Source organism: Somniosus microcephalus, chromosome 4 (genome assembly GCF_052327205.1).
Source record: "Somniosus microcephalus isolate GS21.2 chromosome 4, FLI_Smic_1.0, whole genome shotgun sequence".
In the NCBI taxonomy this organism is placed as follows: domain Eukaryota; kingdom Metazoa; phylum Chordata; class Chondrichthyes; order Squaliformes; family Somniosidae; genus Somniosus; species Somniosus microcephalus.
Window position 1 is genome coordinate 136967688 of NC_140990.1, and position 72089 is coordinate 137039776.

Sequence of the window (72089 nt, forward strand, 5' to 3'; positions counted from 1 at the left end):
TCTTCCCCCCAGTCGCTCTCTCTCTTCCCCCCCAGTCGCTCTCTCTCTTCCCCCCAGTCGCTCTCTCTCTTCCCCCCAGTCGCTCTCTCTCTTCCCCCCCAGTCGCTCTCTCTCTTCCCCCCAGTCGCTCTCTCTCTTCCCCCCCAGTCGCTCTCTCTCTTCCCCCCCAGTCGCTCTCTCTCTTCCCCCCCAGTCGCTCTCTCTCTTCCCCCCAGTCGCTCTCTCTCTTCCCCCCCAGTCGCTCTCTCTCTTCCCCCCCAGTCGCTCTCTCTCTTCCCCCCCAGTCGCTCTCTCTCTTCCCCCCAGTCGCTCTCTCTCTTCCCCCCAGTCGCTCTCTCTCTTCCCCCCAGTCGCTCTCTCTCTTCCCCCCCAGTCGCTCTCTCTCTTCCCCCCCAGTCGCTCTCTCTCTTCCCCCCAGTCGCTCTCTCTCTTCCCCCCCAGTCGCTCTCTCTCTTCCCCCCCAGTCGCTCTCTCTCTTCCCCCCAGGCTCTCTCTCTCCCCAGTCGCTCTCTCTCTTCCCCCCAGTCGCTCTCTCTCTTCCCCCCCAGTCGCTCTCTCTCTTCCCCCCCAGTCGCTCTCTCTCTTCCCCCCCAGTCGCTCTCTCTCTTCCCCCCAGTCGCTCTCTCTCTTCCCCCCCAGTCGCTCTCTCTCTTCCCCCCCAGTCGCTCTCTCTCTTCCCCCCCAGTCGCTCTCTCTCTTCCCCCCAGTCGCTCTCTCTCTTCCCCCCCAGTCGCTCTCTCTCTTCCCCCCAGTCGCTCTCTCTCTTCCCCCCCAGTCGCTCTCTCTCTTCCCCCCCAGTCGCTCTCTCTCTTCCCCCCCAGTCGCTCTCTCTCTTCCCCCCCAGTCGCTCTCTCTCTTCCCCCCAGTCGCTCTCTCTCTTCCCCCCAGTCGCTCTCTCTCTTCCCCCCAGTCGCTCTCTCTCTTCCCCCCCAGTCGCTCTCTCTCTTCCCCCCCAGTCGCTCTCTCTCTTCCCCCCAGTCGCTCTCTCTCTTCCCCCCAGTCGCTCTCTCTCTTCCCCCCCAGTCGCTCTCTCTCTTCCCCCCAGTCGCTCTCTCTCTTCCCCCCCAGTCGCTCTCTCTCTTCCCCCCAGTCGCTCTCTCTCTTCCCCCCCAGTCGCTCTCTCTCTTCCCCCCAGTCGCTCTCTCTCTTCCCCCCAGTCGCTCTCTCTCTTCCCCCCCAGTCGCTCTCTCTCTTCCCCCCAGTCGCTCTCTCTCTTCCCCCCAGTCGCTCTCTCTCTTCCCCCCAGTCGCTCTCTCTCTTCCCCCCAGTCGCTCTCTCTCTTCCCCCCCAGTCGCTCTCTCTCTTCCCCCCAGTCGCTCTCTCTCTTCCCCCCCAGTCGCTCTCTCTCTTCCCCCCAGTCGCTCTCTCTCTTCCCCCCAGTCGCTCTCTCTCTTCCCCCCAGTCGCTCTCTCTCTTCCCCCCCAGTCGCTCTCTCTCTTCCCCCCAGTCGCTCTCTCTCTTCCCCCCCAGTCGCTCTCTCTCTTCCCCCCCAGTCGCTCTCTCTCTTCCCCCCAGTCGCTCTCTCTCTTCCCCCCAGTCGCTCTCTCTCTTCCCCCCCAGTCGCTCTCTCTCTTCCCCCCCAGTCGCTCTCTCTCTTCCCCCCCAGTCGCTCTCTCTCTTCCCCCCCAGTCGCTCTCTCTCTTCCCCCCCAGTCGCTCTCTCTCTTCCCCCCCAGTCGCTCTCTCTCTTCCCCCCCAGTCGCTCTCTCTCTTCCCCCCAGTCGCTCTCTCTCTTCCCCCAGTCGCTCTCTCTCTTCCCCCCCAGTCGCTCTCTCTCTTCCCCCCAGTCGCTCTCTCTCTTCCCCCCCAGTCGCTCTCTCTCTTCCCCCCCAGTCGCTCTCTCTCTTCCCCCCCAGTCGCTCTCTCTCTTCCCCCCCAGTCGCTCTCTCTCTTCCCCCCAGTCGCTCTCTCTCTTCCCCCCCAGTCGCTCTCTCTCTTCCCCCCCAGTCGCTCTCTCTCTTCCCCCCCAGTCGCTCTCTCTCTTCCCCCCAGTCGCTCTCTCTCTTCCCCCCCAGTCGCTCTCTCTCTTCCCCCCCAGTCGCTCTCTCTCTTCCCCCCAGTCGCTCTCTCTCTTCCCCCCCAGTCGCTCTCTCTCTTCCCCCCAGTCGCTCTCTCTCTTCCCCCCCAGTCGCTCTCTCTCTTCCCCCCAGTCGCTCTCTCTCTTCCCCCCCAGTCGCTCTCTCTCTTCCCCCCCAGTCGCTCTCTCTCTTCCCCCCAGTCGCTCTCTCTCTTCCCCCCCAGTCGCTCTCTCTCTTCCCCCCCAGTCGCTCTCTCTCTTCCCCCCCAGTCGCTCTCTCTCTTCCCCCCAGTCGCTCTCTCTCTTCCCCCCAGTCGCTCGCTCTCTTCCCCCCAGTCGCTCGCTCTCTTCCCCCCCAGTCGCTCGCTCTCTTCCCCCCCAGTCGCTCGCTCTCTTCCCCCCCAGTCGCTCGCTCTCTTCCCCCCCAGTCGCTCGCTCTCTTCCCCCCCAGTCGCTCGCTCTCTTCCCCCCAGTCGCTCGCTCTCTTCCCCCCCAGTCGCTCGCTCTCTTCCCCCCCAGTCGCTCGCTCTCTTCCCCCCCAGTCGCTCGCTCTCTTCCCCCCCAGTCGCTCGCTCTCTTCCCCCCAGTCGCTCGCTCTCTTCCCCCCCAGTCGCTCGCTCTCTTCCCCCCAGTCGCTCGCTCTCTTCCCCCCAGTCGCTCGCTCTCTTCCCCCCCAGTCGCTCGCTCTCTTCCCCCCCAGTCGCTCGCTCTCTTCCCCCCCAGTCGCTCGCTCTCTTCCCCCCCAGTCGCTCGCTCTCTTCCCCCCCAGTCGCTCGCTCTCTTCCCCCCCAGTCGCTCGCTCTCTTCCCCCCCAGTCGCTCGCTCTCTTCCCCCCCAGTCGCTCGCTCTCTTCCCCCCAGTCGCTCGCTCTCTTCCCCCCCAGTCGCTCGCTCTCTTCCCCCCAGTCGCTCGCTCTCTTCCCCCCCAGTCGCTCGCTCTCTTCCCCCCAGTCGCTCGCTCTCTTCCCCCCCAGTCGCTCGCTCTCTTCCCCCCCAGTCGCTCGCTCTCTTCCCCCCAGTCGCTCGCTCTCTTCCCCCCCAGTCGCTCGCTCTCTTCCCCCCCAGTCGCTCGCTCTCTTCCCCCCCAGTCGCTCGCTCTCTTCCCCCCCAGTCGCTCGCTCTCTTCCCCCCCAGTCGCTCGCTCTCTTCCCCCCCAGTCGCTCGCTCTCTTCCCCCCAGTCGCTCGCTCTCTTCCCCCCCAGTCGCTCGCTCTCTTCCCCCCCAGTCGCTCGCTCTCTTCCCCCCCAGTCGCTCGCTCTCTTCCCCCCCAGTCGCTCGCTCTCTTCCCCCCAGTCGCTCGCTCTCTTCCCCCCCAGTCGCTCGCTCTCTTCCCCCCCAGTCGCTCGCTCTCTTCCCCCCCAGTCGCTCGCTCTCTTCCCCCCAGTCGCTCGCTCTCTTCCCCCCCAGTCGCTCGCTCTCTTCCCCCCCAGTCGCTCGCTCTCTTCCCCCCCAGTCGCTCGCTCTCTTCCCCCCAGTCGCTCGCTCTCTTCCCCCCAGTCGCTCGCTCTCTTCCCCCCCAGTCGCTCGCTCTCTTCCCCCCCAGTCGCTCGCTCTCTTCCCCCCCAGTCGCTCGCTCTCTTCCCCCCAGTCGCTCGCTCTCTTCCCCCCCAGTCGCTCGCATCTCTTCCCCCCCAGTCGCTCGCTCTCTTCCCCCCCCAGTCGCTCGCTCTCTTCCCCCCAGTCGCTCGCTCTCTTCCCCCCCAGTCGCTCGCTCTCTTCCCCCCCAGTCGCTCGCTCTCTTCCCCCCCAGTCGCTCGCTCTCTTCCCCCCCAGTCGCTCGCTCTCTTCCCCCCCAGTCGCTCGCTCTCTTCCCCCCAGTCGCTCGCTCTCTTCCCCCCCAGTCGCTCGCTCTCTTCCCCCCAGTCGCTCGCTCTCTTCCCCGCAGTCGCTCGCTCTCTCTCTTCCAACAACAACATGCCCTCGAAAAAGCCTCGGCACCGCCGGGCACTCCAGCTAGTCTATATATATAAAAGGATACTTCTGTCTGTCATTCCGTCTGTCTGTCTGTCCAGAATTAACTCGAAATTTCTAGAGCGTACCTACACGTGCGTTACGTCGAAAGAAAGCAGACGATTCCAGAACCGTCCTAAGCATATTTACGTTTCGGCCGGACAAAAATTGCGCCCGCGGTATCCAAAAAAGTTCAACATTCCGCTCATTATCCGCTCATTAGCATCGAGTGACGTCGAGGTCGACCAATCATACGGCGGGTTCCTGGCGCGTGCGGCCGGGCCCTCCTACGGTCGAGTGATGGGACAATTGACCAATCCTACGCTTCGGTGACCTGACGGTCCAACAATCGGTGCCTGTGTGGGCGGGCCTTATCGTTCTGAACCGAGGTGAGTCGCCGCCATCTTGATTCCAAACTTTTCCTTTCTTTTTCCCGCTTTCTGCGTGTTTCTTTTCAAATCTACAATTCCAGCAAATAAAAAGTTGCTTTTAAAAGACAAAGGCCTAGAAATTCAGTTGGTTGCGCCAGCCGCTAGCGCCTTAGGAGGAGTAGATGTCGGGCGCTAGGCGGCTAGCCCCAGGGCGCAGCACGATCTGCGCCTCGCCCCAACTTCACTAGAGATTTAGCGGCGGCGCAAAGTCTTTGCGCACGCTCAGCTGCGCGCGCAGATCCTGATGTCATTTCATCGTGCAACGCCCTTTGTGCGCCCCCAACCAGAACTTCAGTCACGCCGCCCCATTGTGCGCCTGGCGCCCCTAGCGACTGTTAGAGTGGAACGGTGCTCAGCCGATGCAGGGCGCGGGGGGCGCTATTTAAAGGGGACTCCCCCTGCCGTATAAGTGGCAGCCATTTTGTGCCAATCCCTCTGTGAGAGACGGATATTTGGAGAGAGACAAAGGCAGAGAGCTTTCTGCTTTGACTCAGCGCTCACACAGGTACTTGTGGCTTCAGGCCAGAGCTTTGCACTCGGATTTCACTTTCAGTGCCATAGCCTTGAGTCGCCACAAAAAATGGGGCTGCAATGGGTGGAAACATTGGCTTTCTGCATTGCATTCAAAGGGATCAGAGACGCCGTGAGAGAGTGCCAGTCATGGCCAGATGGAGATTGGCCAACAGGCGTTGGCACAGGAGGCCTTACCCACCCAGGGTATACAGCCAGCAGTTCTCATATCTGAACATGTCTGAGGAGCAGTGTGTTTGGAGGATGCGATTCAGAAGGGAGGTGGTCACTGAGATCTGCCACCTGCTTTGCAGAGATCTGCAGCCACAGCTGAGGAGCAGGACGTCTCTGTCAGTGGCAGTGAAGGTGACGGTGGCTCTCAACTTCGATGCCACTGGCTCCTTCCAATCCGCTACTGGGGACATTGCCACCATCTCCCAGTTCGCGGAACATTGCTGCATCCGCCAGGTGAACAATGCCCTTTTCAGAAGGAGACGTCAGTACATCTCCTTCCCCATGACCCTGGACAAGCAGCAAGAGCGTGCAATCGGATTTGGAAGAATAGCGGGCTTCCCCATGGTTGAGGGCGTGGAACTGATGAACCAGCAATGGTCAGGCCTTGCTTCAGGGCTGCAGTGTGCAGGGCATGGCAGCCAAACAAATCGGCCCTTCCCCTTTAAGAGCTGACCGGCGCCAGCGTGTCTGCCTTCATTGAGCAAGTCGCCGCACCTGCGCTGCGCCCGTCCTCGGTGTTAGCGCCCCGGATCGCCGGCTTAGCGCCTAATGATAGCCGTGCATCGCCTGTTTTAGCGCAGCAGCAACCTCTTGGGGCGATGCGACTGAATATCGGCGAAGGTGGCGCAACTTTGCGCCGGGCGCAAACTTTAGCGGCCGCCCGACTTTACCACCCCAAAAGTGGCTATACTGAATTTCTAGGACAAATTGTTTTTGAAAAAAGTTAATTAATTTGTAAATCTTTTGTCTAACCTCTATAATTTTCCTACCTTTCACCATTTTTCCAGGCCTCAAAGCCTGGGCGTCTGTTGACCAGCTACGCCCGAGCTAGGCGTGTCCCGTCGCGATCGACAAAAGGCCAGCGATCGCCGCCATCTTTGTGAAGGCTGGAGGGGGCGGGCCTGAGCCGAGTGTCGCCACCGCCGCCATCTTAGTAAAGGCAGGCGGGGCGGGAGTCAGCGTCCGCGTCATCTTCTGCCCGGAGCGCGACTTGAGTCTGGCCGGGCCTCACTCAGTAGGTTGCGCGGCGGTGTCTCTCTGGTCTTGAAGCCGGCTCGGCGGGGACATTGGGAGATCGCGGGGGCGGGACATCGGGAGATCGGGGGGTGGGACATCGGGAGTTCGGGGGACGGGAGATCAGGGACGGGAGATCGGGGGGCGGGACATCGGGGGATCGGGGGGCGGGAGATCGGGGGGTGGCACATCGGGAGATCGCGGGGCGGGACATCGGGAGATCGGGGGGCGGGACATCGGGAGATCGGGGGACGGGACATCGGGGGGGGCGGGAGATCGGGGGGCGGGGCTCGGGGACTCCCCCTCCTCTCCCCCCTCCCCTCACCCTCCTCCCCTTCCTCCCCCCTCCCCCTCCCCTTCCTCCCCCCTCCCCCTCCTCCCCCCTCCCCTTCCCTTCCTCCCTCCTCCCCCCTCCCCTTCCCCCCCTCCCCCCCTTTCTTCCTCCCCCCGCTCCCCCCTTTCCTTCCCCCCCTCTTCCTCCCCCTCCCCCTCCCCCTCCCCCCCTCCCCCTCCCCCCCCTCCCCCTCCCCCTCCCCCTCCCCCTCCCCCTCCCCCTCCCCCTCCCCCTCCCCCTCCCCCTCCCCCTCCCCCTCCCCTTCCTCCCCCCTCCCCCCTCCCCCTCCTCCCCCTTCCTCCCCTCCCCCTCCACTCCCCCCCACCCTCCCCCCTCACCCCCCTCCCCTCCCCCTCCCCCTCCACCCTCCCCCCCCCTCCCCCCTCCCCATCCTTCCCCCCTCCCCCCTTCCCCCCAGTCGCTGTCTCTCTTCCCCCCAGTCGCTCTCTCTCTTCCCCCAGTCGCTCTCTCTCTTCCCCCAGTCGCTCTCTCTCTTCCCCCCAGTCGCTCTCTCTCTTCCCCCAGTCGCTCTCTCTCTTCCCCCCAGTCGCTCTCTCTCTTCCCCCCAGTCGCTCTCTCTCTTCCCCCCAGTCGCGCTCTCTCTTCCCCCCAGTCGCGCTCTCTCTTCCCCCCCCAGTCGCACGCTCTCTCTCTCTCTCTTCCAACAACAACATACCCTCGAAAAAGCCTCGGCACCGCCGGGCACTCCAGCTAGTACTGAATAAATCAGCTTTGTTTCAAACACAGTGTATTTAATAACAACAGAAAATGCTGGAAATACTCAACAGGTCAGGCAGCATCCATGGAGAGAGAAACAGAGTTAACGTTTCAGGTCTGTGACCCTTCGTCAGAACTGGAAAAAGTTAGAGATGTAACAGATTTTAAGCAGGTGCAGAGGCAGGGGAAGGCGGAGGGGAGGAAAGAATAAAAGGGACGGTCTGTGAGAGGGTGGAAGGTAGGAGTGGTGAAATGTTACAAATGGGGATGGCAGAATCATCAGCACCTGCTGCCTGAAAAAATAGGGGCAGACGTTATAGTCTGAAACTGTTGAACTCAATGTTGAGTCCAGAAAGCTGTAATGTGCCTAAACAAAAGATGAGGTGCTGTTGTTCGAGCATCTTTGGAACAGTGTAAGAGGCCGAGGATGGAGAGGTCAGAGTGGGAGTGGAGCGGAGAGTTAAAGTGACAAGCGACCGGAAGCTCGGGGTCACCCTTACAGACTGAATAGAGGTGTTCCGCAAAGCGGTTACCCAATCTGCGTTTGGTCTCCCCAGTGTAGAGGAGACTGCATCGTGAGCACTGAATACAGTATACTAAATTGCAAGAAGTACATGTAAATCGCTGTTTCACCTGGAAGGGGTGTTTGGGGCCCTGGACAGTGGGAAGGGAGGAGGAGGTAAAAGGGCAGGTGTTGCATCTCCTGCGCTTGCACGGGAAGGTACCGTGGGGAGGGGAGGGGCTGTTGCGGGTGATTGAAGAGTGGACCAGGGTGCTGCGGAGGGAGCAGTCCCTTCGGAATGCTGAAAGGGGAGAGGAGGGGAAGATGCATTTGGTGGTGGGATCACGCTGGAGGTGGCAGAAATGGTGGAGGATAATCCGTTGAATGTGGAGGCTGGTGGGGTGAAACTGAGGACAACGGGAACCCTATTGTGGTTCTGGGAGGGAGGGGATGGGGTGGGAGCAGAAGTGCTGGAAATGGAATGGACACAGTTGAGGGCTATGTAGAGGGGAATCCTCAGTTGAGGAAAACGGAAGGCATATAAGCACTAGTATGGAAGGTGGCATCGTCAGAACAGATGCAGCGGACATGAAGAAACTGTGAGGATGGAATAGAGTCCTTACAGCAAGTGGGGTGGGAGGAAATGTTAACTCTGTTTCTCTCGCTCGGATGCTGCCTGACCTGCTGAGTATTTCTAGCTTTTTCTCTCATTATTTCAGGTTTCCAGCATCCACAGTATTTTGCTATTGTACAGTGTATTGAATATTTGATTTCTCCATGATAAGAGGAGACACATTGATGTTCTGTTACCGACTGTTCCAATTTTGGGCATTTCTTACTCTAGTTCATGTAAAATTCTAACAGGACTGGACAGACTAGATGCAGGAAGGATGTTCCCAATGGTGGGGGAGTCCAGAACCAGGTGTCACAGTCTAAGGATAAAGGGTAAGCCATTTAGGACAGAGATGAGGAGGAATTTCTTCACCCAGAGAGTGGTGAACCTGTGGAATTCTCTACCACAGAAGGCAGTAGAGGCCAACTTATTAAATATATTCAAGAAGGAGTTAGATATATTTCTTAAGGCTAAAGGGATCAAGAGGTATGGGGAGAAGGCAGGGATAGGGTACTCATTAAATGGCGGAGCAGGCTCGAGGGGCCGAATGGCCAACTCCTGGTCCTATCTTCTATGTTTCTATGTTTCTACCACATCTAACCCCAAGCTTGTTCCATTTGAGTACATGGCTTGTGGGTGTCGTAGACTGAACTGCAGTGTCCACTCCTTTATAGAACTATCCTGCATAAGATTTGAAATCTGATATTTTCTGTATCATTTAAGCCTTTTTGGATCCGATTTAGTAAAAGTCCTCCACACATATTGCATGTGATCGCCTTGACAACGTTCTGATCTTTGTAATTGTCATTGCTGATTTTGATGGTCTTTGTTTTAATCTCTTGTAACTAACATACCTTGCACTATTTCTTTATGCGAGATAATTGTTTCAAATACTTCCTTTATCAGGTTTTAGCTCCTCCATTGAGCCCTGTCAATAATCTTTGTTTAGGGTTTAGGGGCTGGGATTCGGGTTAGGAGGATTACAACCTTTGAGGTCCTGCTCTTTAATCTGTTACCTAGCTCCCTAAATTCTTGATGCAGGACCTCATCCCACTCCCCCACCCTTTCCTCGTAGCCCTGCCAACATTTCTCCTTCAGGGACTTATCCAATTCCCTTTTGAAAGCCACAGTTGAATCTGCCTCCACCACCCTTTCAGGCAGTGAATTCCAGATCCTACCCACTCACTGTGTAAAAAAGTTTTCCCTCATGTCACCTTTGGTTCGTCTGCCAATTACCTTAATTCTGTGTCCTCTGGTTCTCGACCCTTCCGCCAATGGGAACAACTTCTCTCTCTCTACTCTGTCTAGACCCCTCATGATGTTGAGCAACTCTATCAAATCTCCTCTCAATCTTCTCTGCTCCAAGGAGAACAACCACAGCTTCTCTAGTCTATCCACGTAACTGAAGTCCCTCATCCCTGGAACCATTTTTTCTCAACAAAACGTTTCCGCACCCTCTTGAAGTCCTTCACATCCTTCCTAAAGTGTGGTACCCAGAATTGGACACAGTACTCCAGTTGAGGTCATAAGAACATAAGAAATAAGAGCAGGAGTAGGCCATACGGCCCCTCGAGCCTGCTCCGCCATTCAATAAGATCATGGCTGATCATCGACCTCAACTCCACTTTCCTGCCCGGTCTCCATATCCCTTGATTCCCCTAGAGTCCAAAAATCTATCTATCTCAGCCTTGAATATATTCAAAGACTCAGTATTCACAGCCCTCTGGGGCAGAGAATTCCAAAGATTCACAACCCTCTGAGTGAAGAAATTCCTCCTCATCTCGGTCTTAAATGGCCGACCCCTTATCCTGAGACTATGCCCCCTAGTTCTAGACACTCCAGCCAGGGGAAACAACCTCTCAGCATCTAGTATGATAGCAAAATACTGCAGATGCTGGAAATCCGAAATAACAACAGAAAATGCTGGAAAAACTCAGCATCTACCCTGTCAACCCGTTCAGAATCTTGTATGTTTCAATGAGATCACCTCTCGTTCTTCTAAATTCCAGAGAGGTCGGACCAGTGTTTTCTAAAAGATCATCATAACTTTCTTGCGGTTTTACTCTATGCCTCTATTTATGAAGCCCAGGATCCTGTATGCTTTTTAATTGCTTTCTCAACCTGCCCTGACACCTTCAATGATTTGTACACATAAACCCCCAGGTCTCTCTGTTCAGGCACCCCCTATAGAATTGTACCTTTTAGTTTATATTGCCTCTCCTCGTTCTTCCTACCAAAATGTAGAGGTTAACTAATTGCACCCAGCCAGATTCTTTTCCTTCTGGAGAGAAGGGGAGACACAAAATCCCAGATGATGTAATGCATTTTGATTTTAGACAGTAAAGATGAAGGGAGAGTGTGTAGAATGGGGAATTTACAGCTTAGGTGGGACATGGGGGGAAAGGATGTTGTATAGAAACTAGATTTGTCTGTTCTGAATTTCTATCCTGTTGTAAACACCATATGATGGTATTAGAAGGGGAGGATCTGCAGATGAAAACAATCCAAACATTGCGTCAAGATCTGACAGATTCATCACCTGAATATCATCGGCCTTCGGATATAGAAGGAATAAGCACCAATCACAGCGGGGAGAAACAGAACACATGTTCTGTGCCTGGATCCACTTTTAACAAATCGTCTAGTCTGTGAGACTCGTGCGCCCAGCTGAATGAACAGTGTAAATGTGGGGAATGTGGGAACGGATTCAGTTGCCCGTCTGAGGTGCAAACTCATCGCAACAGTCACACCGGGGAGAGGCCGTTCACCAGCTGATTGTGGATAGGGAGTCACTCGCTTATCTCATCTATTCTCACCCTAACTTATTCATAAGGGGGCAAATCCATTCACTGCTCTGTATGTGTTAATTAAGGAGTCAATTACTGCTGTAAGGAGGGATGATATATTAACAGGTTCTTCTCATGAGGCCATATGGGTAGAACTTAAGAACAAAAATGGGGCAAGCATTTTGCTGGGAGTGTACTATAGGCCCCCAAACAGTCAGGGGGAGATAGAGGAACAGATATGTTGGCAAATCTCAGAGAAGTGTGCAAATAATAGGGTAATAATAGTGGGTGATTTCAACTTCCCCAATATTAACTGGGATAGTCAGAGTGTGAAAGGCTTAGAGGATGCAGAATTCTTAAAGTGCATCCAGGAGAGCTTTTTGAGCCAGCATGTAGAAAGTCCTACACGAGAGGGGGTGGTACTGGACCTAATTCTAGGGAATGTGGCCGGGCAAGTGGTAGAAGTGTTAGTAGGTGAGCACTTTGGTGACAGTGACCACAATTCGGTGAGATTTAAGGTAGTCATGGAAAAGGACAGAGATGGACCGGAAATAAAGGTTCTAAATTGGGGGAAGGCCGGTTTTAATATGATAAGGCAGGATCGGGCCAAAGTGGACTGGGATCAGCTACTTGTAGGAAAATGAACATCGGAGCAATGGGAGTCTTTCAGAAAGGAAATTGAGAGAGTACAATGGCAAAATGTTCCCGTAAAGGTCAAGGGTGGGACCAACAAGCCCAGGGAACCTTGGATGTCAAGGGATATACGAGAATGGGTTAGGAAAAAAAGGGGGGCTTTTGGCAGATACAAAGGACTAAAGACAGAGGAAGCCCTAGAGGAGTATAAAAAGTGCAGGCGGATACTTAAAAAAGAAATTAGGAGAGCGAGGAGGGGCCATGAAATAACACTGGCGAGCAAAATAAAGGAAAATCCTAAGGTGTTTTATAAGTATATTAAGGGCAAGAGGATAACTAGGGAAAGAGTAGGGCCCATTAGGGACCAAAGTGGCAATCTGTGTGTGGAGCCAGAAGATGTAGGTGGGGTTTTAAATGAATGTTTTGCATCTGTGTTCACTATGGAGAAGGACGATGTAGACATAGAAATTGGGCAGGGGGACGGTGATATACTTGAACATATTAGCATCGAGAGGGAGGAGGTACTAGCGGTTTTAGCAGGCTTAAAAGTGGATAAATCCCCAGGCCCGGACGAGATGTATCCCAGGCTGCTGTGTGAGGCAAAGGAGGAGATTGCAGGGGCTCTGACACAAATTTTCAGAACCTCTCTGGCCACAGGGGATGTGCCAGAGAACTGGAGAACAGCTAACGTAGTACCATTATTCAAGAAGGGTAGTAGGGATAAACCAGGGAAATACAGGCCAGTGAGCCTAACATCAGTGGTAGGGAAATTATTGGAAAAAATTCTGAGGGACAGAATTAGTCTCCACTTGGAGAGGCAAGGATTAATCAGGGATAGTCAGCATGGCTTTGTCAAGGGAAGATGATGTCTGACTAACTTGATTGAATTATTCGAGGGGGTGACTAGGTGTGTGGATGAGGGTAGTGCAGTGGATGTGGGTTACATGGATTTCAGTAAGGCTTTCGATAAATTCCTGCATAGGAGACTGGTCAAGAAGGTAAGAGCCCATGGGATCCAGGGTGCCTTGGCATATTGGATCCAAAACTGGCTGAGTGGCAGAAGGCAGAGGGTGATGGTGGAAGGTTGTTTCTGTGACTGGAAGCCTGTGTCCAGTGGGGTACCTCAGGGATCGGTGCTGGGTCACTTGCTGTTTGTGGTCTACATTAATTATTTGGATGTGAATGTAAAAGGTATGATCAGTAAGTTCGCGGATGACATGAACATTGGTGGGGTGGTAAATAGCGAGGAGGGTAGCCTCAGGCTACAGGACGATATAGATGGGTTGGTCAGATGGGCGGAACAGTGGAAAATGGAATTTAACCCTGAAAAGTGTGAGGTGATGCATTTTGGAAGGACTAACCAGGCAAGGGAATACACAATGAGTGGTAAGACCCTAGGAAAGACAGAGGGTCAGAGGGACCTTGGTGTACATGTACATAGATCCCTGAAGGCAGCAGAGCAGGTGGATAAGGTGGTTAAAAAGGCATATGGGATACTTGCCTTCATTAGCCGAGGCATAGAATATAAGAGCAGGGAGGTTATGATGGAGCTGTACAAAACGCTGGTGAGGCCACAGCTGGAGTACTGTGTGCAGTTCTGGTCGCCTCACTATAGGAAGGATGTGATTACTTTGGAGAGGGTGCAGAGAAGATTCACCAGGATGTTACCTGGAATGGAACGCCTCAGCTATGAAGAAAGACTAAACAGGCTGGGGTTGTTTTCCTTGGAGCAGAGAAGGCTGAGGGGGGACCTGATTGAGGTGTACAAAATTATGAGGGGCATAGATAGGGTAGATAGAAAGGAACTTTTCCCCTTAGTAGAGGGGTCAATAACAAGGGGGCATAGATTCAAGGTAAGGGGCAGGAGGTTTAGAGGGGATTTGAGGAGGAACTTTTTCACCCAGAGGGTGGTTGCAATCTGGAACTCACTGCCTGAAAGGGTGGTAGAGGCAGGAACCCTCACAACATTCAAGAAGCATTTGGATGAGCACTTGAAATGCCACAGCATACAAGGCTACGGACCAAATGCTGGAAAATGGGATTAGATTAGACAGGGCCTGATGGGCGGCGGAGACATGATGGGCCGAAGGGCCTCTTTCTGTGCTGTATAACTATGACTCTATGACTCTATGTGGAAAGTGATTCAATCGATCATCCCATTTACTGACACAGTAGCACAGTCACACCGGAGAGAGACTGTTTAGATACTTCACGTGTGGAAAGGGACTCACTGGAAGGTTCCAACTGTTGACACTCCAGAGGGTCCACATTGAGAACAGTTGCTGTAAATACTCTGACTGTGAGAAAAGCTTTCAACCTTCAAAGCAGCTGATGCTGGAGAGAGGCTGTTTCAATATCCTGTGTGTGGGAAGAAATTCACCCCACCTGCTGAGACTCCAGTGAGTTCACATGTGACTGCAGGGGTTTGGATTCTGTTAATCAGATCCAGGACAGAACTATTGCAGAGTGCTCGTGCACTTGAGTTTCAGTGTGAATTATTAATGAATTTTCTCTCAATGGGGTCACAGAAACGTATTCTCCATTCACTAATTGAGGCTTTCAATGGCGGGTTTGTTGCCCAGAATGCTCTGCGGGGGAGAATGTGCCCCATTCACACAGGAGGAGCACAGAGCACAGTGCGCAGGCGCAGCGCCCTCCTGTATGTAGAGCATGCGTAGTGTCATTGTGATCCGGGACGGCGAGTACGACAAGCGCACAAAGGCTGCAGATGCGATTTACGCCGATTAGGAATCAGCGGGGCGCAGGAAGGTAATGCATCCGGCGGGTGGATTTCATAAGCATCTGGTGTAGGCCGCAAGCCCTAAATGAGAACCTACAGGTTCCGCGTTTCCAGCTCGGAGGCTTTTTCCCAGGAGCAGGCCCAGTTTAACGGCAGCCATCTTTGTAAAGGACAGCTGAGGGTTTGTGCGTCGCCATCTTGTTTGATGCTGTGATAGATTGCGTGCATCTTTGTAAAGGAAGAGAACAAATTGTTGGAGATACTCAGCAGGCCAGGCAGCATCTGTGAAGAGAGAAACAGAGTTAACGTTTCAGGTCGATGACCTTTCGTCAGAACTGGAAAAAAGGAACCACCAGTGGGCGGGGCTTTAGGGTCCCAGTGAGTGTGGAACTGAACCCAGCCAGAGTCAGCACCTTCAGGCGTGGAGAGGGAGGGGAACCAGTGAGTGTAGAACTGAACCCAGCCAGAGTCAGCACCTTCAGGGGAGGAGAGGGAGGGGAACCAGTGAGTGTGGAACTGAACTCAACCAGAGTCAGCACCTTTATACAGTCATGATGGCACAGAGGAGGCCATTCGGCCCATCGAGTCCGTGCCTGCTCTCTGTACAGCAATCCATTCAATCCCATTCCCCTGCTCTATCCCCATAGCCCTGCAAGTTTATTTCCCTCAAATGCCTATCCAGTCTCCCCTTGAAAATATTAAGCGTCTCCGCTTCCACCACTTCCATTGGCAGCGAGTTCGAGGTCATCACCACTCGCTGTGTAAAAATGTTTTTCCTCACATCCCCCTGTATCTCTTGCCCAAAACCTAAATCTGTATCCCCTCGTCCTTGTACCATCAACTGGTGGGAACAGCCTTTCCCCGTCTAGCCTATCCAAACCCATCATAATCTTGTACACCTCTATCAAATCACCCCTCAACCTCCTTTGCTCTAATGAAAACAAATCCAGCTTCTCCAACATGTCCTTGTAGCTAAGATCCTCCATCCCCGGAACCATTCTGGTAAATCTCCTCTGCATCCTCTCAAGGGCCTTCACATCCTTCCGAAAGTGTGGTGACCAGAACTGGACGCAATACTCCAGTTGTGGAATAACCAGCGCTTTTTAAAGGTTGAGCATAATGTCTCTACTTTTGTACTGAATACCTCTATTTATTAAGCCCAAGATCCCATATGCTTTGTTAACCACTCTCTCAATATGTCCTGCCACCTTCAGGGACCTATGCACATTAACTCCCAGGTCCCTCTGTCCCTGCACACTCTTTAAAACTGTGCCATTAAGTGTATATTACCTCTCCCTGTTCCTTCTGCCAAAATGCATCACCTCACACTTCTCTGTATTAAATTCCATCTACCACTTGTCTGCCCATTCTGCTAGCCTTTCTATGTCCTGTTGCAGTCAATTGGTATCATCATCACTGTTTGCCACACCCCCAAGTTTGGTGTCATTGGCAAATTTAGAAATTCTACTCTGTATTCTAATATCCAGGTCATTTATATATATATCTCAAAAAAAGCAGTGGCCCCAGTACTGCCCCTTGGGGAACACCACTGTCTACCATCCTCCAGTCTGAAAAACAGCCATTTACCACAACTCGCTGTTTTCTGTCCTTGAGCCAATTCCTTATCCAAGCTGTCACTGACCCACCTATTCCATGAGCCTCAATTTTGTTAACAATTCTTCTATGTGGTACTTTGTCAAACGCCTTCCTAAAATCCATGTAGACAACATCCACTGCATTCCCTTCATCAATCCTCTCTGTTAGTTCATCAAAAAATTCAGTTAGATTAGTCAAACACGATCTGTCTTTTAGAAACCCGTGTTGCCTTTCCTTAATTAGCATAAACCTCTCCAAATGCCCGTTAATTTTTTTCCTTGATTATTGTTTCTAAAACTTTACCCACCACTGATGTAAAACTGACCGGCCTGTAGTTACTAGGATTGTCCTTACACCCTTTCTTGAACAATTGTGTCACATTTGCCACTTTGCAATCCTCAGGCACCTCCCCCAAATCTAGGGAAGATTGGAAAATTAGGGCAAGCCTTTCCGCTATCTCCTTCCCCAATTCCCTTAGCAACCAGGGATGCAAGCCATCTGGTATTTGATTCAAACTCCCCACACTTCGGATTTCTCACCATCTATCCTGAAGGCGCTGGTAAAAGCTAAGCACATGGTTAACATCCCGCACAATTGTAACAGAAGAGCCCAGAGCTGGGCCCCCCTTCTACAGTCACAGGATTGGAATCCCCATGTACAGTCCCAGTGTTAGAATCCCCATGTACAGTCCCAGGATTGGAATCCCCATGTACAGTCCCAGGGTTAGAATCCCCATGTACAGTCCCAGGGTTGGAATCTCCATTTACAGTCCCAGGGTTGGAATCCCCATGTACAGTCCCAGGGTTGGAATCCCCATGTACAGTCCCAGGGTTGGAATCCCCATGTACCGTCCCAGGGTTGGAATCCCCATGTACAGTCCCAGGGTTGGAATCCCCATGTGCAGTCCCAGGGTTGGAATCCCCATGTGCAGTCCCAGGGTTGGAATCCCCATGTGGAGTCCCAGGGTTGGAATCCCCATGTGCAGTCCCAGGGTTGGAATCCCCATGTACAGTCCCAGGGTTGGAATCCCCATGTACAGTCCCAGGGTTGGAATCCCCATGTGCAGTCCCAGGGGTGGAATCCCCATGTACAGTCCCAGGGTTGGAATCACCATGTGCAGTCCCGGGGTTGGAATCACCATGTGCAGTCCCAGGGTTGGAATCCCCATGTACAGTCCCAGGGTTGGAATCCCCATGTGCAGTCCCAGGGGTGGAATCCCCATGTACACACAGTGTAAAAGATTATCGTTTTAGGAACAAGTATTTCTGTAGAGGCTTTCAAACCATTTTTTATATACAGATTTTTTTTAATTCATTCAATGTGGGTGCCACTAGCAAGGCCAGCAGATATTGCCAGTCCCCAGTTGCCCGTTGAGAAGGTGATGCTGGGCCTTCTTCTTGAACCTCTGCAGTCCGTGTGGTGAAGGTACTCTCAGAATGCTGTTAGGTGAGGAGTTCCAGGATTTTCACCCAGCGACGATGTAGGAATGGCGATATATGCCCAAGTCAGGATAGTGTGTGACTTGGAGGGGAACTGGGAGGTGATGGTGTTCCCGTACACCTGCTGCCCTTGTCCTTCTAGGTGGTGGAGGTCGCATGTTTGGGAGGTGCTGTCAAAGTTCTAGTCGAGTTGCAGATGTATAAAGTTGTTCTCCTTCACCCCTCCCCCTCCCACCTCGCGCTCTCTCTCCTCCCATAGAGGCCAGAGTCTTGTGTAAGCCCAGACCGGGTGGCAGGATCCCTTCCCTGAAGGACATTAGTGAACCAGTTGGGTTTTTACGACATTCTGGCAGCTTTCATGGTCACTTTTTTCTAGTGCCGGCCCCACAGATTCCCAGATTCATTCAGCTCAATTTCACAACCTGCCTTTGTGTTTTTGTGGGTTCTCTCTCACCCTCCCTTTTTCCTGTTTTAAATTCATTTTGCAGGGTATTAAAAGGGGAGGATTTGCAGACGGGAAACTCAAACCAAACATCACTTCAATATCTGACTCAGTCGCTCAATTCATCCTGACCTTTGAGCATGGAAGCAGAAAGCACAGTTCAGAGCGGGGAGAAACCGTACACGTGCTCTGTGTGTGGACGAGGCTTCAGCCGATCCTCTGACCTGTCGAGTCACAAGCACAGTCACACCGAGGGGAGGCCGTTCACCTGCTTTGAGTGTGGGAAGGGATTCACTAATTCATCCCACCTGCTGAATCACCAGCGACTTCACACCGGGGAGAGGCCGTTCACCTGCTCCGTGTGTGGGAAGGGATTCACTCAGTCATCCCACCTGCTGACACACCAGCGAGTTCACACTGGGGAGAGGCCATTCACTTGCTCTGAGTGTGGAAAGGGATTCACTCGGTCATCCGACCTGCTGACACACCAGCGAGTTCACACTGACGAAAGACCTTTTAAATGCCCGGTCTGTGGAAAGTGTTATAAAAGTTCCGGGGAACTGACGTGTCATCAGCGTGTTCACACTGACAAGAGACCATTCAGGTGCTCTCACTGCGGGACTGGGTTCAGGCAATCATCTCACCTCACTCTACACCAGCGCACTCACACCAGGGAGAGGCCGTTCACTTGCTCTGAGTGTGGAAAGGGATTCATTCAGTCATCCACCCTGCTGAGACACCAGCGAGTTCACACCGGGGAGAGGCCGTTCACCTGCTCTGACTGTGGGAAGGGATTCACTCAGTCATCCACCCTGTTGAGACACCAGCGAGTTCACACCGGGGAGAGGCCGTTCACCTGCTCTGACTGTGGGAAGGGATTCACTCAGTTATCCACCCTGCTGCAGCACCAGCGAATTCACACTGGGGAGAGACCGTTCACCTGCTCTGAGTGTGGGAAGGGATTCACGAGTTCATCCGACCTTCTGAAACACCAGCGAGTTCATACTGGGGAGAGGCCGTTCACCTGCTCTGAGTGTGGGAAGGGATTCACTTGGTCATCCAACCTGCGGAAACACCAGCGAGTTCACAAGTGACTGCAGGGGTTGGATTCTGCTGTTATTGCTGCTGTTATCACATCCCGGACTGAATCATGTTCACACTGACAGTTGAGGTTTGTTTCTGCTGATGTTAATAACCCTTGTAACTCGGCTGGAGTTTAAATTTCTGGATATATGTCAAATAAATCAGCTTTGCTTTAAATACATTGTTGTGGATTTTTGTCATTCCTACCTGAGTGTTTAGCATCACCTGGCTGGAGCTCTGAAAGGACAATCTGGGGGGAGGATCGTACGGCGGGGACAGAACTACAGCCTGGACACAGTCCTTCAGGGCCACACTGAGCGGGGCAAACGGCACTTTGGTCTTTCTCGTCTCTCTTCACTGAAAGGAAAGTTGCCGGGCAGATTAAGAACATAAGAAAAGATCATAAGAATTAGGAGCAGGAGTCGGTCACACGGCCCCTCGAGCCTGCTCCGCCATTCAACAAGATCATGGCTGATCATCCACCTCAACTCCACTTTCCCGCCCGATCTCCATATCCCTTGATTCCACTAGAGTCCAAAAATCTATCGATCTCAGCCTTGAATATACTCAAAAGATTCAGCATTCACGGCCCTCTGGGGCAGAGAATTCCAAAGATTCACAACCCTCTGAGTGAAGAAATTCCTCCTCATCTCGGTCTTAAATGGCCGACCACTTATCCTGAGACTATGCCCCCTAGTTCTAGACACTCCAGCCAGGGGAAACAACCTCTCAGCATCTACCCTGTCAATCCCCTTCAGAATCTCGTATGTTTCAATGAGATCACCTCTCATTCTTCTAAACTCCAGAGAGTATAGGCCCATTCTACACAATCTCTCATCATAGGACAGCCCTCTCATCCCAGGAATCAATCTAGTGAACCTTCGTTGTACCGCTTCCAAGGCATGTGTATCCTTCCTTTAGATAAGGAGACCAAAACTGTGCACCGTACTCCAGGTGTGGTCTCACCAAGGCCCTGTACAATTGTAGCAAGACTTCCTTACTCTTATACTCCAACCCCCTTGCAATAAAGGCTAACATGCCATTTGCCTTCCTTATTGCTTGCTGTATATGCATTCTAGCTTTCTGTGTTTCTTGCACGAGGACACCCAAATCTCTCTGAACACAAACATTTGAAAGTTTCTAACCATTTAACAAATATTCTGTTTTTCTATTCTTCTTACCAAAGTGAATAACCTCACATTCCCCTATATTATACTCCATCTGCCACCTTACTGCCCACTCACTTAATCTATATCCCTTTGCAGACCTATATCCCTTTTAATCTTGAGGCCTGTAAGGAATGTGTCCCAGCCGCTCTCTTCCATGGGTCACAGCTCCTATCAATGGAACAGAAGGCTCCTTTACAACTGTTTTTAGAGTCAGGAAGAATAATGGTGAATGCTGGAAACGTGCTGTCAAATCAGAGATTGGTGTCAAACTGCGATCTGTTCCTGACTGAAAGTGAAACGGCAGGGTTACGTTTCCAGTGTAGAAATGACTGGTAATTATTCCACGAAGATTTAATAGGCATGTGTGACAGTCGAGTCTACCATTTTAAGGGAGGTGTTAACTCATTTAAAATAAACCCATTTAAAATAAATTGATGAATGTCTGCATTAAAATAGCAGAGGGAGGAGTTCACAGGAGCCTGTTAACTGCTGGTACAATTATACAACAGACATTTGATCTCCAGATAAAGAAGGACCTGCAGCATGTTTCCAGGAATTCCCTGTTTTATTGATGTGTGCGTGTTAGACACCAGGATAACTAAAAATACACGACCCAGAACATCCATGGGGTGCGATCCCAACAGTTACCCTGGATCATTCCCACTGCGGAACTCCACCACTGACCCTGCTGAAGGTTATAGGCTCAGGGAATGGGGCCTCCAGGAGTGGACTGTGAGAAAGCTGGGTTTCAGTATCCTGACACATATTTGGTGAGGAACCAGAGGAATCCTTACTATGGAACCGTCTGAGGTTTTATCCACCGGGATGAGATGGGATGGGATGATTGATTTATATATTTAATGGTTTGAAGCATCGGTCCAGTCTTGTTAATAACTGTCAGAAGCTGTGTGCAATGTCTAATTGATATGGGATTATGTGGGTAATATCTGTTTTGAAAGGACGGGTTGAACCTTGTAACAATCCCCCCAGAGATGAGCTGGGATTGAGGGACAGGACTGAAGGTGAGCAATAGTGCCCTGCACTTTGCACTAATTAGTGACAAACTCTGTGTGTTAAAGTTTACTCATTCACACTTGTGTTGTGCTGTGCCGATTGCTCCCAGTTTGTGAATGGTCAGGATTGTTTTTGCTGCAGTATTTTCTATTGAGCTTTGGCGGGACCCACTGATTGGGTGAGACAGAGCCTGGAACCGTGACCTCACAGCACCACCGGATGTGCGGCCGCAGGGTCCTAATGCCCAACAACTTCATTAGCTCTCAGCGGGTTCGGAGCAACAACTGAAAAGATTCTCACAGCGTTTGCTGTGTGTGTACAAAGCTCGTCATTCTGAATGTGTGCAAGCACATTCCACACAGAGAAATCATTATCTTCAGACATTATTGATCAGCATTTTATTTCCTTTAGTCACAGTGTAACTTCCGAGCGCTGAATCCCTTTAACATTTATTGATAACCCATTGTCTTGTGGGCTGTTGTTTAGAAAGTGATGTCACAATGACCATTCCGTTACCAAGGTGAGCCTGTTTGTTTGCAGTATTCAGTTGGAAAGGGGATTAAATCACACCGAGGATAATGAGCAGCCACCCACCAGCAGGACACAAAGAGGCTGCAAAGGGATATTGACAGGTTAAGTGAGTGGGCAAGAAGGTGGCAGATGGAATATAATGTGGAGAAATGTGAGGTTATTCACTTTGGCAGGAAGAATAGAAAAACAATATTTTTTAAATGGTGAGAAATTATGAAATGCTATGGTTCAGAGGGATTTGGGTTTCCTCGAACACAAATCACAGAGAGTTAGCATGCAGGTACAGCAAGCAATTAGGAAGGCAAATGGCATGTTGGCCTTTATTGCAAGGGTGTTGGAATACAAGAGTAAGGAAGTCTTACTACAATTGTACAGGGCTTTGGTGAGACCACACCTGGAGTTCTGTGTACAGGTTTTTGGTCTCTGTACCTAAGGAAGGATATACAGGCCTTAGAGAGGGTGCAACGAAGGTTGACTAGATTGATTCCTGGGATGAGAGGCTTGTTCTATGATGAGAAATTGAGTAGATTGGGCCTATACTCTCTGGAGTTTAGAAGAATGAGAGGTGATCTCATTGAAAAATACAAGATTCTGAGAGGGCTTGACAGGGTAGATGCTGAGAGGCTGCTTCCCCGGGCTGGAGAGTCTAGAACTAGGGAGCATAGTCTCAGGATAAGGGTAGGTCATTTAGGACTGAGAGGAGAGGGTTGTGAATCTTTAAAATTCTCTACCCCAGAAGGCCGTGGATGCTCAGTCGTTGAGTATATTCATGGCTGAGATCAATAGATTGTTGGATATTAAGGGAATCAAGGGATATGCGGAGCGGGTGGGAAAGTGGAGTTGAGTTCAAAGATCAGCCATGATCTTGTTGAATGGTGGAGCAGGATCAAGGGGCCGTATGGCCTACTCCTGCTCCTATCCCGTGTAGTCCCACACTCCAGCTTTTTCCCATATCACTGCAAATTAGTCCTTTCAAGTATGTGAAAATAGAATGAGAGTAAACTAGCAAGAAATATGAAAACAGACTGTAAGTGCTTCTACAAGTGAGTAAAAAGGAAGAGAGAAGCAAAAGTAAGTGTTGGTTCCTTAGAGGCTGAGACAAGAGAAATTATATTGGGGAACAAGAAAATGGCAGGGATTTTAAACAAATATTGTATATCCGTCTTCATAGTAGAAGACACAAAAAGCAGACCCAAAATAGTGGGGAACCAAGGGGCTAATGAGAGTGAGGAACTTAAAGTAATTAATATCAGTAGATAAAAAGTACTTAAGAAACTAATGGGACTAAAATCCGACAAATCCCAATGACCACACGGCCTACATCCGAGGGTTCTAAAAGAGGTGGCTGCAGAGATAGTGGATGCATTGGTTGTGATCTTCCAAAATTCCCCAGACTCTAGAACAGTCCCAATGGATTGGAAGGTAGCAAATGTAACACCGCTATTCAAGAAAGGAGGGAAGAGTGAAAACAGGGAACTACAGGCCAGTTAGCCTGACATCAGTCGTCGGGAAAATGCTGGAATCCACTGTTAAGGAAGTGGTAACAGGGCACTGAGAAAATAATAACATGATTAGGCAGAGTCAACATGGCTTTATAAGGTAAATCGTGTTTAACAAATTTATTAGAGTTTTTTGAGGATGTAACTAGCAGGGTAGATAAAGGGGAACCAGTGGATGTAGTATATTTGGATTTCCAAAAGGCAATCGATAAGGTGCCACATAAAAGGTTGCTACGCAAGATATGGGCTCATGGGGTTGGGGGTAATATAGTAACATGGATAGAGGATTGGTTAACGGGCAGAAATCAGGGAGTGGGGATAAATGGGTCATTTTCCGTTTGGCAGGCTGTAACTAGTGAGGTGCTGCAAGGATCAGTGCTTGGGCCTCAGCTATTTACAATCTATATCAATGACTTTGATGAAGGGACCGAGTGCAATGTATCCAAGTTTGCTGACGATACAAAGCTAGGTGGGACAGTAAGCTGTGAGGAGAACACAAAGAGCCTGCAAAGGGATATAGACAGGTTAAGTGAGTGGGCAATAAGGTGGCAGATGCAGTATAATGTGGGGAAATGTGAGGATATGCACTTTGGTCGGATCTATAGAAAAGCAATATTTTTTATACGGTGAGAAACTATTAAATGTTGGAGCTCAGAGAGATTTAGGTGTCCTCGTACAGGAAACACAAAGTTAGCATGAAGGTACAGCAAGCAATTAGGAAGGCAAATGGCATGTTGCCCTTTATTGCAAGGGGTTGGAGTACAAGACTGAGGAGTTAGTGCTGTTGGGGAGGGTTTAAATTAATTTGGCAGGGAGATGGGCACCAGGATGTAGCATTAGAAAGGAGAAGCAAAGGATTGGGAGAGACAGATAGCATTATAGTAAGACAGAGTAAGGTAATAGATGGGATCAGACTAAGGGAGATTACAAGAAGGTTTAAGATAGGTTTACAGTGCATGTGTGTAAACGCACGAAGCGTGGTAAATAAGGTTGGTGAGCTGCAGGCGCAGATAGCCACATGGGAATATGGTGTTGTGGTGATAATGGAAACCTGGCTCAAAAAAGGGCAGGATTGGGTCCTAAATATTCCTGGATATAACGGGCACTTGGAGAGGTTTAAGCTAATTAAGGAGAGCCAACAAGGATTTGTATAAGGCAGATCGTGTTTGACTAATCTAATTGAATTTTTAGATGAAGTTACAGGGAGGATTGATGAAGGGAATGCAATGGATGTTGTCTACATGGATTTTAAGAAGGCGTTTGACAAAGTAACACATAGAAGGCTGGTTAACAAAATTGAGGCTCATGGAATAGGTGGATCAGTGGCAGCTTGGAAAAGGAATTGGCTTAAGGGCAGAAAACAGCGAGTTGTAGTAAATGGCTGTTTTTCAGACTGGAGGATAGTGTACAGTGGTGTTCTCCAAGGGTCAGTGCTGGGGCCACTGCTTTTTTTGATATATATAAATGACCTGGATATTGGAATACAAAGTAGAATTTCTAAATTTGCCAATGATACCAAACTCTGGGGTGTGGCAAAGTGAGGATGATACTGCAACAGGACTTAGAAACACTAGCAGAATGGGCAGACAAGCGGCAGATGGAATTTAATACAGAGAAGTGTGAGGTGATGCATTTTGGCAGAAGGAACAGGGAGAAGCAATATACACTTAATGGCACAGTTTACACTTAATGGCACAGTTTTAAAGAGTGTGCAGGGACAGAGGGCTGCCTTTAAAGAGGAGATGGTTCGGGTACAGTCAAGGTACATTCACACGAGGGGAAAAGGTAGGACAACCAAAGCCAGAGCTCCTTGGATGATGAAAGAGATAGGGAGTAATTTGAAGCAGAAAAAGGGGGAGTATGACAGATGTCAGGTTCAAAGGGGAAGTTTCTCTCTCCACAGATGTTGCCTGGCCTGCTGAGTGTTTCCAGCATTTTCTGTTATTTCAGATTTCCAGCATCCGCAATATTTTGCTATTTTATAAAAAACTGGTTTGGCCACAACTGCAATATTGTGTCCAATTCTGTGAACTGCACTTTAGGAAGGATGTGAAGGTTTAGAGAGGGTGCGGAAAAGATTTACAAGAATGGTTCCAGGGATGAGGAACTTCAGTTACATGGATAGACTGGAGAAGCTGGGGTTGTTCTCCTTAGAGCAGAAAAGGTTGAGAGTAGATTTGATAGAGGTGTTCAAAATCATGAGGGGTCTAGACAGAGTAGATAGAGAGACACTGTTCCCATTGGCGGAAGGGTCGAGAACCAGAGGACACAGATTTAAGGTAATTGGCAGAGGAATCAAAGGTGATATGGGGAAAAACTTTTTACACAGTGAGTGGTTAGGATCGGGAATGCACTGCCTGAAAGGGTGGTGGAGACAGATTCAATCGTGGCTTTCAAAAGGGAATTGGATGAGTACCTGAAGAACAAAAATTTGCAGGGCTACGAGGGAAGGGTGGGGGAGTGGGATTAGCTGAAGTGCTCTTGCAGAGAGATGGCACAGACTTAATGGGCTGAATGGCCACATTCTGTGCTGTAACCATCCTATGATTCTACGAACACGTTAAACCTGCATCAAATAATTACCAGTCATTTTTAGACTGGGAACTTAACCCTGCCGTTTCACTTTCAGTCAGGAACAGATCGCAGTTTGACACCTGGTGTCTCAGCAGGTCGGATGACTCAGTGAATCCCTTCCCACACACAGAGCAGGTGAACGGTCTCTCCCCAGTGTGAACTCGCTCCTGTTTCAGCAGGTCGGATGACTCAGTGAATCCCTTCCCACACACAGAGCAGGTAAACGGCCTCTCCCTAATGTGAACTCGCTCCTGTTTCAGCAGGGTGGATGACTGAGTGAAACCCTTCCCACACTCAGAGCAGGTGAACGGTGTTTCCCCAGTGTGAACTCGCTGATGTATCAGCAGGTGGAAAGACTGAGTGAATCCCTTCCCACAGTCAGAGCAGTTGAACGGCCACTCCCCAGTGTGAATTTGCTCGTGTATCAGCAGGTGGGATGACTGAGTGAATCCCTTCCCACACTCGGAGCAGGTGAACGGCCTCTCCCCGGTGTGAACTCGCTGGTGTGTCAGAAGGTTTGATGAACACACGAATCCCTTCCCACACTCGGAGCAGGTGAATGGCCTCTCCCCGGTGTGACTTCGCTGGTATATAAGCAGGTTGGATGAACAAGTGAATCCCTTCCTACACTTGGGGCAAGTAAACGGCCTCTTCCCAGTGTGAGTGCGCTGGTGTACAGTGAGGTGAGATGATCACCTGAACCCAGTCCCGCAGTAAGAGCACCTGAACGGTCTCTCATCAGTGTGAACGCATTGATGGTGTGTCAGTTCCCTGGAACTTTTATAGCACTTCCTGCAGTTCTGACATTCAACAGGTCTCTCGTCAGTGTGAACTCGCCAGTGCTGCAGCAGATTGCATGACTGAGTGAATCCCTTCCCACACACAGTGCAGGTGAACGGCCTCTCCCCGGTGTGACTGCACTTGTGTCTCAGCAGGCCAGATGATCGGCTGAAGCCTCGTCCACACACAGAACACGTGTATGGTTTCTCCCCGCTCTGAATGGTGCTTTCTGTTTCCATGTTCAAAGGTCCTGATGAATCGAGTGACTCTGTCAGATCTTGAAGTGATGTTTGGTTTGAGTTTCCCATCTACAAATCCTCCCCTTCTAATACCCTGCAAAATAAATTTAAAACAGGAAAAAGGGAGGGTGAGAGAGAACCCACAAAAAAAACAAGGCAGGTTGTGAAATTGAGCTGAATTAATCTGGGAATTTGTGAGGCCTGCACTAGAAAAAAGTGCCCATGAAAGTTGCGGGATTGTCGTAAAAACCCAACTGGTTCACTAATGTCATTCAGGGAAGGGAACCCAGCACCCAGTCTGGGCCGACTCAAGACTCTGGCCTCTATGGGAGGAGAGAGAGTCAGGTGGGAGGGGGAGGAGTGAAGGAGTGAATTTATACATCTGTAACTCGACGAGAACTTTGACAGCACCTCCCAAACACGTGAACTCTGCCACCTAGAAGGACAAGGGCAGCTGGTGCATGGGAACACCATCACCTCCCAGTTACCCTCCAAGTCACACTCCTGACTTGGGCATATATCACCGTTCCTACTCGGTGTTGCCCCGGGCCTGGCGGCTCCGGCTCGGGGCCTCAGAACCACACTCGGAGTGGATGAGGGTTCCAGCCCTGGGACTGTACATGGGGATTCCAACCCTGGGAATGTACATGGGGATTCCAACCCCAGGACTGTACATGGGGATTCTAACCCTGGGACTGTACATGGGGATTCCAACCCTGGGACTGAACATGGGGATTCTAACCCTGGGACTGAACATGGGGATTCTAACCCTGGGAATGCACATGGGGATTCCAAACCTGGGAATGCACATGGAGATTCCAACCCTGGGACTGTACATGGAGATTCCAACCCTGGGGCCATGTATGGGGATTCCAAACCTGGGGCAGTACATGGGGATTCCAACCCTGGGACTGTACATGGGGATTCCAAACCTGGAACTGTAGATGGGGATTGCACCCCTGGGACGGTATATGGGGATTCTAACCCTGGGACTGTACATGGGGATTCTAACCCTGGGACTGTACATGGGGATTCCAAACCGTGGGTTGTACATGGGGATTCTAACCCTGGGACTGTACATGGGGATTCCAACCCTGGGGCAGTACATGGGGATTCCAACCCTGGGACTGTACATGGGGATTCCAACCCTGGGACTGTACATGGGGATTCCAACCCTTGGACTGTACGTGGGGATTTCAACCCTTGGACTGTACATGGGGATTCTTACCCTGGGACTGTACATGGGGATTCCAACCCTGGGACTGTACATGGGGATTCCAACCCTGGGACTGTACATGGGGATTCTGCCCCTGGGACTTTACATGGGGCTTCTAACCCTGGGACTGTACATGGGGATTCCAACCCTGGCACTGTACATGAGGATTCTACCCCTGGGACTGTAGATGGGGATTGCAACCCTGTGACTGTACTTTGGGATTCTACCCGTGGGACTGTACATGGTGTTTCCAACCCTGGGACTGTACATGTCAATACTAACCCTGGGATTATACACGGGGATACTAACCCTGCGTATGTCTATGGGGATTCTAACCCTGGGACTGCAGATGGGGATTCCACCCCTGTGACTGTACATGGGGATTCTGCAGCTGGGACTGCACATTGGGATTCAAACCCTGGGACAGTACATGGGGATTTCTATCCTGGGACAGTACATGGGGATTCTAATCCTGTGACTGTCTATGGGGATTCTAACCCTGGGACTGTACATGGGGTTTCCAACCCTGGGACTGTATATGTGTATTCTAACCCTGGGAATGTACCTGAGGATTCTACCCCTGGGAATGTACATGGGGATTACAAACCTGGGACTATACATGGGGAATCTACCCCTGGGACTGTACATGGGGATTCCAACACTGGGCCTGTACATGGGCATTCTAGCCCCGTGACTGTACATGGGCATTCCAGCCCTGGGACTGTACATGGAAATTCCAACACTGGGACTCTACAAGGTGAGTCCAACCCTGGGACTGTACATGGGGTTTCTAACCCTGGGACTGTACATGGGGATGCTAAACCTGGGACTGTACATGGGGATTCCAACCCTGGGACTGTACATGGGGATTCCAACCCTGACACAGTACATGCAGAATCTAACCCTGGGACAGTACATGGGGATTTCAACCCTGGGACAGTACATGGGGATAGCAACCCTGGGGCATTACATGGGGATTCCAAACCTGGGACTGTACATGGGGATTCCAACACTGGAACTGTAAGTGGGGATTCTAACCCTGGAACTGTACATGGGGACTCTAACCCTGGGACTGTACATTGGGATTCCAGCCCTGGGACTGTACATGGGGATTCTACTCCTGGGACTTTACATGGAGATTCTACCCCTGGGAATGTACATGGGGATTACAACCCTGGGACTATACATGGGGATTCTAACCCTGGGACTGTACATGGGGATTCCAACACTGGGGCTGTACATGGTGATTCCAACCCTGGGACTGCACATGGGGATTCCAACCCTGGGACTGCACATGGGGATTCTAACCCTGGGTCTGTATATGGGGATTCCAACTCTGGGAATGTACATGGGGATTCCAACCCTGGGACTGTACATGGTGATTCCAACCCTGGGACTGCACATGGGGATTCCAACCCTGGGACTGCACATGGGGATTCTAACCCTGGGTCTGTATATGGGGATTCCAACTCTGGGAATGTACATGGGGATTCCAACCCTGGGACTGTACAGGGGGATACCAACCCTGGGACTATACATGGCAATTCCAACCCTGGGACTGTACATGGGGATATCACCCCTGTGACTGTACAAGGGGATTCTGCCCCTGGGACTGTACATGGGGCATCTAACCCTGTGACTGTACATGCGGATTCCAACCCTGGCACTGTACATGAGGATTCTACCCCTGGGACTGTAGATTGGGATTGCAACCCTGTGACTGTACATTGGGATTCTACCCGTGAGATTGTACATGGGGATTCTAACCATGGGACTGTACATGGTGTTTCCAACCCTGGGACTGTACATGTAAATTCTAACCCTGGGACTGTACACGGGGATACTAACCCTGCGACTTTCTATGGGGATTCTAACCCTGGGACTGTAGATGGGGATTCCACCCCTGTGACTGTACATGGGGATTCTGCACCTGGGACTCCACATTGGGATTCAAACCCTGGGACTGTACATTGGGATTCTAACCCTGGGACAGTACATGGGGATTCCAACCCTGGGACAGTACATGGGGATTCCAACCCTGGGACAGTACATGGGGATTCCAACCATGGGACTGCACACGGAGATTCTAATCCTGCGACTCTCTATGGGAATTCTAACCCTGTGACTGTACATTGGGATTCCAACACTGACTGTACATGGCGATTCTAACCCTGGGACTGTACATGGGGATTCTAACCCTGGGACTGTACATGGGGATTCCAACCCTGGGACTGTATATGGTTATTCTAACCCTGGGAATGTACATGGGGATTCTACCCCTGGGAATGTACATGGGGATTACAACCCTGGGACTGTACATGGGGATTCCAACACTGTGCCTGTACATGGGCATTCTAGCCCCGGGAATGTACATGGGGATTCCAGCCCTGGGACTGTACCTGGGAATTCCAACCCTGAGACTGTACATGGCGATTCCAACCCCGGGACTGCACATGGGGATTCTAACCCTGTGACTGTACATGGGGATTCTAACCCTGGGTCTGTACATGGGGATTCCAACCCTGGCACTGTACATGGGGATGCTCACCCTGGGACTGCATATGAGGATTCTAACACTGGGACTGTACATGGGGATACCAGCCCTGGGACTGTACTTGGAGTTCAAACCTTGGGACTGTACATAGTGTTTCAAATCCTGCGACAGCACATGGGGTTTCAAAACCTAGGAATGTACATGGGGATTCCAACCCTGGGACTGTACATGGGGATTGCACCCCTGGGACTGTACATGGGGATTCTAACCCTGGGACTGTACATGGGGATTCTGACCCTGGGACTGTACGTGAGGATTCTAACCCTGGGACTGTACATGGGGATTCTAACCCTGGGACTGTAAATGGGGATACCACCCCTGTGACTGTACATGGGGATTCTGCCCCTGGGACTGTACATGGGGCTTCTAACCCTGGGACTGTAAATGAGGATTCCAACCCTGGCACTCTACATGAGAATTCTACCCCTGGGACTGTAGATGTGGATTGCAACCCTGTGACTGTACATTGGGAGTCTACCCGTGGGACTGTACATGGTGATTCTAACCATGGGGCAGTACATGGGGATTCCAACCCTGGGACTGTACATGGGGATTCCAACCCTGGGGCTGTATATGGTGACTGCAACACTGGTACTGTACATGGAGATTCTAACCCTGGGACTGTACATGGGGATTCCAAACCCTGGGACAGTACATGGTGATTCCAAACCTGGGCCTCTCCACGGGGATTCTAACCCTGCAACTGTCTATGGGGATTCTAACAATGTGACTGTACATGGGGATTCTTCCCCTGGGACTGTACATGGGGATTCCAACCCTTGGACTGCATGTGTGGATTACAACCCTGGGACTGTACATGGGTATTCCAACCCTGGGACTATACATGGGGATTCTAACCCTGGGACTGCACATGGGGATTCTAACCCTGGGACTGCATGTGTGGATTACAACCCTGGGACTGTACATGGGTATTCCAACCCTGGGACTATACATGGGGATTCTAACCCTGGGACTCTAAATGTGGATTCCAACCCTGGGACTGCACATGAGGATTCCAACCCTGGGACTGTACATGAGGATTCCAAACCTGGGATTGTACATGGGAATACCAACCCTGGGACTGCAAATGGGGATTGTAACCCTGGGACAGGACATGGGGATTCCAACCATGGAAATGTACATGGTGATTCCAATCTTGAGGCTATACACGGGGATTCTAACCCTGGGACTGTACATGGGGATTCCATCCCTGGGACTGTACATGGGGATTCCATCCCTGGGACTGTACATGGGGATTCCATCCCTGGGACTGTACATGGGGATTCCATCCCTGGGACTGTACATGGGGATTCCATCCCTGGGACTGTACTTGGGGATTCTAACCCTGTGACTGTACATGGGGATTCCAACTCTAGGGCCGTACATGGGGATTCCAGCCCTAGGACTGTACATGGGGATTGCAAGCCTGGGACAGTACATGGGGATTCTACCCTTGGGAGTGTACATGGGGATTCCAACCCTGCGACTGTACATGGGGATTCCAGCCCTGGGACTGTACATGGAGATTGCAGCCCTGGGACTGTACATGGGGATTGCAGCCCTGGGACTGTACATGGGGATTCCAACCCTGGGACTGTACATGGGGATTCCAACCCTGGGAGTGTACATTGGGATTGCTACCCTGGGACTGGACATGGGGATTCCAACCCTGGGAGTGTACATGGTGATTGCTACCCTGGGACTGGACATGGGGATTCCAAACCTGGGACTGTACATGGTGATTCTAACCCTGTAAATGCACATGGGGATTGTTGTATCCGTGTGTTAATGGAGACACGGAATACAGGAGTTGGTTTAACAGGTGTTTACTGAACAAAGTCTGGAGGTGAACTAAAAGATACAAAGAGCTATACAGGCTTATATACCCGAGTGGTCACTACCGGTATTACAGTACACAGGGTCTCTTAAAGGTACATACACTACAATTCCTCCCCTTTTAGATAATTAGTACATAACATTTTAAGTAATCATTAATTAACATGTTTACAAGAACAATAATCTACACATTTGCTGCAGTTAATCAATTATAAGTCAGTCTCTCTGGAGGCTTCCTGACTTGTTCCGGATAACGCCTCGGTGGTGTAGTAGTTTTCGGTGGTGAAGTAGGTTCTTTTGGCAAGGTCGATTCAGCTTGAATGCCAGTGTCGGGTTCATCTGGTTCCAGTATCACCGGATCAGAGGCAGATACTATGGGTATCTCTGCTTCATCATTAGGCGTATAGAGTTGTGGTGTAGGTTGTCCCTTTTCGGATGACTCTATGATCTGGTCAGCATGGCGCCTTATTTTGCTTTCACCAATGTCCATGGTACACATCAGCGGTCCTAGTCGTGTGCAAATAGTTCCAGGCTGCCATTTCTCGGTACGGTAGTCCCGGGCCAAAACTTGTTGACCTATCTGGAAGGTTCTAGTTGGCCTTTCATTCATGCCTTGAAATTGCCGGTTCTCTACGTCCCTTCTGATGTTTGGCTTGATCAAATCCAGCCGGCATCTTAGTCTTCTATTGAAAAACATCATGGTGGGAGTTTGGTTTGTAACCACATGTGTTGCATTCCTGTATGCAAACAAGAAGTTATCTACCTTATGTTGTAGATTTATGTCTTCATTACCCATGGCCTTTATGGCCTTCTTGAAGGTCTGGACAAACCTTTCAGCTAATCCATTGGTGGCGGGATGGTATGGGGTGGACGTGTAGTGCTTAACCCCATTGTTTTTTAAGAACTTCCTGAATTCTTCGGATACAAACTGCGGCCCATTATCAGAACAGATCTGTTCAGGCAGCCCATTCCTGGCAAATATGGTCCTTAATACTGTGATGGTTTTTTCCGTGGTGGTGGAGGACATCTTTATTACCTCCGGCCACTTGGAGTGTGCATCAACCGCGATTAAGAACATTGAGTCCATAAATGGACCAGCAAAGTCGATATGTACCCTTTGCCATGGAGATGAGGGCCACTCCCATGGATGTAGAGGGGCTTGTGGTGGGGCGTTTTGGACCTTCTGGCATCCTAGACAGCTCTTGGTCATTTCTTCGAAGTCTCCATCGATACCTGGCCACCACACAAACGCTCTGGCTAGGTTCTTCATTTTCACTCCACCCAGATGCCCCTCGTGAAGCTCCTTTAGCACTTATTCCTGGAGTTTGGGTGGAATCACCACTCTGGATCCACACATCAAGGTTCCTCGGCACACTGACAGCTGTTCTCCTCTTTGCAAGAATGCTGGCGACAGTGGTTCACCATGTGCTGGCCATCCCTTCACCGTTAAATCGTAGACTCGTGAGAGAGTCGGGTCATTTCTCGTTTCCTTTTCAATGGTAGAATTTGTTACTGGTAGACATTCTACTATGGTTGAGTGGAACATCTCCACTGGGTCCACTGTAGGTGCCTCTTCTACCTTTGGCAACGGTATGGGCGACAAACCGTCAGCATTCCCATGCTGTTTTGATCCTTTGTATTCTATGTCATATTGGTGTGCCCCTAGGAAAAGGGACCACCTCTGTAGCCTTTGCGCTGTCATAATGGGAACGCCCTTTTTAGGTTTGAATATGGAGACGAGGGGTTGATGGTCAGTCAGCAAGGTAAATTTTTGTCCGTGTAGGTAATGGTTGAATTTCTTCACTCCCAATACCCGGCTGAGTGCTTCCCTGTCGATCTGGGCATAGTTACGCTCAGCTGAGTTCAATGAGCATGACGCAAAAGCTATCGGCCGCTCCGAGCCATCAGGGGAACGATGCGATAATACCGCTCCTACGCCGTAAGGGGATGCATCGCACGCCAGTCTGATTGGCAGTGATGGGTTGTAATGAGCCAACACTTCCTTGGACGTGATCAAGCCTTTGCATTTATGGAAGGCACGTTTAGAGTCTTCGCTCCATTTCCAAATTACTCCCGTTTGTAGCAGTGCGTTAAGAGGGTGCAGAACAGTTGACAAGTTCGGTCAAAATTAATGATAGTAATTTATCAATCCCAGGAACGACCTTAATTGTGAGACATTTTCAGGTGCTGGGGCTTTTATGACCGCTTCAATTTTTTCAGGTGACTTATGCAACCCTTCTTCGTTAATTATATGGCCACAATATGATATTTGTTTCTGGAAAAATTGGCACTTGGGGCGATTTGCTCGTAGACCCCGTACTCTCAGCCTAGTGAGCACCTGCTCCAAATTGGCAAGGTGCTCGTTGTCGTTTTCTCCTTTTACAAGGATGTCGTCTAGGTAGCATTGAGTCCTCGGAATTCCTTGCAGGACTTGCTCCATAGCTCTTTGCCAGATAGCTGGAGCTGATGCTACTCCGAAAACCAGTCGATTGTACTGGTACAGGCCTTTGTGTGTATTTATCGTGAGATACTTTTCAGAGGCCTCTTCAGCCTCCAACTGTAGATATGCTTGTGCCAAGTCAATTTTGGTGAAACGTTTCCCTCCGGATAGTGAGGCGAAAATATCTTCTATCCTCGGGAGAGGATACTGTACCATGTGAAGGATCGGGTTTACAGTCACCTTGAAGTCCCCACAGATGCAAATTTTTCTCTGTTCTTCAGATTTATCATTATTCAACGTTTTCTTCATGACCGGGACGATGGGTGTTGCCCACTCGCTCCAATCTACCTTGGATAACACACCTGCTTTTTCCAAATTCTCCAGCTCTGCCTCGACTGCTGGACGAATTGCGTATGGCACCGGCCTTGCCTTAAAAAACTTGGGAATTGCCGCATCTTCCACTTTTATTGAGGCGGTGACGCCTTTCAAGGTTCCTAGTTCCTGTTGAAACACTTATTTGGCGTTAGCCAAGATGCTTTTAATCGTTCAGGTATGACGTCATCATCATTTATTTTCTTACTGGTCACCGTCAGTGCCTGAATGGAGTGCCAGTCTAAACGTATCTTCCTGATCCATTCACGTCCCAACAACGGTGGACCACCATTTTGCAGAACGTATAAATACAACTTCTGTATTTCCTTGCCGTTGTATACAACAGGCACCTTTATTTTCCCTCTGGGGTATACTTTCTGCCCCGTATATGTCTTGAAGATAATGGATGTGTCTTTCAAAGGTATATGCGGAAATAGCCGCTCGTAATCCCGTCGACTTATGACTGTCAGAGCTGATCCTGTATCTAGCTCCATTTTAACTGGGGACCCCGCTATCATGAGGGTAACTCAAATGGTCTGGTAATCTTCTTTGGCAATTACATTATGTAATTTGAGACAGCTTAGTCTCTTGTTTCTGGAGTCGCTATCGCTCTTCTGGTCTTCGGAGCTACTGTCCATCATCATTTGTACCTTTCTGTACTTTTCCTTATTGATTTTATTTCTGTCAGTGGATTTTTTTTTCCAGATCGACATACACGTGCAATGTGTCCCATCTTTCCGCATTGCCTGCATGGTTTGTCCTTGAACCAGCAGTCCCTCTGGTCATGGGTGGATCTGCCGCAGCGATAACATCTCTCGAAACCCCGTGTCATTTCATGGGTGCCGAAGTCCTGTGGCTTTTGCTGTATCTCTGCAGCTCCTCTTGCTGCTGCTTCGTGTGATACAGCCACACTGAAAGCCTTGTCCAGTGTCAAATCTTTCTCAGAAAGTAGCCTTTTCTGTGTTCCTTCACTTAGGAGACCGCAGACGAAGTTGTCTCGTAGAGAATCTGCCAGTCCTGCCCCGAATTGGCAGTGCTTTGACAGCTTTCTTAATTCGGTGAGGTAATCAGCGTTACTTTCATTCTTGTGCTGATTCCTCCTGAAGAATTTGAATCGTTCCGCTATCAGCAGCGATGTTGGGTTTAAGTGCTCCTGTAGGGTATCAACAATCTCCTTAAAATTCTTGTCCATCGGTTTGGCTGGAGTGATTAAGTTACGTAACAGCCCGTATGTCCTTGCGCCCATCAGATTTAGAAGTATCGATGCCTTTTTATCATCCTCTACTTCATTCGCTGTGCAATATACCTCCACTCTTTCCACATATGTGGTCCAATCCTCTATATCACTATCGAAAGCAGTAATATTGCCAGTCTTAGGCAACCTGAAAATCAAAAATGGCGCCTCCCGCGCTTTCCTTTCTTCTCTGCCGAGAAAAAATGCCGCCTCCCGCGCTTTCCCGTTGCTGCCGCTGCTGACAACGCTGTTCTCCGTGGTTTTTATTTACACAGATATTTTTAATAGTTGGAGACTCGTTCCCACCGGACTCTCTGGGACTTTTCCCTCCCTCTGCTTGGTCCGAATGCCGACCTGCTTTGCAGCGCCGGCCGTCTCCCGAGTGCTCCACCCTCCGTCTCTGTTTGCCTCCGCCTTCCGACTCGCTGCTCGGCCCCACTGAAGAGCCACCCGATCGAGCCCCAGCCCGCCGCCCAGGAAGGATTAGTGCAGTACCTGCCACCAGCCCGGCTAGCTGGTGAAACCACAGTTTCTTTTTTCTTCGACCTTCGTCTGAGGAATCGATCTCCTTGAGGTGCTGCCGAATTGCAGGTAAGTCCGTTTCTAATTCGTCGCCACTGTTGTATCCGTGTGTTAATGGAGACATGGAATGCAGGAGTTGGTATAACAGGTGTTTACTGAACAAAGTCTGGAGGTGAACTAAAAGATACAAGACGCTATACAGGCTTATATACCCGAGTGGTCACTACCGGTATTACAGTACACAGGGGCTCTTAAAGGTACATACACTACAGGGATTCCAAACCTGGGACTGTACATGGGGATTCTAACCCTGGGAGTGTACATCGGGATTCTAAACCAGGGACTGTACATGGGGATTCCAACCCTAGGACTGTAGATGGGGATTCCAAACCTGGGACTGTATATGGGTATTCTAAACCAGAGATTGTACTTGGGGATTCGAACGCTGGGACTGTACATGAGAATTCTAATCCTGGGACTGTACAAGGGGATTCCAACCCTGGGATTGTACATGGGGATTCTACCACTGTGACTCTACATGTGGATTCTAACCCTGGGACTGTAGATGGGTAATCCCACCCAGGGATCCTACATGGGTATGCTAACCCTGGGACAGTACATGAGGATTCCAACCCTGGGACTGTACACGAGGTTTCTAACCCTGGGGCTGTACCTGGTGATTCCAACACTGGGACTGTACATGGGGATTCATACCCTGTGACTGTTCATGGAGATTCCAACCAGGGGACTGTACATGGGGATCCCAACCCTGGGACTATACATGGGGATTCCAACACTGGGACTGTACATGGAGATTCTAAACCTGGTACTGTACATGGGGATTCTAACCCTAGGACTGTACATGGGGTTTCTGTAGTGTATGTACCTTTAAGAGCCCCTGTGTACTGTAATACCGGTAGTGACCACTCGGGTATATAAGCCTGTATAGCATCTTGTATCTTTTAGTTCACCTCCAGACTTTGTTCAGTAAACACCTGTTAAACCAACTCCTGCATTCCGTGTCTCCATTAACACACGGATACAACAGTGGCGACGAATTGGAAACGGACTTACCTGCAATTCGGCAGCACCTCAAGGAGATCGATTCCTCAGACGAGGGTCGAAGAAAAAAAAAAAAACTGTGGTTTCACCAGCTAGCCGGGCTGGTGGCAGGTACTGCACTAATCCTTCCTGGGCAGCGGGCTGGGGCTCGAGCAGGTGGCTCTGCAGCGGGGCTGAGCAGCGTGTCAGAAGGCGGAGGCAAACAGAGACGGAGGGTGGAGCACTCGGGAGACGGCCGGCGCTGCAAAGCAGGTCGGCATTCGGACCTAGCAGAGGGAGGGAAAAGTCCCAGAGAGTCCGGCGGGAACGAGTCTCCAACTATTAAAAATATCTGTGTAAATAAAAACCACGGAGAACAGCGTTGTCAGCAGCGGCAGCGGCGGGAAAGCGCGGGAGGCGCCATTTTTTCTCGGCAGGGAAGAAAGGAAAGCGCGGGAGGCGCCATTTTTGATTTTCAGGATGCCTAAGACTGGCAATATTATTGCTTTCGATATAGTGATATGGAGGATTGGACCACATGTGGAAAGAGTGGAGGTATATTGCACAGCGAATGAAGTAGAGGATGATAAAAAGGCATTGGTACTTCTAAATCTGATGGGCGCAAGGACATACGGGCTGTTACAAAACTTATTCACTCCAGCCAAATCGATGGACAAGAATTTTAAGGAGATTGTTGATACCCTACAGGAGCACTTAAACCCAACACCGCTGCTGATAGCAGAATGATTAAAATTCTTCAGGAGGAATCAGCACAAGAATGAAAGTAACGCTGATTACCTCACCGAATTAAGAAAGCTGTCAAAGCACTGCCAATTCGGCGCAGGACTGGCAGATTCTCTACGAGACAAATCTGTCTGCAGTCTCCTAAGTGAAGGAACACAGAGAAGGCTACTTTCTGAGAAAGATTTGACACTGGACAAGGCTTTCAGTTTGGCTGTATCATACGAAGCAGCAGCAAGAGGAGCTGCAGAGATACAGCAAAAGCCACAGGACTTCGGCACCCATGAAATGACACGGGGTTTCGAGAGATGTTATCGCTGCGGCAGATCCACCTATGACCAGAGGGACTGCTGGTTCAAGGACAAAGCATGCAGGCAATGCGGAAAGATGGGACACATTGCACGTGTATGCCGATCTGGATACAAAAAATCCACTGACAGAATAAAAATCAATAAGGAAAAGTACAGAAAGGTACAAATGATGATGGACAGTAGCTCCGAAGACCAGAAGAGTGATAGAGACTCCGGAAACAAGAGACTAAGCTGTCTCAAATTACATGATGTAATTGCCAAAGAAGATTACCAGACCATTTAGGTTACCCTCATGATAGCGGGGCCCCCAGTTAAAATGGAGCTAGATACAGGATCAGCTCTGACCGTCATAAGTCGACGGGATTACGAGCGGCTATTTCCGCATATACCTTTGAAAGACACATCCATTATCTTGAAAACATATACGGGGCAGAAAGTATACCCCAGAGGGAAAATAAAGGTGCCTGTTGTATACAACGGCAAGGAAATACAGAAGTTGTATTTATACGTTCTGCAAAATGGTGGTCCACCGTTGTTGGGACGTGAATGGATCAGGAAGATACGTTTAGACTGGCACTCCATTCAGGCACTGACGGTGAAAAGTAAGGAAAAAAATGATGATGACGTCATACCTGAACGATTAAAAGACATCTTGGCTAACGCCAAAGAAGTGTTTCGACAGGAACTAGGAACCTTGAAAGGCGTCACCGCCTCAATAAAAGTGGAAGATGCGGCAATTCCCAAGTTTTTTAAGGCAAGGCCGGTGCCATACGCAATTCATCCAGCAGTCGAGGCAGAGCTGGAGAATTTGGAAAAAGCAGGCGTGTTATCCAAGGTAGATTGGAGCGAGTGGGCAACACCCATCGTCCCGGTCATGAAGAAAACGTTGAATAATGATGAATCTGAAGAACAGAGAAAAATTCGCATCTGTGGGAACTTCAAGGTGACTGTAAACCCGGTCCTTCACACGATACAGTATCCTCTTCCAAGGATAGAAGATATTTTCGCCTCACTATCCGGAGGGAAACATTTCACCAAAATTGACTTGGCACAGGCATATCTACAGATGGAGGTTGAGGAGGACTCTAAAATGTATCTCACGATAAACACACACAAAGGCCTGTACCAGTACAATCGACTGGTTTTCAGAGTAGCATCAGCTCCAGCTATCTGGCAAAGAGCTATGGAGCAAGTCCTGCAAGGAATTCCGGGGACTCAATGCTACCTAGACGACATCCTTGTAAAAGGAGAAAACGACAACGAGCACCTTGCCAATTTGGAGCAGGTGCTCACTAGGCTGAGAGAACGGGGCCTACGAGCAAATCGCCCCAAGTGCGAATTTTTCCAGAAACAAATATCATATTGTGGCCATATAATTAACGAAGAAGGGTTGCATAAGTCACCTGAATAAATTGAAGCAGTCATAAAAGCCCCAGCACCTGAAAATGTCTCACAATTAAGGTCGTTCCTGGGATTGATAAATTACTATCATAAATCTTTACCGAACTTGTCAACTGTTCTGCACCCTCTTAACGCACTGTTACAAACGGGAGTAATTTGGAAATGGAGCGAAGACTGTAAACGTGCCTTCCATAAATGCAAAGGCTTGATCACATCCAAGGAAGTGTTGACTCATTACAACCCATCACTGCCAATCAGACTGGCGTGCGATGCATCCCCTTACGGCGTAGGAGCGGTATTATCGCATAGATTCCCTGATGGCTCGGAGCGGCCAATAGCTTTTGCGTCACGCTCATTGAACTCAGCTGAGCGTAACTATGCCCAGATCGACAGGGAAGCACTCAGCCTGGTGTGGGGAATGAAGAAATTCAACCATTACCGACACGGACAAAAATTTACCTTGTTGACCATCAACCCCTCGTCTCCATATTCAACCCTAAAAAGGGCGTTCCCATTATGACAGCGCAAAGGCTACAGAGGTGGTCCCTTTTCCTAGGGGCACACCAATATGACATAGAATACAAAGGATCAAAACAGCATGGGAATGCTGACGGTTTATCGCGCCTACTGTTGCCAAAGGTAGAAGAGGCACCTACAGTGGACCCAGTGGAGATGTTCCACTCAACCATAGTAGAATGTCTACCAGTAACAAATTCTACCATTGAAAAGGAAACGAGAAATGACCCGACTCTCTCACGAGTCTACGATTTAACGGTGAAGGGATGGCTAGCACATGGTGAACCACTGTTGCCAGCATTCTCGCAAAGAAGGGTACAGCTGTCAGTGTGCCGAGGAACCTTGATGTGTGGATCCAGAGTGGTGATTCCACCCAAACTCCAGGATAAAGTGCTAAAGGAGCTTCACGAGGGGCATCTGGGTGGAGTGTAAATGAAGAACCTAGCCAGAGCGTTTGTGTGGTGGCCAGGTATCGATGGAGACATCGAAGAAATGACCAAGAGCTGTCTAGGATGCCAGAAGGTCCAAAACGCCCCACCACAAGCCCCTCTACATCCATGGGAGTGACCCTCATCTCCATGGCAAAGGGTACATATCGACTTTGCTGGTCCATTTATGGACTCAATGTTCTTAATCGAGGTTGATGCACACTCCAAGTGGCCGGAGGTAATAAAGATGTCCCCCACCACCACGGAAAAAACCATTACAGTATTAAGGACCATATTTGCCAGGAATGGGCTGCCTGAACAGATCTGTTCTGATAATGGACCGCAATTTGTGTCCGAAGAATTCAGGAAGTTCTTAAAAAACAATGGGGTTAAGCACTACACCAATGGATTAGCTGAAAGGTTTGTCCAGACCTTCAAGAAGGCCATAAAGGCCATGGGTAATGAAGACATAAATCTACAACATAAGGTAGATAACTTCTTGTTTGCATACAGGAATGCAACACATGTGGTTACAAACCAAACACCTGCCATGATGTTTTTCAATAGAAGACTAAGATGCCGGCTGGATTTGATCAAGCCAAACATCAGAAGGGACGTAGAGAACCGACAATTTCAAGGCATGAATGAAAGGCCAACTAGAACCTTCCAGATAGGGCAACAAGTTTTGGCCCGGGACTACCGTACCGAGAAATGGCAGCCTGGAACTATTTGCACATGACTAGGACCGCTGATGTATACCGTGGACATTGGTGAAAGCATAATAAGGTGCCATGCTGACCAGATCATAGAGTCATCCGAAAAGGGACAACCTACACCACAACTCTATACGCCTAATGATGAAGGAGAGATACCCATAGTATCTACCTCCGATCCGGTGATACTGGAACCAGATGAACCCGACACTGGCATTCAAGCCGAATTGACCTTGCCAAAAGAACCTACTACACCACCGAAAACTACTACACCACCGAGGCGTTATCCGACCGAGTCAGGAAGCCTCCAGAGAGACTGACGTATAATTGATTAAATGCAGCAAATGTGTAGATTATTGTTCTTGTAAACATGTTAATTAATGATTATTTAAAATGTTATGTACTAATTCTCTAAAAGGGGAGGAATTGTAGTGTATGTACCTTTAAGAGCCCCTGTGTACTGTAATACCGGTAGTGACCACTCGGGTATATAAGCCTGTATAGCGTCTTGTATCTTTTAGTTCACCTCCAGACTTTGTTCAGTAAACACCTGTTAAACCAACTCCTGCATTCCGTGTCTCCATTAACACACGGATACAACAGTTTCCAACCCTGGTACTGTACATGGGGATTCCAACCCTGTGACTATACATGCGGATTTTAAACCAGGGACTGTGCATGTGTATCCAACCCTGAGACTGTACATGGAGATTCTAACCCTAGGACTGTACATGGGGATTCCAACCCTGGTACTGTACATGGGGATTCCAAACCTGGGACATCACATGGGGATTCCAACACTGGGACTGTACATGGGGATTCTAAACCTGGTATTGTACATGGGGATTCTAACCCTGGTACTGTACATGGAGATTCCAACCCCGGGACTGTACATGGGGATTCTATCCCTGGGACTGTGCATGGGGATTCCAACCCTGGGACTGTACATGGGGATTCCAACCCTGGGACTGTACATGGGGATTCCAACCCTGGGACTGTACATGGGGATTCCAACCGTGGGACTGCACATGGGGTTTCCAACCCTGGGACTGTACATGGGGTTTCTAACCCTGGGACTGTACATGGGGATTCTAACCCTGGGACTGTACATGGGGATTCTAAAACAGGGACTGTACATGGGGATTCCAACCCTGGCACTGTACATGGGGATTCTAAACCTGGGACTGTAAATGAGGGTTCTAACCCCGTTGTTAACCCCTCGCTTCTGTGAGGAGGATCTACCCCTAACTTGGGGGATCAGGGTTCGCTGCTTTAGGAGACTCAACACGCCGGTCAGTCTATCACTTCCTCAGTAATACACAAAATCAGAAACTGTAAAATAAGTAAAGTTTTATTAAGGTACCTGGACTTCACTCTGAGAAACCAAATTGTATTTGCACACAAGTATGCCTCCCAAAGAGTGAGCCCCGAGACTCACGGGGCTACAATATTTATACATTTTCATAAATTGCAAGTCATGTGAAAACAGAAAACTAGGCGATCACGCGCTCCACGAGTCACTTGTTTTTTTACAGAGTTTTGCTTAAGTTTCACATTTAACTTTCAACAGATAATGACCATGAGACTGTCTCCACCAGTTACCTTATGTCAAGCTTGTTTTGATGGGAGTAGAACATTCTGGTCCTTCTGTTCTTTCTTATCTACTTCTACTGAATTTCAATAGCCTTGCATCAGTTTTTTTTACATTTAAACTTTTAACCCATGTCAACTAGTCCATCATGCTTTGCAAGGCATTGGTAAGGCAGTATGGGATTAATCTAGCTTAACATTCCCTCCTTTTATCATTACATGATAACCTCGACCTTTTCTCTACATACTGCACAGGGTGTCAACTATTCCATATATTTGTTACATATTTGAAGATTATTCTGCCCCGCCTGGGGTCTCCTCTACATTGCTTCGGATCTGCTCTTTCGGTGTGCTCAATTAATACTGCCCCACCTGGGGTATCCTCTGTTTCTTCTATCTTTCCTGATGTTACCCCGCCTGGGGTCTCCTCTGTCGCTGTTGAGGTTATGTCCATTATGACAAGAGCGGTGATGACAACTTGCAGTGTGAAGCGTGAATCCATTTTGTCTTTCCTTCGACCTTCACTGCAGTAAGCATGGTTAACAGTACTTGATAGGGGTCTCTTCCACCTGGGTTCTAATCCTTTTCAGTAGAAGTTCTTTACGAAGACATAATCACCCAGTTTGAGTCGATGACAGGCATCCTCTGGTGTTGGTTTAGTCACGGCTGTTACCTGTTGATGAGACAACTTTAAAGCAGAGGTTAGTGACATACAATAAGACATCATCTGATTGTCCATTACATGAATATCTATTTGTCTGTCGTCTTGGATGGGAGCCGAGAACGGGGTTCTTAAAGGTTTTCCGAAGATAATTTCTGCTGGTGATAATCCTGTCTTTCATTGATAATACTTCTGGCCATTTTAATTTGATTTCTACACAGAGTTTGGCCAATTTTAGCTTTAGGGCTCCATTAGCCCTTTCCACCAGTCCTGCTGATTGTGGATGGAGCGGGCAATGTAAATGTTGTCTAATCTTGAGAACTTCACAAAGTTCAGCATTAATTTCTGCAACAAAGTGTGGTCCGTTGTCAGAACTTAATTGTATTGGCACTCCGAACCTTGGCACGATATCCTTCAGTATTATTTTGCACACAGTCTTTGCGGTATTGTTCCTTGTTGGGAAGGCTCCTATCCACTTACTAAATACATCAATGATAACTAGTACATATTTATATCCGTAAGCTGATTCTAATTGTACAAAATCTAACTGTAGTATTTGAAAGGGACCGTCTGGGATAGGAGTTGTTGCTGTTATGGTTGGTACGGCTTTTCCCGGGTTGTGTTGCTGACATATCAGACAGTGATCAATTGTCTGCTGTGCCACTTTTCCCAATTTGGGTTGTACCAAGAATTTTCCAATTTGGAGCAACTATCCTTCCCTTCGGCTTGGCATATAGTTGTGTCAAAGGTTCCTTTTTACCATTTTCTTTTATCCACTCTTGTTTTTCATTTTCAGGAGCGTCCTCCTGGTGCTTTTGTACATCTTCCAATGATGGGGCACAAGAGGGATACTTCCCTCCCTCCTTTTGTTCCAACTGGGGCATTTGTTTTTGGTCCTTATACATAGCGGCATATTTTGCTGCTTTGTCTGCCATTCTATTCCCCTCGGCAACCTGTGTATTTAACCGTGTGTGTGCTTGGCATTTTACTATGGCTAATTCCCTGGGTAGTAATACTGCCTGCGTCAATCTTTCTACCTGTACTTGGTTCGATATCGGAGTTCCAGATGTGGTCAGAAAACCCCTCCTTTTCCATATTATTCTGAAATCATGCGTTACTCCGAAGGCATATCTCAAGTCCGTATAAATATTTACTTCCATCCCTTCTGATAATTCGTATGCTCTTGCTAGTGCGTGTAATTCTGCTTTCTGTGCTGACCAATGATTTGGAAGTTTACCTGATTCTACCACATTTGGTGATTCTATAATTGCATATCCCATCTGTCCTTCACCTGTATCTGATCTAGAGGCTGATGGTCTGGGGTATTCAAAGGATAATTTGTTCAGTAATGATTGTAAGGCGTGACTGCTATAAATCTCCACCTTTGAGTGTAAGGTAATATTTTCTGCTGAGGTCACTGCATGGTAGGCTGAGGCTATGCCCTGTAGACATCTAGGGAGGGCTCTCTCTACTGGGTCTAGGTTAGTGGAGAAGTACGCCACCGGTCTCTGCCTGTCTCCATGTACCTGAGTTAGGACTGAATGAGAACATCCATCGGTAGTAGTCACATACAACCTAAATGGTCTATCATACATTGGTCTTCCTAAGGGCGGGGCCTCTCTTAAGGTTTGTTTTAAAGAATTGAACGCATTTCTTTGTGCTTCTGATAGAACGAACTGTTCTCTAACCTGTGATCCTGTTGGTATAGTTAGGGGCCTCGTATGTTTAGTGATTTCTGGTATCCATTGCCTGCAGAAATTTATTAATCCTAAAAATGCTCATATTCCTCTTTTAGTGGTAGGTTCCAGATATTGGGATATTGCTTGGGTCCTTTCTGAGAACAGGACTTTTACATCTGGTGTCAGAATGTGCCCTAAATATGTGACACGCTTTTTGTGAAATTGAATCTTTGCTTTTGATACTACATACCCTTCCCTTGACAAATGGTTCAGAATGAATTTTGTATCCATTTGACAATCCATCGCTGTTGCCGAGACTGAGCTGAAGCCAATAATTCCCCCAATCTCACCAACGTTTGAGTGATAATTTCATCATCCTCTGATGCTTCATCGTATGGCAATTGTTCAAAAGCTTGTCTCATAGTTAACATATCCTGCTCTACTTTATCCGCAGCTGCCTTCGCGTCTTTAGCCGATTTCTCAGCCATTGGGTACATTCTCATTTCGTAATTCATCGCACATTGCAATTACAACTTCTAGCCGCAGTCACGATCGCGAGAGAGAGAGAGAGAGAGAGAGAAAGAGAGAAAGCGCGCAGCCTGTGACCTTGAAGAGGGGAGCACAGGCTTTTAAAGGGACAGTAGTACACTGAAGATGAATGAGCACACACTCGGCAGTTTTTTTTATTATTCTTAACTACATTTTTCTGACTTTCACTAGAAAATTTTGAAAATTCCCATTCAGTAAAGTAATTCTCCTGTTTCAATCTTACACTCTCAATCACTTTCCTTTAATTGCCATTCATATCTCATTCATGAGTCCTGGAGAAACTTTACTGTCCAGTACAACATTTAACATTGAAAACATAGATCAAACGCTCTCACTTGATCCAAGTTATTAACACTTTTTTATTTATCATTATTTTAGAGGATATTTTATTTTCCCAAAAGTAACCCAATATATAGTGCCTGAGTCCATTTTGTTATTACAAAATTATCCCCAAATCCAAACAGCAGTATTATTGTACCGGCAGGTTTTGTCAATGTTCAATTTCATTTCTATCAATTTATCCTCCATTTCCAATTTTTATCAAATCATAAATTCCTTCTGTCACTGGGGAAATATTAACTTAAAATTAAGAAACTTAAATTATTTAATGTCCAATATCTTTAAACTTCATACTAAAGCTGTTGCTTGGTGAACTTAAACAGCTGTCAGTGGAAAGGGTTAACTCCTTTGCAGGATTCTAAGAAGGTGGAGCAAAACATTATCAAATGCACGCAATTCACGTAAATCAAAAATAACTTTCCCTATCGACAGACAGTTGTGTTTTCACACTTTAACTAAACACGAACACGGAGGTAATATGGACAAAGACGAGATTGAGCAAAATTCACAAGCTAAGTATTATTCAATGTGGTCTACACAAATTCACACCAACCAGAATTTCACCGTGGCCAGAATGAAAGTCTGGTTTTAATAGGTTAATTAACCTTATAACTCCAATTTAATCCAGAGCCTGTAAACATTCAAATTAATTTTCTTCCAAGCACATTGGCAACTGTAACTTTAAGGCAGAAGCTTGTCTTTTGTAAAACTGTGAACAGACAAACAAAACAAAATAGCACTCTTGCAGAAAACAGTAAATTGCGTCATATTTATTGTCCTTTCTTCAGATGTCTTTCCAAAATACTGTAAAAACATTGAGTATAACTGGAGAAAAATTCGTTTTTCACATTTAAACAAATCAAATCAAACTGCTTTAGAATTTTTCACCATAGCAACTGCGACTCCAAGGTCAAATCCCAGACTGAAACCCAAACTTTCGCCAAACAAACTCCCTGCTGTTCTTCTCAGCTTTCACACACCAACCCAATTTAAATTGTAATTCAAAGATTTTTTCCAACTCCTGAGGCACAATCCCACTCGCACACTCTCAAAACCTCCAAAATCCAAGACAAGACAAAAGATTTAAACGCTTTTAACACAGAGAAGTGAGTGGAGCGAAAACACACATAACAGAATCTTTCTTTTAAAGCCAGACTTTTCAGACAAAAGAAATACTGTAACTTCTTAAACATTCATAGTCAGGAAAACAGTCACACTTTAACACACACTTTCACACAAACTGAAATTCCAGCAATTTTATTTAAGGTTCCTTTCACTCAACAGTCTTGTGTTATATTTGTCTCGGCACAGATGTTAATAACTTCCATGTCGGTAAAACTTTAAGTTTATCTTTTTCCCTTTTTTTTTCTTATTTTGTTCAATGATTATATTTCCTGCCCCCATTTTCCCCACTTATTTTTTCCAATCTTTTTTCCCCTCTTTTTTTTCTTATTTTGTTCAATTATTATATTACCTGCCCCCATTTTCCCACTCTTAGTACATACTTGATTTTTTCCAATTTTTTGTACGTATTTGATTTAACCGGTTTAATACGTTTAACCCTTTCCCCACTTTATGGGACTTTCACCCAAAGGAATATAACCTCTGTTTTCCCCACTTTATGGGACTTTCACCCAAAGGAATATAACCTCTGTTTTCTAACACTTTATGGGACTTTCACCCAAAGGAATATAACCTCTGTTTTCTAACACATTATGGGACTTGAACCCAAAGGACTTTAACCTAAAACTTTATGGGCCTCGAACCCAAAGGACTTTAACCTAACACGTCTGACTTTGAGAAAGTGTGATATCCCGAATTCTTAACTAAAGGATTCCGTCAGCACAAGGCCAGGATCACAGCGAATGCGGCAAGTCACTTCGCAACAGACAGAGCAAAAAGGTAAAAACCTTACCTGTGGCCACTTAGTTGCTCAGTCGTCCGAAAGTGACTCGTCAGCCTAGACCGCTGTGATTTGGACCGAAGTGCTTTGGAATCCCATCCTCATCGCCAGAATTGTTAACCCCTCGCTTCTGTGAGGAGGATCTACCCCTAACTTGGGGGATCAGGGTTCGCTGCTTTAGGAGACTCAACACGCCGGTCAGTCTATCACTTTCTCAGCAATACACAAAATAAGAAACTGTAAAATAAGTAAAGTTTTATTAAGGTACCTGGACTTCACTCTGAGAAACCGAATTGTGTTTGCACACAAGTATGCCTCCCAAAGAGTGAGCCCCAAGACTCACGGTGCTACAATATTTATACACTTTCATAAATTGCAAGTCATGTGAAAACAGAAAACTAGGCGATCACGCGCTCCACGAGTCACTTGGTTTTTTACAGAGTTTTGCTTAAGCTTCACATTTAACTTTCAACAGATAATGACCATGAGACTGTCTCCACCAGTTATCTTATGTCAAGCTTGTTTCGATGGGAGTAGAACATTCTGGTCCTTCTGTTCTTTCTTATCTACTTCTACTGAATTTCAATAGCCTTGCATCAGTTTTTTTTACATTTAAACTTTTAACCCATGTCAACTAGTCCATCATGCTTTGCAAGGCATTGGTAAGGCAGTATGGGATTAATCTAGCTTAACACCATGACTGTCCATGGGGATTCCAAGCCTGTGACTGTACGTGGGGATTCTAACCCTGTGACTGTACATGGGGATTCAAACCCTGGGACTGTACAGGAGAATTCTAACCCTGGGACCGTACATGGGGATTCCACCCCTGGGTCTGTACATGGGGATTCCAAACCTGGGGCTGTACATCGGGATTCTAACCCTGGGACAGCAAATGGGGATTCCAACCCAGTGAGTGTACATGAGGATTCCAACCATGGAAATGTACATGGAGATTCCAATCTTGGGGCTATACACGGGGATTCTAACCATGCGACTGTACATGGGGATTCCATCCCTGCGACTGTACTTGGGGATTCTAACCCTGGGACTGTACATGGGGATTCCAACTCAAGGGCCGTACATGGGGATTCCAGCCCTGGGACTGTACTTGGAGATTGCAGCCCTGGGACTGTACATGGGGATTGCAACCCTGGGACAGTACATGGGGATTCCAACCCTGTGACTGTACATGGGGATTCTACCCTTGGGAATGTACATGGGGATTCCAACCCTGGGACTGTACATGGGGATTGCAGCCCTGGGGCTGTACATGTGGATTGCAACCCTGGGACTGTACATGGGGATTCCAACCCTGGGATTGTACATGGGGATTCCAACCCTGGGACTGGACATGGGGATTCCAAACCTGGGAGTGTACATCGGGATTCTAAACCAGGGACTGTACATGGGGATTCCAACCCTGGGACTGTAGATGGAGATTCTAAACTAGGGATTGTACTTGGGGATTCGAACCCTGGGACTGTACATGAGGATTCCAACCCTGGGAATGTACATGGGGATTCTACCACTGTGACTCGACATGGGGATCCTAACCCTGGGACTGTAGATAGGTAACCCCACCCAGGGACCCGACATGGGCATTCTAAACCTGGGACAGTACATGAGGATTCCAACCCTGGGACTGTACATGGGGATTCTAACCCTGGGACTGTACATGGGGATTCAAACCCTGGGACTGTACATCGGTGTTCTAAACCAGGGACTGTACATGGGGATTCAATCCCTCGGACTGTAGATGGGGATTCCAAACCTGGGACTGTACATGGGGATTCTAACCCTGGGAGTGTACATCGGAATTCTAAACCAGGGACTGTACATGGGGATTCTAACCCTGGGACTGTAGATGGAGATTCTAAACTAGGGATTGTACTTGGGGATTCGAAACCTGGGACTGTACATGAGGATTCCAACCCTGGGACTGTACATTAGGATTCCAACCCTGGGACTGTACATGGGGATTCTAACCCTGGGACTGTACATGGGGATTCCAACCCCAGGACTGTACATGGGGATTCCAATCCTGGGACTGGACATGGGGATTCCAACCCTGGGACTGTACATGGGGATTCCAATCCTGGGACTTTACATGGGGATTCCAACCCCAGGACTGTACATGGGGATACTTACCCTGGGACTGTGCATGGGGATCTAACCCTGGGACTGTACATGGCGATTCCACCCGTGGGACTGCACATGGGGTTTCCAACCCTGGGACTGTACATGGGGTTTCTAACCCTGGGACTGTACATGGAGCTTCTAACCCTGGGACTGTACATGGGGATTCTAAAACAGGGACTGTACATGGGGATTCCAACCCTGGCACTCTACATGGGGATTCTAAATCTGGGACAGTCCATGGGGATTCCAAGCCTGTGACTGTACATGGGGATTCTAACACTGTGACTGTACATGGGGATTCAAACACTGGGACTGTACAGGGCAATTCTAACCCTGGAACCGTACATGGGGATTCCAACCCAGTGAGTGTACATGGGGATTCCAACCATGGAAATGTACATGGCGATTCCAAAGTTGGGACAATAAACGGGGATTCTAACCCTGGGGCTGTACATGGGGATTGCATCCCTGGGACTATACTTGAGGATTCTAACCCTGGGACTGTACATGGGGATTCCAACTTTAGAACCGTGCATGGGGATTCCAGCCCTGGGACTGTACTTGGAGATTCTACCGTTGGGACTGTACATGGTGTTTCAAACCCTGGCACTGTACATGGGGATTCAAACCCTCGGACTGTACATGGTGATACTAACCCTGTAAATGCACATGGGGATTCCAAACCTGGGACTGTATATGGAGATTCTAAACCAGGGATTGTACTTGGGGTTTCGAACCCTGGGACTGTACATGGGGATTCTAATCCTGGGACTGTACAAGGGGATTCCAACCCTGGGATTGTACATGGGGATTCTACCACTGTGACTCTACATGGGGATGCTAACCCTGGGACTGTAGATTGGTAATCCTACCCAGGGACCCTACATGGGCATTCTACCCCTGGGACAGAACATGAGGATTCCAACCCTGTGACTCTCCATGAGGGTTCTAACCCTGGGACTGTACATGGTGATTCCAACCCTGGGACTGTACATGGGGAACCACACCCTGGGACTGTACATGGGGATTCCAACACTGGGACTGTACATGGGGAACCACACCCTGGGACTGTTCATGGAGATTCCAACCCTGGGACTGTACATGGGGATTCCAACCCTGGGACTGTACATGGGGATTCCAACACTGGGACTGTACATGGGGATTCTAACCCTGGGACTGTACATAGGGATTCCAACCCAGGGACTGTACATGGGGATTCCAACCCCGGGACTGTACATGGGGATTCTAACCCTGGGACTGTACATGGGGATTCCAACCCTGGGACTGTACATGGGGACTCCAACACTGGGACTGTACATGGGAATTCCAACCCTGGGACTGTACATGGGGATTCCAACCCTGGGACTGTACATGGGGATTCCAACACTGGGACTGTACATGGGGATTCCAACCCTGGGACTGTACATGGGGATTCCAACCCTGGTACTGTACATGGGGATTCCAACCCCGGGACTGTACATGGGGATTCTAACCCTGGGACTGTGCATGGGGATTCCAACCCTGGGACTGTACATGGGGATTCCAACCCTGGGACTGTTCATAGAGATTCCAACCCTGGGACTGTACATGGGGATTCCAACCCTGGGACTGTACATGGGGATTCCAACACTGGGACTGTACATGGGGATTCTAACCCTAGGACTGTACATGGGGATTCCAACCCTGGTACTGTACATGGGGATTCCAACCCCGGGAATGTACATGGGGATTCTAACCCTGGGACTGTGCATGGGGATTCCAACCCTGGGACTGTACATGGGCTTTCCAACCCTGGGACTGTACATGGGGATTCCATCCCTGGGACTGTACATGGGGATTCCAACCCTGGGACTGTACATGGGTATTCTAACCCTGGGGATGTACATGGCGATTCTAAAACAGGGACTGTACATGGGGATTCCAAACCTGGCACTGTACATGGGGATTCTAAACCTGGGACTGTACATGAGGATTCTAACCCCGTGACTGTCCATGGGGATTCCAAGCCTGTGACTGTAAATGGGGATTCAAACCCTGGGACTGTACAGGAGAATTCTAACCCTGGGACCTTACATGGGGATCTACCCCTGGGTCTGTATATGGGGATTCCAACCCTGGGGCTGTACATCGGGATTCTAACCATGGGACAGCACATGGGGATTCCAACCAGTGAGTGTACATGGGGAATCCAACCATGGAAATGTACATGGCGATTCCAATCTTGAGGCTATACATGGGGATTCTAACCCTGGGACTGTACATGGGGATTCCATCCCTGGGACTGTACTTTGTGATTCTAACCCTGGGACTGTACATGGGGATTCCAACTCTAGGACCGTACATGGGGATTCCAGCCCTGGGACTGTACTTGGAGATTTCAGCCCTTGGACTGTACATGGGGATTGCAACTCTGGGACAGTACATGGGGATTCCAACCCTGTGACTGTACATGGGGATTCTACCCTTGGGACTGTACATGGGGATTCTACCCCTGGGACGGTACATGGGGATTCTAACCCTGGGACTGCACATGGGGATTCAAACCCTGTGACAGTACATGAGGATTCTACCCCTGGGAGTGTACATGGGGATTCCAACCCTGGGACTGTACGTGGAGATTGCAGCCCTGGGACTGTACATGGGGATTGCAGCCCTGGGACTGTACATGTGGATTCCAACCTTGGGACTGTGCATGGGGATTCCAACCCTGGGATTGTACATGGGGATTCCAACCCTGGGACTTGACATGGGGATTCCAAACCTGGGACTGTACATGGTGATTCTAACCCTGTAAATGGACATGGGGATTCCAAACCTGGGACTGTACATGGGGATTCTAACCCTGGGAGTGTACATCGGCATTCTAAACCAGGGACTGTACATGGGGATTCCAACCCTCGGACTGTAGATGGGGATGCTGAACCAGGGACTGTACATGGGATTTCCAACCCTGGCACTGTAAATGGGGATTCAATCCCTCGGACTGTAGATGGGGATTCCAAACCTGGGACTGTGCATGGAGATTCTAACCCTGGGAGTGTACATCCGGATACTAAACCAGGGACTGTACATGGGGATTCCAACCCTGGGACTGTAGATGGAGATTCTAAACTCGGGATTGTACTTGGGGATTCGAACCCTGGGACTGTACATGAGGATTCTAAACCTGGGCATGTACAAGGGGATTCCAACCCTGGGACTGTACATGGGGATTCTAGCACTGTGACTCTACATGGGAATTCTAACCCTGGGACACTACATGTGTATTCTAATCCTGTGACAGTACATGAGGATTCCAAACCTGGGACTGTACATGAGGTTTCTAACCCTGGGACTGTAAAAGGTGATTCCAACTCTGGGACTGTTCGTGGAGATTCCAACCCTGGGACTTTACATGGGGATTCCAAACCTGGGACTGTACATGGGGATTCCAACACTGGGACTGTAGATGGGGATTTCAACCCTGGGACTGTACATGGGGATTCTAATGCTGGGTCTGTACATGGGGATTCCAACCCTGGGACTGTACATGGGGATTCCAACCCTGGGACTGTATTGGGGAATCTAACACTGGGTCTGTTCATGTGGGTTCCAGCCCTGGGACTGTACATGAGGGTTCCAGCTTTGGGATTATACACGGGGATTCCAGCCCTCGGACTGTACATGGGGATTCTAACCCTGAGACTGTACATGGGGATTCCAACCCCGGGACTGTACATGGGGATTCTAACCCTGGGACTGTACATGGGGATTCCAACCCTGGGACTGTACATGGGGACTCCAACACTGGGACTGTACATGGGAATTCCAACCCTGGGACTGTACATGGGGATTCCAACCCTGGGACTGTACATGGGGAACCACACCCTGGGACTGTTCATGGAGATTCCAACCCTGGGACTGTACATGGGGATTCCAACCCTGGGACTGTACATGGGGATTCCAACACTGGGACTGTACATGGGGATTCTAACCCTGGGACTGTACATAGGGATTCCAACCCAGGGACTGTACATGGGGATTCCAACCCCGGGACTGTACATGGGGATTCTAACCCTGGGACTGTACATGGGGATTCCAACTCAAGGGCCGTACATGGGGATTCCAGCCCTGGGACTGTACTTGGAGATTGCAGCCCTGGGACTGTACATGGGGATTGCAACCCCGGGACAGTACATGGGGATTCCAACCCTGTGACTGTACATGGGGATTCTACCCTTGGGAATGTACATGGGCATTCCAACCCTGGGACTGTACATGGGGATTGCAGCCCTGGGACTGTACATGTGGATTGCAACCCTGGGACTGTACATGGGGATTCCAACCCTGGGATTGTACATGGGGATTCCAACCCTGGGACTGTAGATGGAGATTCTAAACTAGGGATTGTACTTGGGGATTCGAACCCTGGGACTGTACAAGGGGATTCCAACCCTGGGAATGTACATGGGGATTCTACCACTGTGACTCGACATGGGGATCCTAACCCTGGGACTGTAGATAGGTAATCCCACCCAGGGACCCGACATGGGCATTCTAACCCTGGGACAGTACATGAGGATTCCAACCCTGGGACTGTACATGGGGATTCTAACCCTGGGACTGTACATGGGGATTCAAACCCTGGGACTGTACATCGGTGTTCTAAACCAGGGACTGTACATGGGGATTCAATCCCTCGGACTGTAGATGGGGATTCCAAACCTGGGACTGTACATGGGGATTCTAACCCTGGGAGTGTACATCGGAATTCTAAACCAGGGACTGTACATGGGGATTCTAACCCTGGGACTGTAGATGGAGATTCTAAACTAGGGATTGTACTTGGGGATTCGAAACCTGGGACTGTACATGAGGATTCCAACCCTGGGAATGTACATGGGGATTCTACCACTGTGACTCGACATGGGGATTCTAACCCTGGGACTGTACATGGGGATTCTAACCCTGGGACTGCACATGGGGATTCTAACCCTGGGACTGTACATGGGGATTCCAACCCCAGGACTGTACATGGGGATTACAATCCTGGGACTGGACATGGGGATTCCAACCCTGGGACTGTACATGGGGATTCCAATCCTGGGACTTTACATGGGGATTCCAACCCCAGGACTGTACATGGGGATACTTACCCTGGGACTGTGCATGGGGATCCAACCCTGGGACTGTACCTGGCGATTCCATCCGTGGGACTGCACATGGGGTTTCCAACCCTGGGACTGTACATGGGGTTTCTAACCCTGGGACTGTACATGGAGCTTCTAACCCTGGGACTGTACATGGGGATTCTAAAACAGGGACTGTACATGGGGATTCCAACCCTGGCACTCTACATGGGGATTCTAAATCTGGGACAGTCCATGGGGATTCCAAGCCTGTGACTGTACATGGGGATTCTAACACTGTGACTGTACATGGGGATTCAAACACTGGGACTGTACAGGACAATTCTAACCCTGGGACCGTACATGGGGATTCCAACCCAGTGAGTGTACATGGGGATTCCAACCATGGAAATGTACATGGCAATTCCAAACTTGGGACAATACACGGGGATTCTAAGCCTGGGGCTGTACATGGGGATTGCATCCCTGGGACTGTACTTGAGGATTCTAACCCTGGGACTGTACATGGGGATTCCAACTTTAGAACCGTGCATGGGGATTCCAGCCCTGGGACTGTACTTGGAGATTCTACCGTTGGGACTGTACATGGGGATTCCAACCCTGGGACTGTACATGGGGATTCTACCTCTGGGACTGTACATGGGGATTCAAACCCTGTGACAGTACATGAGGATTCTACCCCTGGGAGTGTACATGGGGATTCCAACCCTGGGACTGTACATGGGGATTGCAGCCCTGTGACTGTACATGGTGATTCCAACCCTCGGACTGTACATGGGGTTTCCAACCATGGGACTGGACATGGGGATTCCAAACCTGGGACTGTACATGGTGATTCTAGCCCTGTAAATGCACATGGGGATTCCAAACCTGGGACTGTACATGGGGATTCCAACCCTGGGAATGTAGATGGGGATTCTAAACCAGGGACTGTACATGGTGTTTCAAACCCTGGCACTGTACATGGGGATTCAAACCCTCGGACTGTACATGGTGATACTAACCCTGTAAATGCACATGGGGATTCCAAACCTGGGACTGTATATGGAGATTCTAAACCAGGGATTGTACTTGGGGTTTCGAACCCTGGGACTGTACATGGGGATTCTAATCCTGGGACTGTACAAGGGGATTCCAACCCTGGGATTGTACATGGGGATTCTACCACTGTGACTCTACATGGGGATGCTAACCCTGGGACTGTAGATTGGTAATCCTACCCAGGGACCCTACATGGGTATTCTACCCCTGGGACAGAACATGAGGATTCCAACCCTGTGACTCTCCATGAGGTTTCTAACCCTGGGACTGTACATGGTGATTCCAACACTGGGACTGTACATGGGGAACCACACCCTGGGACTGTACATGGGGATTCCAACACTGGGACTGTACATGGGGAACCACACCCTGGGACTGTTCATGGAGATTCCAACCCTGGGACTGTACATGGGGATTCCAACCCTGGGACTGTACATGGGGATTCCAACACTGGGACTGTACATGGGAATTCCAACCCTGGGACTGTACATGGGGATTCCAACCCTGGGACTGTACATGGGGATTCCAACACTGGGACTGTACATGGGGATTCCAACCCTGGGACTGTACATGGGGATTCCAACCCTGGTACTGTACATGGGGATTCCAACCCCGGGACTGTACATGGGGATTCTAACCCTGGGACTGTGCATGGGGATTCCAACCCTGGGACTGTACATGGGGATTCCAACCCTGGGACTGTTCATGGAGATTCCAACCCTGGGACTGTACATGGGGATTCCAACCTGGGACTATACATGGGGATTCCAACACTGGGACTGTACATGGGGATTCTAACCCTAGGACTGTACATGGGGATTCCAACCCTGGTACTGTACATGGGGATTCCAACCCCGGGACAGTACATTAGGATTCCAACCCTGGGACTGTACATGGGGATTCTAACCCTGGGACTGCACATGGGGATTCTAACCCTGGGACTGTACATGGGGATTCTAACCCTGGGACTGCACATGGGGATTCTAACCCTGGGACTGTACATGGGGATTCCAACCCCAGGACTGTACATGGGGATTCCAATCCTGGGACTGGACATGGGGATTCCAACCCTGGGACTGTACATGGGGATTCCAATCCTGGGACTTTACATGGGGATTCCAACCCCAGGACTGTACATGGGGATACTTACCCTGGGACTGTGCATGGGGATCCAACCCTGGGACTGTACCTGGCGATTCCATCCGTGGGACTGCACATGGGGTTTCCAACCCTGGGACTGTACATGGGGTTTCTAACCCTGGGACTGTACATGGAGCTTCTAACCCTGGGACTGTACATGGGGATTCTAAAACAGGGACTGTACATGGGGATTCCAACCCTGGCACTCTACATGGGGATTCTAAATCTGGGACAGTCCATGGGGATTCCAAGCCTGTGACTGTACATGGGGATTCTAACACTGTGACTGTACATGGGGATTCAAACACTGGGACTGTACAGGACAATTCTAACCCTGGGACCGTACATGGGGATTCCAACCCAGTGAGTGTACATGGGGATTCCAACCATGGAAATGTACATGGCAATTCCAAACTTGGGACAATACACGGGGATTCTAAGCCTGGGGCTGTACATGGGGATTGCATCCCTGGGACTGTACTTGAGGATTCTAACCCTGGGACTGTACATGGGGATTCCAACTTTAGAACCGTGCATGGGGATTCCAGCCCTGGGACTGTACTTGGAGATTCTACCGTTGGGACTGTACATGGGGATTCCAACCCTGGGACTGTACATGGGGATTCTACCTCTGGGACTGTACATGGGGATTCAAACCCTGTGACAGTACATGAGGATTCTACCCCTGGGAGTGTACATGGGGATTCCAACCCTGGGACTGTACATGGGGATTGCAGCCCTGTGACTGTACATGGTGATTCCAACCCTCGGACTGTACATGGGGTTTCCAACCGTGGGACTGGACATGGGGATACCAAACCTGGGACTGTACATGGTGATTCTAGCCCTGTAAATGCACATGGGGATTCCAAACCTGGGACTGTACATGGGGATTCCAACCCTGGGAATGTAGATGGGGATTCTAAACCAGGGACTGTACATGGTGTTTCAAACCCTGGCACTGTACATGGGGATTCAAACCCTCGGACTGTACATGGTGATACTAACCCTGTAAATGCACATGGGGATTCCAAACCTGGGACTGTATATGGAGATTCTAAACCAGGGATTGTACTTGGGGTTTCGAACCCTGGGACTGTACATGGGGATTCTAATCCTGGGACTGTACAAGGGGATTCCAACCCTGGGATTGTACATGGGGATTCTACCACTGTGACTCTACATGGGGATGCTAACCCTGGGACTGTAGATTGGTAATCCTACCCAGGGACCCTACATGGGTATTCTACCCCTGGGACAGAACATGAGGATTCCAACCCTGGGACTCTCCATGAGGTTTCTAACCCTGGGACTGTACATGGTGATTCCAACACTGGGACTGTACATGGGGAACCACACCCTGGGACTGTACATGGGGATTCCAACACTGGGACTGTACATGGGGAACCACACCCTGGGACTGTTCATGGAGATTCCAACCCTGGGACTGTACATGGGGATTCCAACCCTGGGACTGTACATGGGGATTCCAACACTGGGACTGTACATGGGAATTCCAACCCTGGGACTGTACATGGGGATTCCAACCCTGGGACTGTACATGGGGATTCCAACACTGGGACTGTACATGGGGATTCCAACCCTGGGACTGTACATGGGGATTCCAACCCTGGTACTGTACATGGGGATTCCAACCCCGGGACTGTACATGGGGATTCTAACCCTGGGACTGTGCATGGGGATTCCAACCCTGGGACTGTACATGGGGATTCCAACCCTGGGACTGTTCATGGAGATTCCAACCCTGGGACTGTACATGGGGATTCCAACCCTGGGACTATACATGGGGATTCCAACACTGGGACTGTACATGGGGATTCTAACCCTAGGACTGTACATGGGGATTCCAACCCTGGTACTGTACATGGGGATTCCAACCCCGGGAATGTACATGGGGATTCTAACCCTGGGACTGTGCATGGGGATTCCAACCCTGGGACTGTACATGGGCATTCCAACCCTGGGACTGTACATGGGGATTCCATCCCTGGGACTGTACATGGGGATTCCAACCCTGGGACTGTACATGGGTATTCTAACCCTGGGGATGTACATGGGGATTCTAAAACAGGGACTGTACATGGGGATTCCAAACCTGGCACTGTACATGGGGATTCTAAACCTGGGACTGTACATGAGGATTCTAACCCCGTGACTGTCCATGGGGATTCCAAGCCTGTGACTGTAAATGGGGATTCAAACCCTGGGACTGTACAGGAGAATTCTAACCCTGGGACCTTACATGGGGATCTACCCCTGGGTCTGTATATGGGGATTCCAACCCTGGGGCTGTACATCGGGATTCTAACCATGGGACAGCACATGGGGATTCCAACCAGTGAGTGTACATGGGGAATCCAACCATGGAAATGTACATGGCGATTCCAATCTTGAGGCTATACATGGGGATTCTAACCCTGGGACTGTACATGGGGATTCCATCCCTGGGACTGTACTTTGTGATTCTAACCCTGGGACTGTACATGGGGATTCCAACTCTAGGACCGTACATGGGGATTCCAGCCCTGGGACTGTACATGGGGATTGCAACCCTGGGACAGTACATGGGGATTCCAACCCTGTGACTGTACATGGGGATTCTACCCTTGGGACTGTACATGGGGATTCTACCCCTGGGATGGTACATGGGGATTCTAACCCTGGGACTGCACATGGGGATTCAAACCCTGTGACAGTACACGAGGATTCTACCCCTGGGAGTGTACATGGGGATTCCAACCCTGGGACTGTACGTGGAGATTGCAGCCCTGGGACTGTACATGGGGATTGCAGCCCTGGGACTGTACATGTGGATTCCAACCTTGGGACTGTGCATGGGGATTCCAAACCTGGGACTGTACATGGTGATTCTAACCCTGTAAATGGACATGGGGATTCCAAACCTGGGACTGTACATGTGGATTCTAACCCTGGGAGTGTACATCGGCATTCTAAACCAGGGACTGTACATGGGGATTCCAACCCTGGGATTGTACATGGGGATTCCAAACCTGGGACTGTACATGGTGATTCTAACCCTGTAAATGGACATGGGGATTCCAAACCTGGGACTGTACATGTGGATTCTAACCCTGGGAGTGTACATCGGCATTCTAAACCAGGGACTGTACATGGGGATTCCAACCCTGGGACTGTAGATGGGGATGCTGAACCAGGGACTGTACATGGGATTTCCAACCCTGGCACTGTAAATGGGGATTCAATCCCTCGGACTGTAGATGGGGATTCCAAACCTGGGACTGTGCATGGAGATTCTAACCCTGGGAGTGTACATCGGGATACTAAACCAGGGACTGTACATGGGGATTCCAACCCTGGGACTGTAGATGGAGATTCTAAACTAGGGATTGTACTTGGGGATTCGAACCCTGGGACTGTACATGAGGATTCTAAACCTGGGCATGTACAAGGGGATTCCAACCCTGGGACTGTACATGGGGATTCTAGCACTGTGGCTCTACATGGGAATTCTAACCCTGGGACACTACATGTGTATTCTAACCCTGTGACAGTACATGAGGATTCCAAACCTGGGACTGTACATGAGGTTTCTAACCCTGGGACTGTAAAAGGTGATTCCAACTCTGGGAATGTTCGTGGAGATTCCAACCCTGGGACTTTACATGGGGATTCCAAACCTGGGACTGTACATGGGGATTCTAATGCTGGGTCTGTACATGGGGATTCCAACCCTGGGACTGTACATGGGGATTCCAACCCTGGGACTGTATTGGGGAATCTAACACTGGGTCTGTTCATGTGGGTTCCAGCCCTGGGACTGTACATGAGGGTTCCAGCTTTGGGATTATACACGGGGATTCCAGCCCTCGGACTGTACATGGGGATTCTAACCCTGAGACTGTACATGGGGATTGTAGCCCTGGGACTGTACATGGGTATTCTAACCCTGGGACGATACATGGGGATTCCAGCCCTGGGACTGTACATGGGGACTCTAACCCTGGGACGGTACATGGGGATTCCAGCTCTGGGATTGTACATGGGGATTCTAACCCTGGGACAGTACATGGTGATTCCAGCCCTGGGACTGTACATGTGGATTCTAACCCTGGGACTGTACATGGTGATTCCAGCCCTGGGACTGTACATGCGGATTCTAACCCTGGGACTGTACATGGTGATTCCAGCCCTGGGACTGTACATGCGGATTCTAACCCTGGGACTGTACAAGGGGAGTCCAGCTCTGGGGCTCTTCTGCTACAATTTTGCGGGATGTTAACCGTATGCTCTGCTTTTACCAGCGCCTTCAGGAGCGATGGTGAGAAATCTGAAGTGTGGAGAGTCTGAATCAAATAACTGAGTCAATGATTTACTCTCCTGGGTACCAGGACCCGGAAGGGAAAAGACACTAAGCCCCGCTCACTCTTTGTTCCTCTACAAAGATAGCTGCACATGCGCATTGCTACTCCTGCAGAAACATGGCTGCCGTTATCCTGGGCCTGTGACCGGGAGAACCCCGAAGCTGCAAACGCGGGATCATCAGGTTATTATTTGGTGTTTGCGGCCTACACCAGTTGTTTATGAACCCACCCGCCGAACCGTAGCTCCCATCTGCCCGCTCGGCTCTTATATCCTGTGCGGAACCGGTCTGTATCACGTGGCTCCACTGTTACACGCACTGCGCATGCTCCAAGCTCAGGCGGTCTCGCGCCTGCGCACTGGGCTCCTGTAGTCTGGGGGCAGCACATTCTCCCCCGCGGGGAATGCTGGGTAAAAGCCCCCTTTTGAAAGGCCACATTTGTAAATGGAACAGGGATTTACTGAGATTGCATTGAGCACTGAACCATGTTCATTCTGGCAGTTAGAGTGTGTTTCTACTGATCTTAGTCACCCCAATACTTGGGCTGGAGATTAATATTCTGTATAAATATTGAATAAATCAGCTTTGGTTTAAGCACACAGTGTATTGAATATTTAATTTGTCCATGATCAGAGGAGACGAATCTTCTGTTCACTGGCACACTCGAGGCCTTCCGCGACCGGTGGGCACCGCAGAGATTGGAGTGCATCATCACCCCGACAACCAAATTTTGATTTAATTGTTGAGTTTCATTTAATGATTTTTTACGTTACGGTTTATTTGTTTATGGTCCTTACAAAAGAGTACACTCATCTGAAATTTCTTTGAACCACCCCTTAAAAGAACTATCTTGCATGAGATTTGAAGTCTGTTATTTTCTGTATCATTTAACCCTTTTTGAATTCGATTTAGTAAAAACTCCTCCACACATACTGCATTTGATCACCTTTGAAATGTTCTGATCTTCGTAATTGTCATTGCTGATTTTGATGGTCTCTTTGATATAATCTCTTGTTACTAACATACCTTGCACTATTTCTTTATTCGAGATAATTGTTCTAATACTTCTTTTATCACATCTTTAACTTCTCCATTGATCCCTGTCAGTAATCCTTGGTTAGGGTTTAGGGGCTGGGGTTCAGGTTAGGATGTTAGGCTATGAGACAGTGATTAGGGACAGAAACCACTATTGACAATGCCAGTGTCACTGGACGTGTTCTCTTTCATTTCAAGGTGTTTTAACCTCACGCAGATGAGTCCGAAAACAGCCTCATGAATTGTTCATTCAAGGAACCTTCTTTTTGGCCCGACCCGGATTTCCTCTCTTCTTTCACATCTCTACATTTGCCACAGAAAAATACATCAGGGTCATTAGATTTTGGACAGGAAAAGGTGGACCTAGATGTTGTTCTGGTTACACCCAATCATCAGCCTGCCTGAAAAAGGCTTCTGATAATAACCTGTCACCAGGCCCCACCAGTAACCATTTGATTCCACCATCATATCTTCAGCCATTACCCACCCTCACTAGAGTTGGTTTCACAACCATGACCACCCCCCATACTGAGGCCCTCTGATTCCCATTTATAGACTCAGTGTAAGTGGTCCCTGGATTTGGTGTCCCACTGTAAGTGGTTGCTGGATTTGGTGTCTCAGTGTAAGTGGGCCCTGGTTTTGGTGTCTTGATGTAAGTGGCTCCTGGATTTGGTGTCAGAGTGTAAGCAGTCCCCGCATTCAGTGTCTCAGTGTAAGTGGTCCCTGGACTTGGTGTCACAGTGTAAGTGGTCCCTGGATTTGGTGTCTCAGTGTAAGTGATCCCCACACAGAGTGGGTTCCTATATGTGGCAGCCCATCCTGAGGTGCATGCTGGGTCAGGATATAAAGAGGTCGCACATTATTCCTCCTCTCACTGCCTGGGGGAATGGGGCAGATATTTAAAGGGACAGGGACTTCCCAGTCTCATTTATCTTGGAGTGTCAGAGGACTTTACTAACAGAGCTTCCATTAACAGTCGCTCTGTGGTGTACCGACCACAGAAAGGACACAATCCGCTTTTCGGTCCGTAGACTATAAATCAGGCGTCATGCCTTTAAGAAGGATCACACCTTTAAGAAACTCGATCTGCAACATAGTTAAGCCCAGAGCGGGGGAGGAGCAGTCGAAGCTGTGGACTGATGAAAGGCAGTCGGACTTGGTGTAGGCTCTGACGCCATTTTGTGTTCAACATGCAGTCTCAAGAATTAAACCTTTTCTGTTGAACCTCTCCGAGTTCAGTATTTTTTGCTAGGAGTACGTAGACTCCTACATTGGTGACCCCGACGCTCAGGACGACTCCTAAGCGTAACCATGGCTGACACAAACGCAGTTTCTGTGAAGCTGCCGGAGTTCTGGGAGAACCTAGCCACCACCTGGTTCCTTCAAGCTGAATCGCAATTCCGACTCCGCGGCATCACCGCCGACGCAACGGTGTACGACTACCTCCTTGCCTCCCTGGGCAGCTCCACAATCACGAAAGTCTGGACAACACTACAAAACCCTTCGGAGGAAGGCAAGTGCACACATCTCAAGGCCGCGCTCCTTAAAAAATTCACAGCCTCCCAATTTTTGCGCAACTGCCACCTCCTCGACCTCCCGGGCCTCGGTGACTCCACGCCGTCAGACTTGCTCTCACTCATGCTTGCTCTGACCGACGAGAAACCGCCCGGCTCCCTCTTCCACATGCTCTTTATCCGCCAACTACCTCCCAGCATCCGCCCGGCGATCGTGGCGTCCAGCCTCACGGACCTCGAGGTCCTGGCCGATGAAGCCGATAAGCCGGCTCCAACCACGCCGTCACCCCCGACCTGGCCTCCGCAGCGTCGGCGCGCACTCCACCCTCTATTGCGCGGCCACACCGCTCGGCCACGAGGCCCCCCAGGCCCCCACATCCCCCAAGCCCTCTGACCCAGGGCTACTGCTACTTCCATACCCGGTTCGGCGCACGGGCACGCTGCTGCAGCCATCCCTGCACGTTTCCAACCGCCCCCACACTGGCCTACACGATGGCCGTGGGGCAAGCAGGCGCGCTGCTGTACATTACGGACAGCGCCTCCAGACGCCGTTTCCTATGCGACACGGGCGCGCAGTGCAGCATCATCCCCGCATCCGCCCTCGAGATCCAGCGAGGTGGCCACGGCCCTGCGCTGGCTGCTGCCAACGGCACCGACATCCGGACGTACGGCACCCGCACCGTCACCATCGACCTCGCAGGCCGCCGCTACCACTGGGAGTTTATCACCGCCAAGGTGCTCTCCCCACTCCTCAGTGCAGATTTCCTGTGCGCCCACGGCCTGTTGGTCGACATGCCTCGGCGCCGCCTTGTGGACATGAACACCATGTCGCCTATCCCGGGCGCCATGGCCCCCCCCCAACCCGCCGAAATGGCGTGGCAGTGCCGCGCCCGCTCAACGGACGACTACTCAGCATTCCTGGCTGAGTTCCCAGCCCTCACCAACCTGACCTTCTCCACGAAAGTTGCTAAGCACGGGGTAGAACACTTCATCCGCACCACAGGCCCACCGGTGTATGCCCACGCCCGCAGGCTGGACCCGGCCAATCTGGAGATCGCGCGGGCCGAGCTCGCCACAATGGAACAGCTCGGCATCATCCGCCGCTCAAACAGCCCCTGGGCCTCCCCACTCCACATCGTCACCAAACCCGACGGGGGATGGCGCCCCTGCGGGGACTACCGGTGCCTAAACGACGCCACCACACCGGATCGGTACCCCATACCGCACATTCAAGACTTCTCGGCTAGACTGGCCGGCCGCTCAGTCTTCTCCAAAGTCGACCTGGTGCGCGGTTACCATCAGGTGCCAGTCCACCCCACGGACTTTCCCAAGACAGCCATAATCACCCCTTTTGGGCTATTCGAGTTCCTCCGAATGCCCTTCGGCCTCAAAAACGTGGCCCAGGCCTTCCAGCGGCTCATGGACTCGGTCCTCCGTGACCTGAAGTTCCTCTTTGTCTACCTGGATGACATCCTGGTAGCTAGTTCCTCCAAGCAGGAACACATCGAGCACCTCCGCACCCTGTTCCAGCGGCTCAGTGAGCACGGGCTCATCATCAGCCCAGCCAAGTGCCAATTCGGCCTCACCAGGATCGAATTCCTCGGCCACCACATCATGCAGGACGGAGCCATTCCCCTGCCCACCAAGGTGCAAGCCATCCAGCAGTTCCCCCGGCCTACCACCATCAAAGGCCTCCAGGAGTTCATGGGGATGATCAACTTTTACAACCGCCTCATTCCTGGAGCGGCCTCCCTCATGCGGCCCCTATACGAAGCCCTCCGGGGTAAGAAAGACAGAATGGCGATCGAGTGGTCGGCGGACATGCTGACCACTTTCGACTCGATCAAAAAGGTGCTCGCCGACGCCACCATGCTCGCTCACCCACAGCCCAATGCCAGGGTGGCCCTCACCACGGATGCCTCCGACCACGCGGTCGGCGCCGTGTACGAACAGTGGGTCGACGGGGCCTTGTTGTATCCGTGTGTTAATGCAGACACGGAATGCAGGAGTTGGTTTCACAGGTGTTTACTGAACAAAGTGTGGAGGTGAACTAACAGATACAAGACACTATACAGGCTTATATAGCCCGAGTGGCCATTACCGGCATTACCGCACACAGGGGCTCTTAAAGGCACATACACCACAATTCCTCCCCTTTTAGACAACCAGTACATAACATTTTAAGTAATCATTAGTTAATATGTTACAAGAACAATAATCTACACATTTGCTGCAGTTAATCAATTATAAGTCAGTCTCTCTGGAGGCTTCCTGACTCGGTCCGGATAACGCCTCGGTGGTGTAGTAGTTTCTGGTGGTGTAGTAGGTTCTTTTGGCAAGGTCGATTCGGCTTGAATGCCAGTGTCGGGTTCATCTGGTTCCAGTATCACCGGACCGGAGGTAGATACTATGGGTATCTCTGCTTCATCATTAGGCGTATAGAGTTGTGGTGTAGGTTGTCCCTTTTCGGATGACTCTATGATCTGGTCAGCATGGCGCCTTATTATGCTTTCTCCAATGTCCATGGTATACATCAGTGGTCCTAGTCGTGTGCAAATAGTTCCAGGCTGCCATTTCTCGGTACGGTAGTCCCGGGCCAAAACTTGTTGACCTATGTGGAAGGTTCTAGTTGGCCTTTCATTCATGCCTTGAAATTGCCGGTTCTCCACGTCCCTTCTGATGTTTGGCTTGATCAAATCCAGCCGGCATCTTAGGCTTCTATTGAAGAACATCATGGTGGGAGTTTGGTTTGTAACCACATGTGTTGCATTCCTGTATGCAAACAAGAAGTTATCTACCTTATGCTGTAGATTTATGTCTTCATTACCCATGGCCTTTATGGCCTTCTTGAAGGTCTGGACAAACCTTTCAGCCAATCCATTGGTGGCGGGATGGTATGGGGCGGACGTGTAGTGCTTAACCTCATTGTTTCTTAAGAACTTCCTGAATTCTTCGGACACAAATTGCGGTCCATTATCAGAACAGATCTGTTCAGGCAGCCCATTCCTGGCAAATATGGTCCTTAATACTGTGATGGTTTTTTCCGTGGTGGTGGAGGACATCTTTATTACCTCCGGCCACTTGGAGTATGCATCAACCGCAATTAAGAACATTGAGTCCATAAATGGACCAGCAAAGTCGATGTGTACCCTTTGCCATGGAGATGAGGGCCACTCCCATGGATGTACAGGGGCTTGTGGTGGGGCATTTTGGACCTTCTGGCATCCTAGGCAGCTCTTGGTCATTTCTTCGATGTCTCCATCGATACTGGCCACCACACAAATGCTCTGGCTAGGTTCTTCATTTTCACTCCACCCAGATGCCCCTCGTGAAGCTCTTTTAGCACTTTATCCTGGAGTTTGGGTGGAATCACCACTCTGGATCCACACATCAAGGTTCCTCGGCACACTGACAGCTGTTCCCTTCTTTGCGAGAATGCTGGCAACAGTGGTTCGCCATGTGCTGGCCATCCCTTCACCGTTAAATCGTAGACTCGTGAGAGAGTCGGGTCATTTCTCGTTTCCTTTTCAATGGCAGAATTTGTTACTGGTAGACATTCCACTATGGTTGAGTGGCACATCTCCACTGGGTCCACTGTAGGTGCCTCTTCTACCGTTGGCAACGGTAGACGCGATAACCCGTCAGCATTCCCATGCTGTTTTGATCCTTTGTATTCTATGTCATATTGGTGTGCCCCTAGGAAAAGGGACCACCTCTGTAGCCTTTGCGCTGTAATAAGTGGAACACCCTTTTTAGGGTTGAATATGGAGACGAGGGGTTGATGGTCAGTCAACAAGGTAAATTTTTGTCCGTGTAGGTAATGGTTGAATTTCTTCACTCCTCATACCAGGCTGAGTGCTTCCCTGTCGATCTGGGCATAGTTACGCTCAGCTGAGTTCAATGAGCGTGACGCAAAAGCTATCGGCCGCTCCGAGCCATCAGGGAATCTATGCGATAATACCGCTCCTACGCCGTAAGGGGATGCATTGCACGCCAGTCTGATTGGCAGTGATGGGTTGTAATGAGCCAAAACTTCCTTGGACGTGATCAAGCTTTTGCAATTATGGAAGGCACGTTTACAGTCTTCGCTCCATTTCCAAATTACTCCCGTTTGTAGCAGTTCGTTAAGAGTGTGCAGAACAGTTGACAAGTTTGGTAAAAATTTATGATACTAATTTATCAATCCCAGGAACGACCTTAATTGTGAGACATTTTCAGGTGCTGGGGCTTTTATGACCACTTCAATATTTTCAGGTGACTTATGCAACCCTTCCTCATTAATTATGTGGCCACAATATGATATTTGTTTCTGGAAAAATTTGCACTTGGGGCGATTTGCTCGAAGGCCCCGTTCTTTCAGCCTTGTGAGCAGCTGCTCCAAATTGGCACGGTGCTCATTGTCATTTTCTCCTGTTATAAGGATGTCGTCTAGGTAGCATTGAGTCCCCGGAATCCCTTGGAGGACTTGCTCCATAGTTCTTTGCCAGATAGCTGGAGCTGATGCTACTCCGAAAACCAGTCGATTGTACTGGTACAGGCCTTTGTGTGTATTTATCGTGATACTTTTTAGAGGCCTCTTCAACCTCCAACTGTAGATATGCTTGTGCCAAGTCAATTTTGGTGAAACGTTTCCCTCCGGATAGTGAGGCGAAAATATCTTCTATCCTCGGGAGAGGATACTGTACCATGTGAAGGACCGGGTTTACAGTCACCTTGAAGTCCCCACAGATGCAAATTTTTCTCTGTTCTTCAGATTTATCATTATTCAATGTTTTCTTCATGACCGGGACGATGGGTGTTGCCCACTTGCTCCAATCTATCTTGGATAATACGCCTGCCTTTTCCAAATTCTCCAGCTCTTCCTCGACTGCTGGACGAATTGCGTATGGCACCGGCCTTGCCTTAAAAAACTTGGGAATTGCCGCATCTTCCACTTTTATTGAGGCTTTGATGCCTTTCAAGGTTCCTAGTTCCTGTTGAAACACTTCCTTGGCGTTGGCCAAGATGTCTTTTAATCGTTCAGGTATGACGTCATCATCATTTTTTTTCTTACTGGTCACCGTCAGTGCCTGAATGGAGTGCCAGTCTAAACGTATCTTCCTGATCCATTCACGTCCCAACAGCGGTGGACCACCATCTTGCAGAACGTATAAATACAACTTCTGTATTTCCTTGCCGTTGTATACAACAGGCACCCTTATTTTCCCTTTGGGGTATACTTTCTGCCCCGTATATCTTTTCAAGATAATGGATGTGTCTTTCAAAGGTATATGCGGAAATAGCCGCTCGTAATCCCGTCGACTTATGACGGTCAGAGCTGATCCTGTATCTAGCTCCATTTTAACTGGGGACCCCGCTATCATGAGAGTAACCCAAATGGTCTGGTAATCTTCTTTGGCAATTACATTATGTAATTTGAGACAGCTTAGTCTCCTGCTTCTGGAGTCGCTATCGCTCTTCTGGTCTTCGGAGCTACGGTCCGTCATCATTTGTACCTTTCGGTACTTTTCCTCATTGATTTTTTTCCTGTCCGTGGATTTTTCTTTTCAAGATCGGCATACACGTGCAATGTGGCCAATCTTTCTGCATTGCCTGCATGCTTTGTCCTTGAACCAGCAGTCCCTCTGGTCATGGCTGGATCTGCCGCAGCGATAACATCTCTCGAAACCCTGTGTCATTTCATGGGTGCCGAAGTCCTGTGGCCTTTGCTGCATCTCTGCAGCTCCTCTTGCAGCTGCTTCGTATGATACAGCCACACTGAAAGCCTTGTCCAGTGTCAAATCTTTCTCAGAAAGTAGCCTTTTCTGTGTTCCTTCACTTAGGAGACCGCAGATGGATTTGTCTCGAAGAGAATTTGCCAGTCCTGCCCCGAATTGGCAGTGCTTTGACAGCTTCCTTAATTCGGTGAGGTAATCAGCGTTACTTTCATTCTTGTGCTGATTCCTCCTGAAGAATTTGAATCATTCTGCTATCAACAGCGGTGTTGGGTTTAAGTGCTCCTGTAGGGTATCAACAATCTCCTTAAAATTCTTGTCCCTCGGTTTGGCTGGAGTGATTAAGTTTCGTAACAGCCCGTATGTCCTTGCGCCCATTAGATTTAGAAGTACTGATGCCTTTTTATCATTCTCTATTTCATTTGCTGTGCAATATACCTCCACTCTTTCCACATGTGTGGTCCAATCCTCTATATCGCTATCGAAAGGAGTAATATTGCCAGTCATAGTCATCCTGAAAAAAAAATGGCGCCTCCCGCACTTTCCTTTCTTCCCCGCAGAAAAAAAATTGCACCTCCCGCGCTTTCCCGCCGCTGCCGCTGCTGACAACGTTGTTCTCCGCGGTTTTTATTTACATAGGTATTTTTAATAGGTGGAGACTTGTTCCCGCCGGACTCTCTGGGGCATTTCCCTCCCTCTGCTTGGTCCGAACGCCGACCTGCTTTGCAGCGCCGGCCGTCTCCCGAGTGCTCCACCCTCTGTCTCTGTTTGCCTCCGCCTTCGCTGCTCGGCACCGCTGCAGAGCCAGCCGATGGAGCCCCAGCCCGCCGCCCAGGAAGGATTATTGCAGTACCTGCCACCAGCTCGGCTAGCTGGTGAAACCACAGTTTGTTTTTTTTCTTTCTTGTTTTTTTTTCTTCGACTTTCGTCTGAGGAATCGATCTCCTTGAGGTGCTGCCGAATTGCAGATAAGTCAGTTTCCAATTCATCGCCACTGTTGTATCCGTGTGTTAATGGAGACACGGAATGCAGGAGTTGGTTTCACAGGTGTTTATTGAACAAAGTCTGGAGGTGAACTAACAGATACAAGACACTATACAGGCTTATATAGCCCAAGTGG

At 49.6% G+C, this 72089-nt stretch overlaps 1 protein-coding gene and 1 long non-coding RNA gene across 3 annotated transcripts; one reads left to right on the plus strand and one right to left on the minus strand.

Annotated features, from left to right (window-relative positions):
- Positions 1 to 4062: 4062 nt before the first annotated feature.
- Positions 4063 to 19216, plus strand: LOC147119827 (uncharacterized). Of its 2 annotated transcripts, none has more exons than XM_085985275.1 (2): positions 4063 to 4354; positions 18003 to 19216. In XM_085985275.1, exon 2 carries the CDS (start codon positions 18097 to 18099, stop codon positions 19048 to 19050), a length of 954 nt encoding a protein of 317 aa, XP_085841401.1. In that variant the 5' UTR covers positions 4063 to 4354; positions 18003 to 18096; the 3' UTR covers positions 19051 to 19216. The 2 variants fall into 2 exon arrangements, with proteins under 2 accessions (XP_085841401.1, XP_085841400.1); XM_085985274.1 differs by lacking the exon at positions 4063 to 4354 and adding an exon at positions 14389 to 14508.
- Positions 19217 to 43500: 24284 nt separating this feature from the next.
- LOC147119828 (uncharacterized) lies at positions 43501 to 48897 on the minus strand. The gene is made up of 2 exons (XR_015078088.1): positions 48463 to 48897; positions 43501 to 48382 (listed from the first exon to the last, which is right to left on the minus strand). It is a non-coding gene; the product is annotated as an uncharacterized LOC147119828 (long non-coding RNA).
- Positions 48898 to 72089: the final 23192 nt, after the last annotated feature.

What these genes read in the sequence shown, in the direction of transcription:
- LOC147119827 (XM_085985275.1), top strand. Translation starts at nt 18,097, where the DNA reads ATGGAAGCAGAAAGCACAGTTCAGAGCGGGGAGAAACCGTACACGTGC.